Source organism: Meriones unguiculatus, chromosome 8 (assembly GCF_030254825.1).
Source record: "Meriones unguiculatus strain TT.TT164.6M chromosome 8, Bangor_MerUng_6.1, whole genome shotgun sequence".
In the NCBI taxonomy this organism is placed as follows: Eukaryota; Metazoa; Chordata; class Mammalia; order Rodentia; family Muridae; genus Meriones; species Meriones unguiculatus.
This window is the reverse complement of record NC_083356.1, coordinates 55,083,491-55,155,579: the sequence shown is the minus strand read 5'-3', so window position 1 is coordinate 55,155,579 and position 72,089 is coordinate 55,083,491.

The window sequence follows — 72,089 nt, the reverse complement described above, 5'->3', positions numbered from 1 at the left end:
CAATGCATATTGTTTCTCTGTGTATTTTGCAATTCACTGAGCATATTCATCATCTAATGACTTGTGCTCTATTCACAGTCATATTCAAGAGTGCAGAGAGGTGAAATGCTGCACAAATTGATTAGTATTACCTGGGAATCATGGTTTGTCAGAAAGCACATTAGTTAGGAAAATGGATGGGAATCAAAGTGGGTACTAAGGAACTGGGTAACATCCTATCACCTTAGTTTAAACAAACTATTAGCAAGTGTTAGAAATGGTGAGCAATCTCTCTCCTAACCATGTAGAGATTCTAGAATAATAATATCACATTAGGAACTGTCCTAAACAAGTACTTTATAATACTGCACTGTGAATGACCATGCAATCTACTATTTGACTAATTTCTCTCATTGTCCCTCCTTCCCTTTTCTCTATTTTCTTCTTTCCCTTGCTTCATTGAAATATTTTAGCATTATAGTGAACTTACAGTGATAGTCCAGGGAATGATAGAGACTGCTTCTCAAGATTCTTAATTATGGAAATTAATTAATAGATTTCTACTTGTTTTACTAATTATGAGATAATTATCCAATGTCAAAATCCAGAAATGATTAACATATATATGTATATATGTGTATATAGTGGGTGTGTTGTACTGAGAGCACAATACTTGCAAAAATACCGATACACAAAATCCTAGATTTGAAAGCAACATTATTTTAGATGATAGGAATAATCACAATTATTTTTTAACCAAATCTTACACATTTAATGAGCAATGTTGATTGCTTTTCCTAATATAATTAAACACTCTGGGGAGAGGATGCAGTCCTGAATGAATGTTTATCATTCATATTAACTTTCTAATGCCAATGAGCCTAGAGCCTCTGACCTATGAGAATAGCAGAGCCTTCAACAGGTCAGTCTCAAAAAACTGAAAACACCTCTCTTTGGTCTAAGTATAGAAATTAAGAATGTGTTGGTGTTCTGTTCAGGAAGTTGTCTCCTGTGCCAATGAGTTCCAGGCTCTTCCCCGCTTTTTCTTCTAACCAATTTTATGTGTCTGGTTTTATGTTCAGATCTTTGATCTACTTGGACTTTAGTTTTGTACAGCACAGGCTCTAAGAGCAACAATCGATAAATGGGACCTCATGAAGCTGAAAAGCTTCTGTAAAGCAAAGGCCATAATCTTCAAAACAAAACAGCCTACAGACTGGGAAAGGATCTTCCCCAACCCTGTAACTGACAGAGGGCTGATATGTAGAATATATAAAGAACTAAAGAAGTTAAAAAGCAATAAATCAACCAATCCAATTAAAAAATGGGGTATAGAGCTAAACAGAGAACTCTCAGTAGAGGAATACAGAAAGGCAGAGAAACACTTAAAGAAATGCTCAACGTCCTTAGCCATCAGAGAGATGCAAATCGAAAGGACCCTGAGATTTCACCTGACACCCATCAGAATGGCTAAGATCAAAACCTCAAGTGACAACACATGCTGGAGAGGTTGTAAAGAAAGGGGACCCCTTCTCCATTGCTGCTGGGAATGCAAACTTGTAAAACCACTTTGAAAATCAATCTGGCACTTTCTCAGACAATTAGGAATAGTGATTCCTCAAGATCCAGCTATACCACTCCTAGGCATATATCTAAAAGATGTGCAAGTACACAACAAGGACATTTGCTCAATCATGTTTGTAGCAGCTTTATTTGTAATAGCCAGAACCTCAAAATAACTCAGATGTCCATCAATGGAGGAATGGAGGCAGAAATTGTGGTACTTTTACACAATGGAATACTACTCAGCAATTAAAAACAAGGAAATCATGAAATTTGCAGGAAAATGATGGGACCTAAAAATGTTCATCTTGAGTGAGGTATACCAAAAGCAGAAAGACACACATGGCATATACTCACTTATATGGACCTATAAGATAGGATAAACATACTGAAATCTGTACACCTAAAAAAGATAAACAAGAAAGAGGACCCAGGGTAAGATGATCAATCATCACTTAGAAAGACAATTGGGATGGATCTTGGATGTAGGAGACAACTAACAGGACTACCACAGAGGGCCTCTGAAAGATTCTTTTTAGCAATGTATCAAAGCAGATATTAAGACTCATAACTTAACCTTCAGCAGAGTGCAGGGAATCATAAGAAAGAAGGGGGAGGTAAGATGACCTGAAGAGGACAGGAGCTCCACAAGGACCAAATATATCTGGGCACAGGGGTCTTTTATGAGACTGTTTCTCTAACCAAGGACCATGTATGGATGTAACCTAGAACCTCTGCTCAGATATAGCCCATGGTAGCTCAGTATCCAAGAGGGTACCCTATATAGGGGAACAGGAACTGTTTCTGACATGACCTCTCATCCCCTCCCCCAAGGAAGGAGCAGTCCTGCTAGGCCATAGAGGAGGACTTTCCAGTCAGTCTTGAAGATACCTGATAAACTGGGATCATATGAAATGGGAGGAGGACCTCCCCTGTCAGTGGACTTTGAAAGAGGCCGGGAGGAGATGAGGGAGAGAGGGTGGGATTGTGAGGAAATGAGGGAGTGGGATACAGCTGGAATACAAAGTTGACAAACTGTAACTAATATTAAAAAATAATAAAAAATTTTCACTCTGGAAAAATGTCAAAAACAAGAATGTTTGACTGTTAGCTAAAACTAGAACATGCAAAAAATATTAACCACAGCTTCCTCCTTGCTGATGAGTACAACTAGAAACTTCTCCCCTACATAGATCTCCCCTAAGGTTAGGTAACTCATCTCCTCGTTCAGCTGTCAACAATAAACTCACCTCCTCTTTTGGCTGTGTACACTGAACCCATCTCCTCAGCCAGTGGCATGTGTACAAGTTTCTTGGCTGATAGCATGTTTCTATCAGATCAAATAGCATACCTGATCCAAGCTTGTGTGTGTGCGTGTGTGTGTCCTTTCTTCAACTCTTTTTTGCCCCAATCATGTCAGTTTCAAAGCTGTTCTTATCACGCTGACAACCATAAATAATCAGAAACCTAGTGCAATCACTTTGATCTATTATCTACTGTAATTTAGTAAATAATTTATAATGACAGGAACATTAAAAATATTTCTTGAAAACTTTGTCTTATTGTTTTCCATGAGCCTAGAACTATCACCTTTCAAACAATAATCCTGCACCACTTGTAAACATTTAATTATTTATTCTTTCCTTCATTTATTTTATGTCTGTTTTTTACACAATTGATTTTTGTTTGTCATAAGCATTAACTGTGGAATGTGCATTACCCCTGTACTTAATGCTTCAATAACTTTTCTTTAGACATAAAATAAAATATATACTTCTTATTAAATCAATCCTGTCACTCTCCCATGTCTCATTTCAAAGTATCATGTCCTCAATGACCACAACCAACATCAAAGTCAAAGGATTTAACAGCCATTGGTCATTAATCTCTCTCAATATCAATGGACTTAATTCTCCAATAAAAAGACACAGACAAACAGAATGGATGTGTAAACAAAACCCAGCAACCTGTTGTATACAAGAAACACACCTAACTCACAAAGATAGACATTACCTGAGGGTAAAGGGATAAAAGAGAGCTTTCCAAGGAAATGGATGCAAGAAGCAAGCAGGAGTAGCCATTCTAATATCTGATAAAATAGACTTTCAACCAAAATTAATAAAAAGAGATGGGGAAAGACACTTCATGCTCATCAAGGGAAAATTCCACCAAGAAGACATCACAATCCTGAATATCTATGCCCCAAATACAAGGGCACCCACATTTGTGAAAGAAACATTGATAAAACTTAAACCACACATAGATCCCCATACACTAATAGTGGGAGACTTCAACACCCCCCTCTCAACCAAGGACAGGTCAACTAAACAGAAATTAAACAAAGAAACAATATCTCTAACAGAGGTCATGAATCAAATGGACCTAACAGATATTTACAGAACCTTACACCCAAACACAAAAGAATTTACCTTCTTCTCAGCACCTCATGGAACCTTCTCCAAAATAGACCACATAGTTGGTCACAACAGATACAAGAAAACTGAAATAATCCCTTGTATCCTGTCTGATCACCATGGAATAAAGCTGGACCTCCATAACAACAAAAATAGCAAAAAGCCTACACATACATGGAAACTGAACAACTTGCTACTAAAAGACAGCTGGGTCAGGGAAGAAATAAAGAAAGAAATTAAAATCTTCCTAGAACTCAATGAAAATGAAGACACAACATACAGAAACTTGTGGGACACAATGAAGGCAGTGCTAAGAGGAAAGTTCATAGCACTAAGTGCCTTCAAGAAGAAATTTGAGTCAGCTCATTCAAGCAACTTAATGGCTCACTTCAAAACGCTAGAAAAAGAAGCAGCAGACATAACAAAAGTGAATAGTTGGTTGGAAATAATCAAACTCAGGGCTGAAATCAATCAATTAGAAACAAATAAAACAATTCAAAGAATCAATGAAACCAAGAGCTGGTTCTTTGAGAAAATCAACAAGATAGACAAACCCTTAGCCAAGCTAACTAAAAGGCAGAGAGACACCATCCAAATCAACAAAATCAGAAATGAAAAGGGGGACATAACTACAGGCACTGAGGAAATTCAAACAATCATTAGGACTTACTTCAAAAGTTTATATGCAACAAAATTTAAAAATTTAAATGAAATGGACAATTTTCTTGATCGATTCCACTTACCAAAGCTAAATCAGGACCAGGTAAATCAATTAAATAGTCCTATAACCCCCAAGGAAATAGAAGTAGTCATCGAAAGTCTCCCATCCAAAAAAGCCCAGGACCTGATGGTTTCAGCGCAGAATTCTACCAGACATTCAAAAAAGAGCTAACTCTAGTTCTCTTCAAACTATTCCACAAAATCGAAACAGAATAAACATTACCAAACTCATTCTATGAAGCCAAAGTCACCTTGGTACCTAAACCTCACAAAGACCCAAACAAAAAAGAGAACTTCAGGCCTTATGAACATTGATGAAAAATACTCAACAAAATACTCGCAAACCCGAATACAAGAATACATTAAAGTTATCATCCAACATGACCAAGTAGGCTTCATCCCAGGTATGCAGGGGTGGTTCAATATACGGAAATCCATCAATGTGATCTACCATATTAATAAAATGAAAGGAAAAAAAAACACATGATAATCTCCCTAGATGCTGAAAAAGCATTTGAAAAATTCAACACCCATTCATGTTTAAAGTATTGGAGAGATCAGGGATACAAGGCACATATCTAAACATAGTAAAGGCGATATACAGCAAGCCTATAGCCAACATCAAACTGAACGGGGAGAAACTTAAAGCAATCCCACTGAAATCAGGGATAAGACAAGGCTGCCCACTCTCTCCATATCTCTTCAACATAGTTCTGGAAGTCCTTGCTAGAGCAATAAGACAGTTGAAGGAGATCAAGGGGATACAAATTGGAAAGGAAGAAGTCAAATTATCACTATTTACAGATGATATGATAGTATACCTGAATGACCCCAAAAATTCTATCAGGGAACTCCTACAGCTGATTAACACCTTCAGCAAAGTGGCCAGATACAAAATTAACTCAAAAAGATCAGTAGCCCTCCTGTATACAAAAGACAAAAGGGTTGAGAAAGAAATTAGGGAAGCAACATTCTTCACAATAGCCACAAATGACATAAAATGCCTTGGTATAACCCTAACCAAGTAAGTCAAAGACTTGTATGAAAAAAATTTCAAGTCTCTGAAGAAAGAATTAGAAGAAGATATCAGAAGATCGAAAGATCTCCCATGCTCATGGCTTGGCAGGATTAACATAGTAAAAATGGCCATTTTACCAAAAGCAATCTACAGATTCAATGCAATTCCCATCAAATTATCAACACAATTCTTTACAGACATGGAAAGAAAAATTCTCAACTTCATATGGAATAACAAGAAACCCAGAATTGCTAAAACAATCCTCTATAATAAAAGATCTTCTGGAGGTATCTCCATCCCTGATCTTACGTTGTACTATAGAGCAACAGTTTTAAAAACTGCATGGTACTGGCATAGAAACAGAATGGTGGATCAATGGAACTGAACAGAGGACCCAGAAATAAACCCACACACTTATGGACACCTGATCTTTGACAAAGGTACCAAAACCATACAATGGAAAAAAGATAGCATCTTCAACAAATGGTGCTGGTCCAACTGGATGTCTAAATGTAGAAAAATGAAAATAGATCCATACTTATCACCCTGCACAAAACTGAAGTCCAAGTGGATCAAAGACCTCATAAAACCAGACACATTAAATTGGCTAGAAAAAAAAAAGTGGGGAATACCTTAGAACTCATTGGTATAAGAGAAAACTTCCTGAACAGAACACCAAGAGCACAGGCTCTAAGAGCAACAATCAATAAATGGGACCTCATGAAATTGAAAAGCTTCTGCAAAGCAAAGGACACCGTCAGCTTCTGCAAAGCAAAGGACACCGTCATCAAAACAAAGCGACTGCCTACAGATTGGGAAAGAATCTTCACCAACCCTTTATCTGATAGAGGACTCATATCCAGTATATATAAAGAACTAAAGAAGCTTAAAAGCAGTAAACCAAGTAATCCACTTAAAAAATGGGGAACAGAGCTAAACAGAGAATTCTCTGGAGAGGAATATCGAATGGCAGAGAAGCAATTAAAGAAATGCTCAATCTCATTAGCCATTAGGGAAATGCAAATCAAAACAACCCTGAGATTTCACCTTACACCCATCAGAATGGCCAAGATCAAAAACTCATGTGACAACACATGATGGAGAGGTTGTGGAGAAAGGGGAACCCTTCTCCACTGTTGGTGGGAATGTAAACTTGTACAACCACTCTGGAAATCAATCTGGCGCTTTCTCATACAACTAGGAATAGTGCTTCCTCAAGATCCAGCCATACCACTCCTGGGCATATATCCAAAAAGGCTCAAGTACACAAAACGGACATTTCCTCAACCATGTTTGTAGCAGCTTTATTTGTAATAACCAGAAGCTGGAAACAGCCCAGATGCCTGTCACCTGAAGAATGGATGCAGAAACTGTGGTACATCTATACAATGGAGTATTACTCAGCAATGAAAAATAAGAAAATCATGAAATTTGCAGGTAAATGGTGGGACCTGGAAAGGATCATCCTGAGGGAGTTGTCCCAAAAGCAAAAAGACACACACAGTATATACTCACTCATATAGACATACAACATAGGACAAACCCATTAAAATCTGTGCATCTAAAGAAACTAAGCAAGAGAGAGGACCCTAATTAAAACGGTCAATCCCCATCCTGAAAGGCAAAGAGGATGTTCATCAGAAGAAGAAGAAAACAGGAAACAACCTAGGATCCTTCTACAGAGGGCTTCTGAAAGCCAGAAGAAGAAAACAGGAAACAAACTAGGAACCTACCACAGAGGGCCTCTGAAAGCCTCTGCCCTACAGACTATCAAAGCAGATGCTGAGCCTGATGGCCAAATGTTGGGCAGAGTGAATGGAATTTTATGTAAGAAGTGGGAAATAGTAAGAGCTGGAGAGGACAGGGTCTCCACAAGGAGAGCAACAGAACAAGAAAATTTGAACACAGGGAACTTCCCAGAGACTCATACTCCAACCAAGGATTATTCATGGAGATAACCTAGAACCCCTGCACAGATGTAGCCCATGGCAGTTCAGTGTCTAAGTGGGTTACATAATAATGGGGAGAGGGACTGCCTGTGACATAATCTGATTGGCCTGCTCTTTGACCACCTCCCCCTGTGGGGGGAGCAGCCTTACCAGGCCACAATAGAGGACAATGCAGCCACTTTTGATGTGAACTGATAGACTAAGATCAGAAAGGAGAGGAGAACCTCCTCTATCAATGGACTTGGGGAGTGTCATGCATGCAGAAAGGGGAGGGAGGGTGAGATCGGGAGGGGAGGAGGGAGGGGCTTATGGGGGGATACAAAATGAATAAAGTGTAATTAATAAAAAATATCAAAAAAATAAAAATAAATTCATTAAAATGTAAGTTTTAATAAAGATTGTGTAAGAAGAGGAACAGGAAAATAAAAATTAAGTAAAATTAATTTCATTATATTTATACGTGTTATTTCACATTTAGGATAGAACATAGTAACTTATATGGTGATTAATTCTATTGTGCACCACTTCTCATAAGTGGGCACTCATCTAAATATATTTTAAAATTTACTTATATTACCTAGATATTATGGATTTTTATATATTTTAAATATCTAAAAATTTTTAGATATTTTTACATTGATTTAATTAAATTTCCCACTCAGTTTTACCTAGAGAGAGTCTTTTTTATTTAATTTAAATTTTTTATTAATTACACTTTATTCAGTTTGTATCCCCCCATAAGCACCTCCCTCCTCCCCTCCCCATCCCACCCTTCCTCCTCTTTCTGCATGCATGCCCCTCCCCAAGTCCACTGATAGGGGAGGTCTTCCTCTTCTTCTTTCTGATCTTAGACTATCAGTTATCATCAAAAGTGCCTGCATTGTCATCTTCTGTGGCCTGGTAAGGCTGCTCCCCCCTCAGGGGGAGGTGATCAAAGAGCAGGCCAATCAGATTATGTCACAGGCAGTCCCTCTTCCCATTACTATGTAACACACTTGGACACTGAACTGCCATGGGCTACATCTGTGCAGGGGTTCTAGGTCATCTCCATGAATAGTCCTTGTTTGGAGTATGAGTCTCTGGGAAGTTCCCGGTGTTCAAATTTTCTTGTTCTGTTGCTCTCCTTGTGATTTTCCTGTCCTCTCCAGCTCTTGCTATTTCCAACTTCTTACATAAAATTCCATTCACTCTGCCCCACAGTTGGCCATTAGGCTCAGCATCTGATTTGATAGTCTGCAGGGCAGAGGTTTTCAGAGGCCCTCTGCGGCAGGTTCCTAGGTTGTTTCCTGTTTTCTTCTTCTTCTGATGTCCATACTCTTTGCCTTTCAGGATGGGGATTGAGCATTTTAGTTAGGGTCCTCTCTTTTGCTTAGTTTGTTTAGATGTATGATTTTAGTGGGTTTATCCTATGTTGTATGTTTATATAACTGAGTATATACCGTGTGTCTTTTTGCTTCTGGGACAACTCCCTCAGGATGATCCTTTCCAGGCCCCACCATTTATCTGCAAATTTCATGATTTCGTTATTTTTCATTGCTGAGTAATACTCCACTATATAGATGTACCACAGTTTCTGCATCCATTTTTCAGGTGACAGGCATCTGGGCTGTTTCAGCTTCTGCTATTACAAATAAAGCTGCTACAAACATGGTTGAGCAAATGCCCTTTTTGTGTACTTCAGCCTCTTTTGGATATATGCCTAGGAGTGGTATGGCTGGATCTTGAGGAAGTATTACTCCTAGTTGTCTGAGAAAGCACCAGATTGATTTCCAGAGTGGTTGTACAAGTTTACATTCCCATCAACAGTGGAGAAGGGTTCCCCTTTCTCCACAACCTCTCCATCATGTGTTGTCACTTGAGTTTTTGATCTTGGCCATTCTGATGGGTGTAAGGTGAAATCTCAGGGTTGTTTTAATTTGCATTTCCCTAATGGCTAATGAGGTTGAACATTTCTTTAATTGCTTCTCTGCCATTCGATATTCCTCTCCAGAGAATTCTCTGTTTAGCTATGTTCCCCACTTTTTAAGTGGATTACTTGGTTTGCTGCTTTTCAACTTCTTTAGTTCTTTATATATACTGGATATGAGTCTTCTGTCAGATAAAGGGTTGGTGAAGATTCTTTCCTAATCTGTAGGCAGTTGCTTTGTTTTGATGACAGTGTCCTTTGCTTTACAGAATCTTTTCAGTTTCATGAGGTCCCATTTATTGATTGTTGCTCTTAGAGCCTGTGCTCTTGGTGTTCTGTTCAGGAAGTTTTCTCCTGTACCAATGAGTTCTAGGGTATTCCCCACTTTTTTTCCTAGCCTATTTAATGTGTCTTGTTTTATGTTGAGTTCTTTGATCCACTTGGACTTCAGTTTTGTGCAGGGTGATAAGTATGGATCTATTTTCATTTTTCTACATGTAGACATCCAGTTAGACCAGCACCATTTGTTGAAGATGCTATCTTTTTTCCATTGTATGGTTTTGGCATCTTTGTCAAAAATTAGGTGTCCATAAGTGTGTGGGTTTATTTCTGGGTCTTCTGTTCAGTTTCACTGATTCACCATTCTCTTTCTATGCCAGTACCATGCAGTTTTTATAACTGTTGCTCTATAGTACAGCTTGAGATCAGGGATGGAGATACCTCCAGAAGATCTTTTATTATAGAGGATTGTTTTAGCAATTCTGGGTTTCTTTTTATTCTACACGAAGTTGAAAATTTTTCTTTCCAGGTCTGTAAAGAATTGTGTTGGCAATTTGATGGGAATTGCATTAAATCTGTAGGTTGCATTTGGTAAGATGGACATTTTTACTATGTTAATCCTGCCAAGCCATGAGCATGGGAGATATTTCCATCTTCTCATATCTTCTATTTCTTTTTTCAGAGACTTGAAATTTTTTTCATACAAATCTTTGACTTGCTTGCTTAGGGTTACTCCAAGGTACTTTCTGTCATTTGTGGCTAGTGTGAAGGGTGTTGTTTCCCTAATTTCTTTCTCAGTCCTTTTGTCTTTTGTATACAGGAGGGCTACTGATTTTTATGTAACTTTACAAATTATGAAAAAATGTTTGTACTGAGGAATGAAATCCTACTTCATAATAAAAATTATACCCAGTTTAATAACATATGTAAAATATTTAATATAATCACTTAGATGTGTGAGTTCCAAAGATGTATCCAAAGTCAATCTTCCTCTATGGAAAAATTAGATTTTCCTTTGACAGTTTATCTGGGGAAAATGTTAGTCATAGTTAATCATAAAAAAAATGATTTTTACATAAATATATCTGGAAATGAACAATAGAATTGAGATGGCATAAAAAGTATGAAATTTTTAAAATATTACATATTTATTTAGATGATAGAGACCAGAGGATTTTACACATTACTGTAAGTCATGTGTAACACATTTTATCTATTTTTCAATAGGCTACTGCTAGAAAACATTAAAAGTACACATTTACATAACATACATATATATGAACATAAATACTATTGTGATTCTCAGAATTTTAAGACATTAAATCTGCCTCCTATAACCATATCTATAAACATAGACATGTATATATATAAACATATGCAAACTATGTATAGACAATACTTGTCAAGAATTTTTTTTAGTTTGTTTTGCTTATTTTTTTCACAGTTTATTCACTTTGTAGCTCAGCTGTAGCCCCCTCTCCCCTCATTCCCTCCCAATCCTACCCTCCCTCCCTCATCCCCCTCCATGCCCCTCTCTAAGTCCACTGATAGGGGAGGTCCTTCTCCCCTTTCATCTGACCCTAATTTATCAGATCTCATCAGGACAGGCTGCTTTGTCTTCCTCTGTGGTGTAGCAAGGCTGTTCCTCCCTGGAGGACGAGGGTCAAAGAGCCAGCCAGTGAGTTCATATCAGAGATAGCCCTTGTTCCCCTTACTAGGGTACCCACAATTTATTCATTTTGTATCCCAAATGTAGCCCCCTTCTTCACTCCTCCCAATCCCACCCTTCCTCTCTCTTCTCCTTCCATGCCCCTCCCCAGTCCATTGATAGGGGAGGTCCTTCTCCCCTTCCATATGACCCTAGCCTATCAGGTCTCATCAGGACTGTGCATTGTTTTCCTCCCATTTGCAATTTTTTTTCTGAGGAGTGGGATAAATTATGTTATAAAGCACATATGTTAAGTAAAATATAACAAGTGACAGTGAAACTTAGAGAAAGTGAAGCTCCCTGATGCAAATTTATTCGAAAAGACTAGAAGGTAAATATAGAACAAAAGCCTTGTTACAGCTTGAATAGGAGCCTCCCTGGTGTGTTCTATATCAGTTTCTTATGACATACTTTTTGGATCATTTAACTATCATAGTAACCTATGACCTCTCAGGGAATGAGCATTAGTTTACCAGGGGCTGTAGCAGCTCTTCTACTGCTTTGAGGTTATAATGAATAAACAGAGAACAATGGATGGTTGTGTAGACATCAAAGGTATAAGAACTAGTCAAAGTTAGAATAGAATGCAATTTTTCAATATGTTTCAATGTGGTTATATCAACCTACATTGAATACAATATATACAGTATGTTTAATTATCTCATTATGGTTCATTTTAATAACTAAGAAAATATTTAAAATTTTAATTTAAATTCCTAGCTTACATCTTTCTATTCCTATATCCACATTCATTAATGACATTTTATTAATTAATATTTGGTTTATGAAAGCAAAATTTGAATTATATTTATGAACACTTATTGGTCTAGTTAGCATCAATATATTTTCATGAATAACATAACTTAAGATAGTTAATATTTTTTAATATTCTCATTAATTTACCATATATTCATATCTTCTGTTTTATCATGCTACAGTTGACTTACACATAAAAGTTTATTTGTTGTGTGCTCACTGGTTATATCTGGTTCCAGTTGATGGTTCTAAAACCAGGAATGCACATTCCTCTGCCTGGATTAGGACAGAGCAGAATGTCGTGGATATGGGAATGACAATAAAGGGAAGATAAGGATGACAGGGGAAAGAAAGAAGCATGAATAAGAAATTAGAATGCATTTTATGCATGTGTCAGATAGTCAATTTCTTTCTTCTTCATTTTTTTTTTTTGTTTTTAGAAGAAAGGATATTTTGTCTTAATTTTCCAGGGGACATAGTCCATTGTGGCCACAGGTGAAGGCAGTGGCTGGAACACCACATATATAATGAGAAAGCAGAGTGATAAGGCTTGTACTCTTTCTTTCTCCCATTAATTAGACCAAACCTCCAGTTTCATGTAACAGTACTCTCTACATTTAAAGCAGGTTTTCCCACTTTAGTTAACTAATCCAGTAATCTCTGATAGACATTTCAGAGATATGTTTGTTTCCATGGTGATTTTACATACTGTAAGGACGGCAATATGAATTAATCATTACAACTCTACCTCTTATCAACGTGACACCCCACACACAGACACACACAAACACCAGTTTTAAGACATAAATATCTCGTGCTCTCATTGGCTCATGGCCATATCATAATACAGAACATATTCATCAGCTATCAAGTGCTCATTGTCTTTAAGAATTTTAGCACATCATCAAAGTCTGAAGTCCATGTCCTGTTGTGTCTAGAAAACCTTGACTTCTTGGTGTTTTCCACCCCCTCTGGCTCTTACATTCTTTTATCATCATCATTATTACTACAATTTATTCAAGGCTATAGCCCCCTCTCTCATCTCATCCCAATCCCACTCTCCCTATTCTACTCCCACTTCTACCCCCGATGCCCCTCCCCTATTCAACTGATAGGGAAGGTCCTCCTCCCTCATTATCTGACCCTAGCCTATCAAGTCTCATTAGAACTGGGCACATTGTCATGGTCTGTAGCCTGGCAAGGCTACCAGTTCTTCCCTCTCCCCCTGCCAGCACACTGAGGTAACCCAGAAGCAGAAAGACACACAGGGTATATACTCATTTAGAAATGATTATTAGCTACATAATATAGCGTAAACATACTAAAATATATAGTCCTAAAGCTAAACAACAAGGAGGAGCCTAAGGAAGATGCTTAGTCCTCATTCAGAAGGGCAAACAGTATAGACATCAGAAGCAAGAGAAGATAGTGAGAGGGCAGGAACCTACCATAGAGGGCTTCTGAAAAAAGACTCTACCTAGTAGGGTATCAAAGCTGATACTGAGTCTCATAGCCAAACCTTGGGAAGAGTGCAGGGAATCTGATGAAAGAAAAAGATCTGAGATAGAAAGACCTTGAGGAGACAGGAATTCCTCAAAGAGACCAACAGAACCAAAAAAATCTGGGCCCAGGGGGGCCTGCAGAGACTGATGCTCCAACTTAGGACCACACATGGAGAGGACCTAGATCCCCTGCTCAGATGTAGCCCCTAGGCAGCTCAGTATCAAAGTGTATTCCCTAGTAGGGGGATCATGGGCTGTGTCTGACATGGACTCAGTAACAGGCTCTTTGAGATTGTTGTTTTTTTATGCTTAGATTTTGATAAGCTAGTTTAAGAACCGTTAGAAACTTAGTTCATTAGTGAGTACAATCCTTCCTTATTTATATAGTTTTGAAGCTCAGTGTGAATGAAAGATCAAATTATTTAGTGGATTCTATGAGTTCACCATCACACAATCCAGTAATTGCTTATATGTTAGTGTTCAGTATTTTCAGGCCACAGTATTTGACATTCAGTCCTGAGTGGATGTTTTACAAGGATGAAGGAAACTCCTTACAGAAAATACAGTCTGGTCAGAGTAAAAAGGCACACAGAGTACAGCTGATCATTTCAAAATAATTTACCCCATCAGAGTGGAATCAATTAGGAATATATGTTAAGCCTCATTTAGATATTCTTTTCCCAATGTGGTTTTGCATATATAATTGAAACATACAAATGATATCTGGGGTTATCATTACGTTTAAAGCCATTAACAGTGGTTTTCAACTTTCCTAATGCTGTGTCCATTTAATGAAGTTCCTCATGTTGTGGTGAGCACAACCATAAATAATTTTGTTGCTTTTTCATAACTATAATTTCACTACTGTTATGAACCATAATGTAAATATATGATATGCACAATATTTGATATGGGAAACCTGGGAAATGGTCATTTGACACCAAGGAGTTGAAATCTAATTTGAAAACTGTTGCTTTGAAGGAAAAAAATGAATGTGTTAGATAGTTTGTGGTTTTCAGAGAAAAAAAAATATGTAAAACTTTTTTTTTGGCTAAATGTCAAAATTTGAATTTCAAATATAAAATAAAACAGTCCCTGTATATTATAATTTAAAACTCTAAATGAAATTTATACAATCCAAAAACACTTCTATGAATTCATCACAATAAATAAAATGGTTAATTAAATAATATTTGACATTTTTAAATCTGTTCTTAGGTGTGAGATTACACAGAGCTATGGGGCCCTATTTTCTTTGATAGTTTTCCTTTGTACCAGTTTTTCCTCCTTTTTTCATTTTTATGGTTGCATGTTAACTATAGAAATTGTTTTCTATGCTATCTATCCTACTTTTTTTTTTTTAAGGTGGTACATCTTTAAGCAAGTGACTAAGTCACTCACTTCTTTAGTATTGAATAACTGTTTCATGACAAGATCAATGATACTTACATAAAAATGTGATCATGAGCTATTGGGATAAATATTTGTGAGCCAAGTTTTACGTGCCATTTGAAGACTTAGGCAATTAACTAAAGTTATATTGTAATGTATCTGAATAGTGTCTGTTACTTCCTACTGCTACCTTTCTCTAGAATTTATAAAGCCAGGAAATCATGTATCATGTCAAAAATTAGCTCTTTGTTCTGTTATTATTGCTGCTCTTGTTCAATTACTGGGTTTTTAAATAGTGAAATATTAAAACAGGATTAGGAGAGGCAATAGATAGGTCAATGGGAGACATACACATACCACACACCAGTCAGTTTGTTATTTTAGAGTGTGTGATTTATTGGGATTTTGTATATTCAGAGTTCTATAACCATCACTAACAATCATTTGAGCATTTCTGTCTCCCACAGAAGAAATTCCACAAGTTATAGTGTGAACCCACAGTAGCTTCCTGTCTCTTTAGAAGTTCTTTAAGTTGATTTTCCAAAGATGTATTGCTAACTTTTTCCTCCTTACATTAATGTCTTTATTAATTTCATAGCTAATATAAGGGATATAAACATTTTCACCCTCTACAGCCACAGAAGTGTCCACTACAATGAAAGTATTGTACAGTGAGTGTAACTCTTTTGATAGCACTAATCATGGCATGGAAAGCTCAGCTCTTTTTCCAGTAGAATCCAGGGCTTTCTACAACAATCATACAAATATTTAATTATGAAGACAGTTTAATTAATTAGAAATTTTATGTTATTTACCCCCAAGTGTGATTTTTCTGAACAATTAGCGACATACCTATTAACAGTTGGTTTTGTTTTTGGGGTTTTATTTTTGAATTTTATTTTTTTCTTATTAGTTACATTTTATTAACTCTGTATCCCAGCTGTGTCCCCCTCCCTTATTCCCTCCGAATCCCACCCTCCTTCCCTCATCTCCACCATGCCCCTTTCCAAGTCCACTGATAGGGGGGACCTCCTCCCCATTCATCTGATCCTGTTTTATCAGGTATCTTCAGGACTGGCTGCAAAGCCCTCCTTCTGTGGCCTAACAGGACTGCTCCTCCCTTCGGGGGTAGGGAGACCAAAGAGCCAGTCATTGAGGTCCTGTTAGAAATAGTCCTTGTTCCCCTCACTTTGGGAAACCAATTGGTTACTGAGCTACCACAGGCTACATCTGAGTGGAGGTTCTAGGTTACATCCATACATGCTCCTTGATTGAATGTCAGTCTCAGAAAAGACCCTGTGCCCAGATATATTTGGTCCTTGTGGAGCTCCTATCCTTTCCCCATCAGACTAACTCCCCTTCTTTCTTATGATTCCCTGCACTCTGCCAAAGGTTTGGTCACAAAAAAAGAAAAAGAAAGAAATGAGCCTATTATTTGAGCAAGAAATCAACAAGCTCCATGGGTGTTTCAGGCCAATAGGGAAAAGAAATTGAAACATTAAATGCTTTCACACAAAAACAACACCACCTTTACACTTTATTTACACTTACACGTTTAAAATTTTTATTGCTGTGATAAAGAACCACCTACAGAGAACGTCTCCGTGTTTTCCATGGAAGCAATGCCATCATCTGAATAAAGCTTTGTATCAGAAAAACTTGTTTGTTTTTTTTTTCTCTTATATGGGAAATAGGTGTCTCAAGAGTGAAATTTTAAATTTAACTCTAAATAGATGTGCCTCCAGAAGAAAGCATCTTTTAATGTTAACTTTATTATGGAAAAATACAGGAGGGTTATTTGGGGAAAATTGATGTATTTTATGAATACGGTATTTTGTACTAATGTGCTGAGTGGAGAAGGGTCAGACATTCAGTCCCAATCAGCCTTCATGGTTATGTGTGTTGCTTAGGGTTCCCAGAACTGCGATTAGAGTCCTACAAAGTATACAGTGCTCACGGGGAATGGATGACTGATGACACATCTTGTTAATGGCCTAACTCAATTATTACCTGGGTTGTTTTAGAGACCAAATAACCAATTTAAATTTTATTGGGAGCTGCAAATCACTCTTAAAGAGACAAATAAATGCCTGCATAAACATTGCTGCTGCATGGATTATTTTCCAGACATTTACCCATCAGACTTTACGATGGGATTATAAGCACTCACTCTCTGTGCATTAAAATAATGTTTCTCAATAGTCGGAGTCTCCAGATTACTTTGATTTAATACCTCATCTAGGATTAAACTTGAAGCTTGCACCATGCTTTTGAAATGGATTCTGACTCCAGGATATAATTTCTTGCTAAGGCAGGCAAGAAGTGTTCCCTCCAGTACAAAACACAGGTATCACAGTCGATAATGGACTGCCAGGAGAGCAGGAACCTACTTAGAAATGGAGCTTATAGATTTTTCCTCAAGGGAAAGCATGTGACTGGTAATATAACACTATCCAGTATCCATCTTGTCTAAGGTAACAATTGTCCAGACAGTGAGCTATGAGTGAAAAGACTGACATTTTGTTATGTCTTTAAAACTTTCATAGGTTATACATACTGTCTTATGCAATAGTTACAACATCCTTTACAAAATATGCAAGTGAGAAATGCTATTAACTTTTGTTAAAATTACAATTTATCTTTATGCATGAAAGAGAACTAATTTTACCTGAAACATTTTTCTAGTTTTTTTATTTGAAATTGTTATTGTTGGATGAAAACTATTTAATTTCATATTTGTTAATTAATGCAAAACTAAATTGTTTTTTAAAATGAAGGAACTAGAAACAGATAGGCAACCCCAGAAAATGAAGTACATGTGTTAACTAAAACTGTCAAGTTAAATTATGCTCCATTAATAATCATGAGAATGTATTTTAACTATGATAAGAGGAATTTGATAATGACTCTTTATCCCATAGCTAAAGTGTAGACAAGGTGATAAAAACAGAAGCTTAAAGAATTCCTAACAGAAGTGCAACTTGAAAAATAATCTGAACTCACTAAAACTGATTAAATATGTAGACAAATTAGGGCTTGGTTACAAGATCAGTTGCATTGCATATTTGAGAGGAAGAGTGGCAGGTTACTCAAGCAGAATTACTTCCATAAAAAAGAAAAGAAAAATTCTGGGAACATCTTATTGTTTTTGTTTTTTCATCTTACACATTTATTAACAGGAAAATTAAAAACTTAGGGTACATACAAAAAAATAACAAAAATGCATGGAGCAAAACTATTTTCAAAAACAAACATGGTTATAAATTAATTACAAATATAATGTTGAGAAGAAATGAAAATGCCATTGAATTTCAATAAAGAATAAAATTAAGTAAGTGTAAATAATATTTTCATGAGTACATATATACTTCTTTAAGCATGGTGATGGTAAACATTAAATTCAAAATAGTTTTGCCTACAGATCAATCTTAGAGATGAATGAGAATTCACAACAATCTATTTTAGTCCATATATCCTTATTTTATATGTGTTATTTACATATTTATTTATGATTGCAGAAATAACTATATTGTTCTATTATTTTCAAGAAATATATGAATCTTGATTGTCATCTAAAGAATGATATTACCTCAAAAATAACAACTTCATTATTTTCCAGTGTCTGACTTCTGGGTGGTGTCTGATTCTGTTGAAATGTACTATTATATATAACATATATTAGCACAGATTTTCATATAAGTGCATGGAGTTTATTTAAGTAAAATATGAGTTGGAGTTTGGCTTCTAATCTTATACTTGGGACACTTGACAAGTTGAATTTCTTATTAAGCAAATTCTTGTTCTTTAATATTGTACAGACTATTTGATATGGACTCACCATTATTAAGAATTAACTTTTGATCACAGTAACTTTTTGAAAATTACAGAGTTTATGTATACAAATAATAGTTAAATAAATTTGGAAATCCATATTACTTTAGAAAGTAGTAGAGATCATTTTATGATCATCCATTCTCCAGAAAAGATATAAAGACTCTTAATTTGTATTTTGGGAAATGTCTCCTGTTCTTTTTGCTAGGCCACTGTTATTACAGATGTCACTGTATATTTCACCAGCTTATTTAGTGATGTGTTAAAATCAATCTAAGCTCTTACCAATTGCCCTTTTTGTCTTTGTCAAAATTTCACAAAATAATAAACCCTTCTTATATTGTGTACATAAAGTATTACATAAACTAAACAAAATGAGAAAACACCACACTTGCTTTTTATTAGCTTGCTTGAAAGCTTTTTGCACATTTTGTAGATGTCTTAAATTATCATTGTGCAGTTTTTTTTTTTTGTCATGGAGGATTTTATTTAAAATTAAAATATACACTGTAGTGTCATTGAAAGAGCTCAGGGATGATTAAATACATTTGTGTGTTCTACTGTTTCATATAATTTTGTCTAAGTCATTGTGTCCTTTTTGTGAAGAAGCACTATCACTAAGGCAAGTCTTACAAATGAAAGCATTTAACCGAGGGCATGCTTATAGTTTCAGAGATTTAGTCCATTGTTATTGTGGAAGCACAGATGGTACTGGAGCAGGATCTGAAATACATATCAATTTCAGGCTGAGGTAGAGGGAAGGAGGAGGAGGAAGAGGAGAAAGAGAGAAAGGAGGAGGAGGAGGAGGAGGAGGAGGAGGAGGAGGAGGAGGAGGAGGAGGAGGAGGAGGAGGAGGAGGAGCCTGATTGTGACTTGGGCCTCTGAAAACTTAATGCCAACCCCCAGTGGCAACCTTCCTCCAACGATGTGAACACAAACTACAAGGCCACACCTCTTCTAAGCCTTCTAACCCTAAATAGTGCTACTCCCTGCTGATCGACTATCAAAATACTCCTGCCTGGGGGGGGGGGGGGCATTCTTATTCAAACCACTACCCTTTTAAATAAATTTTTAATTAATTTATTTTTTATTAATTACAGTTTATTCACTTTGAATCCCAGCTGTAGCCCCCTTCCTCATCCCTTCCCAATTCCACCCTCCCTCTCTCATTGCCTACCATGGCCCTTCCCAAGCCCACTGTAGGGGAGTTCCCCCTCCCCTTCCCTCTGATCCTAGCCTATCAGGTCTCATCAAGACTGACTGTTTTGTCTTCCTCTGTGGCCTAGTAAGGCTGCTCACCCCTCAGGGGGAGATGATGAGAGAGCCAGAAACTGAGTTCATGTCAGAAACAATCCCTGTTCCCATTACTAGGGAATAAAATTTTTGAAAAAGTAAATATTGAGATATAGTAGCACTGTGTATATTAAATGACGATTATATCTTATAAATATATAAGATAAAGTATAAATATATAACATAAAGTATGTTTTATTAACTAATGTATAGTTTCAGGTTATTGAAAATTGTAAATACATACCATGAACATCTTTCTGGGTCTGGCTTACCTCACTCAAGATGATCTCTTCTAACCTATAGTACAGGATAACCATACTACAATCCACAGTTCCAAAGAAGCTAAGTAACAAGGAGGGCCCAAGGAAAGGTCACTCAGAAGGGGAAGTAGAATAAAAAGGAGAAGAAGATGAGGATAGGAAACTGGGCAGGAGATGGGAGGGGGAGGGAAACAAGGGTACAGATCACACATGAGGAGAATGAGGGTGAGAGGTGAGAGGGCTGGGAACAAGAAAACTGAGGGAGGGGGTCATTGCTTTATCAAGTTGGAGGTCTGAGACAGGGGATGCTCATGGGAGGATATAGGTGTGACTCTACCTGATACTCATAATTGGAAAGGCAGTTAGGGGAGGACATGAAGACTGACTGAAATGACCACCTCCTAGCCCGGCAGGACGAGTGTAAGGAGGGGAAAAAAAAAACCCACTGACAAAACCCTTGATCCAAAAATTACCCTGCTTATAAGAAATGCAGAGATAAAGAGAGAACAAAGATCGAGGGACTGTCCAAACAATAACTGGCCCAACCTGAGATTCACCCCACTGCAGAAAACCAGCTCCTAACAATAGTAATGATACTCTGCTATGCTTTCAGACAGGAACCTAGCTTGACTGTCCTCTGGGAGGTTCCAGCCAGCAGCAGATTCGAACAGACGCTGGAACTTGCAATCAAGCATGGGGAGAGCTACTGTGTAAGTACTTGGGGTACTTGGGGAAAGATGGAAGGACATGGAGGAGGCAGGAACCTCATAAGAAGACCAAGAGGGAAAACTAACCCAGCCCCATGGAAGCTTACAGAGACTGAGGCATCAACTAAGGAGCCTGCATGGTCTGGACCTAGGCCCCTTGTGCATATGTGGCAGATGGGCAGCTTGGTCGTTATGTGTGTTGCCTGGTGAATGGAGCAGGAAAGGGTCGTTTCTACCATGGATTCCATTGCCTCTTTTGGGATCACTTGCCTCTTCCAGAGTTGCCTAGCATGGCTCAGAGGATGAAGACATGCTCAGTCTTGATGTGACTTGATTTGCTGTGGAGAGATCATAGGTGGGGAGGGAGCTCCACTTTTCTGGGGGAAAAGGGAGAGAGGAAAGGGAAAGAAGAGAAAGAGGAGAACTGGGAGGAGAGAAAGGAGGGGGCACCCTTAGTATTTAAAGTACAGAAATTGAAAAAAAATTAAAAAAGAAAAAAATGAGGATTAAGCCTCTTCCCTCGGGTCCTCTTTGTTCAGTTTCTTTAGGAGTATAGCTTTTAGTATGTTTATCCTATATTATACAGCTAATATCTACTTATAAGTGATTATATACCATGTGTGTCTTTCTACCTCTGGGTTACCTCACTCAGGATGATCTTTTCTAATATCCAACATTTGCCAGCAAATTTCATGATTGCCTTGTTTTTAATTGTTGAATTGTATTCCATTGTGTAAATGTACCACAATTTCTGTATCCATTCTTCAGTTGAGGAACAGCTAGATGATTTCCAGATTCTGGCTGTTATGAACAAAGCTGCTATGAACATAGTTGAGCAAATGTACTTGTTGTATGGTTGAGCATCTTTCAGGTACAGTTGGATACTGTGGTAACACTATTCCTGATTTTCTGAGAAAGCACACATTGATTTTCAAAGTGGTTATACAAGGTTACATTCCCACCAGCAATGAAGGAGGGTTCCCCTTTCTCCACACCCTCTCCAGCATGTGTTGTCCTTTAATTTTTTCCAAATTTTTATTTTTCATATTAATTACAGTTTATTCACTTTGTATCCCAGCTGTAGCCCCCTCCCAATCCCCACCCACCTTCCCTCATCTGCTCCCTGCCCCCCTCTAAGTCCACTGATAAGGGAGGTCCTCCTCCGCTTTCATCTCACTCTACTCCCTTGAGTTTTGATGTTTGCCATTCTGATGAGTGTAACAAGGAAGGAATCTCAGGGTCATTTTGATATACATTTCCCAGATGACTAAGGACATTGAACATTTCTTTAAGTGTTTCTCTGCCTTTTGATAGTCCTCTATGGGGAATTCTCTGTTTAGCTCTGTACCCCATTTTTTAATTGAATTACTTGATTTGCTGTTTTTTAAATTCTTGAATTCTCCATATATTCTGGATATTAGCCCTCTTTCAGATATAGTGTTGGTGAAGATCCTTTCCAAGTCTGTAGGCTGTAGTTTTCTTTTGATGACAGTGTCCTTTGCTTTACAGAGGTCCCATTTATTGATTCTTTATCCATTATGGTATCTAAACATATGCTCAAACTTTGGGCAGAGTCCAAGGGATTCTTATGGAAGAAGGGGGAGATAGAAAGTCCTGGAGGGGACAGTAGCTCCACAAGGTAAGCAACAGTGCCAAAAGATCTGGGGTCAGGGGGTCTTGCAGAGACTGATGTATCAGTCAAGGATCATGAAGAGAGAGGACCTAGACCCCTTGCTCAGATGTAGCCATGGGCAGCTCAGTGTCTATGGTGCTCCCCTACTAAGGAAAACAGGGGCTATCTGTGACATGGATTTAGTGGCTGACTCTTTGGTCACTTCCTCCTGGCCACAGAGAAAGAGGATCCTAATGAGAGCTGAAAGGCTAGGGTCAGATAGTAGGGAAGGAGGACCTCCCCTATCAGTGGCCTAGGGAAAGGAAAATGACAGGGGGGTAGAGAAGGAGGGAGGGTGGGATTGGGAGGAGTCAAGAAAGGGAGCCACAGCCAGGATACAAATTGAATAAATTGTAATAAATGATAAAATACAAAGAAATCAAAAATAGAAAAAAGAAAATTGTAATAATTTCTTTTAAAAAAATGAAGAAAGTTTCTCAAGCAGTATCACATATTGGTTGTATCTACAGTGTTTTACAGTTTATTTATGACTGTAATGAAGTTTTTAATTGAAAAACACAGAAAATGTAATTTAAGGCAGGATTCTACCCAAAATGACTTGATTTTCTAATCTTACCAATATGAATCAATCTGCAACCAAGACTAGGAGTGGGGCACACAAACAGTTTGTTTCCATATACCTTATTGTTCAATGTTACTGGTGGGAAATGTGCCTTTCTAATTATATGTTGCAGAATAGTAAATGGGAATGAAGACTGATGACACAGTGATCATGGTCTTTGAGCCTCCATTTTGACCTGGAACATTGCTTAGCTGGGTTCATATTTTCTCACATGGCTGCAGTATACAAGCTTATAACCAGGGCAACTATCACCTGGAAGCTGAAATAGTGAAGTATCACTTCTGTTCTTACTGTTCTTATGTGCATTTTTTCCCCTTGAGAAGTTCATTATTTAGGTTGTATGTTAGGTTACTTTAGCTGCTATAATGAATTAGTAGACACTATGTGGTTTACAAATAAGAGAAAATAATTATGTTTCATTGTCACTGAAGAGAATTCTGTGATCCTGGTACCATTATATTACCCATCAACAAAACCACTGGGTTAATAAAAAAAAATACCAATTGTAATAGTTGAAGAACTTGAAGAAAGAGACTTGTAGTGTGTGCTTTCAATTTTAGCTAAGCTGTGATATAAATAACAGAATTAAATAATTATACAAGGTTTTAGAAAACTAAATCAAATATTGGATTAAAATTCCCAAAGTGAGATTCAAGCATGAGCAGAAGTTAATTAAGTATAAGTGAATACGATAATATTTTGAAGATTTTTGATAGGTTTATATTTGCATGAGTAAATAGTCACTATCTATGCCCCTGCTCAGATGTAGCCCATGTCAGCTCAATATCCAAGTGGGTTCCTTAGTAAGGGGAACAGGGACCTTCTCTGACATGAACTCAGTGGCTGGCTCTTTGACCCCCCTCCCCACAAAGAGGGAAGAGCAGCCTTGCTAGGACACAGAGGAGGACAATGCAGCCAGTCCTGATGAGATCTGATAAGCTACGATAGATGGCAGGGGAGGAAGACCTCTCCTATCAGTGGACTTGGAGAGGGACATGAGAGGAGATGAGGGAGAAAAGGTAGGTTTGGGAGGAAATGAGGGAGGGGGCTACAGCTATGATACAAAGTAAATAAACTGTAATTAATATAAAATAAAAATTAAATTAAAAATTATCACTATCATAAATAAAAAATGCATGTATTTTTATGATTCTTAGATTAAAAATAAGGTGATACCAATATGGAATCCCCATGTTGACAATAACCAGAGAAACGAACAGACCATAAGATTTCCCCTTCTTCTGTTGATTGATGAATAGACATTTACAAAGTTCAGGAAGTAGGAAATTAAATTCCAATTTAATTATAGTAGTCAAATTATTGTTTTTCTTTCCCATGGAAAGTGATACAAATTCATTTCTTTTGATATTTCTAATGTTAAACAGTATTATTTTCTATTTTCCTTGTCTTTCTTAATAAAAAGCTATAAATCAATTCACTTTTTTGTCTTCCTTTGGACTAAAGTTGGATTTTAATATGTAAATATGCTATTCATAATTATAATGGCCTCAGAGAAAAGATGATAATAATGAATCTGCCAGTAAAACATGATACCAAGGTCAGGTTCAAGTCCATGTTGTCAGTACATTTCTGCTCAGTAGGACATTAGGAAAAATAAGGGCCTTGTAAAACAAGAAGGTTAAGGATCCTAAGGGTGGGTGGCTTGGATTGATTTGCTCTCTTAGAAGATCTCCGAGTTTTGAGGAACTTTTCATCATCTCACTTTTATTGTTCTCAAGAAGAAACTTATTCATGTTTATTTTTGCATGTGTTTTTGGTCCATTATGATAAAACTGTTTTAAAAATATTGAAACTCCCACAATATATTTAAAAAGATAGATAGATAGATAGATAGATAGATAGATAGATAGATAGATAGATAGGAAGATGATAAATAGATACATAGGTAATTTTTAGAAACACAAACGAAAATATATTACATAACTATACATTTAAAAACACTTAAAACTTTAAGTCTATTATTCCCTGGAAACCATAAAATTAAAAATCATGGGAAAGCAGGACTGAAGTTGTTCTGTACTATATTTTTTATGTTTATATCACTGAGGCAGATTGCCTAAAATAAACAATGCAAGAGAGGGATGATTTGTCCCAACTCATTTGTAATGGATTTAAATACCTCATGGTGGCATGGAAGACATGGCAGTGTGAACATGTTTTGAATAATTTGGACATCACCAATTGTGGCAATCCTGACAGGAAAAACATGGAATTTTAAAGAAGTTTTGAGTTGGATTTTCTTAATGGCTAGGAATATTCAACATTTCTTTTAATGTTTTTCAGCCATTAGAGATTCTTCTATTGAGTATTCTCTGTGTTAGACCCTTTCCACATTTTAAATCTGGATTGTTTGTTTATATCTATTTTCTTGCGTTCTTTATTTTGTATATTAGTTCTCTACTGGAAGTGAAGTTGGTATAAATCTTTTTCCATTCTGTAGCCTGCCTCTTTGTCCAATAGACAGTGTCCTTTTTCTTATGGAAGTTTTTGACTTTCATGAGGTCCCATTTATTAATTGTTTATATTAGTGCCTGTGCTATTGAGGTTCTATTTCAAAAGTTGTTTCCTATGTAAATACCTTCAAAGCTATTCCCCATTTTTCCTCTATCAGGTTAGTGTATTTGGCTTTACCTGGGGTCTTAGATCCATTTGGATTTGAATTTTGTGCAGGTTGATAAATATCAATCTATTTGTGTTCTTCTACATACAGACGATGGGTCAGATGGAAGGGGAAGAGGACCTCCCCTATCAGTGGACTTAGAGAAGGGCAGGGAGATGAGGGAGGAGGGTGGGATTGAGAGGGAATGAGGGAGGGAACTATGGCTTGGATACAAAGTAAATAACCTGTGATTAATATAAAAAATAAAAATTATTAAAAAAAATCTCTCCCCACCTCCCAAGGGAGGAGCAGTACTGTTAGGCCACAGAGGAGGACTTTGCAGCCAGACCGGAAAATACTTGACAAAAGCGAGTCATATGAAAGGGGAGGAGGTCCTCCCCTATTAGTGGACTTGGAAAGGGGCAGGGAGGAGATGAGGAAGGGAGGGTGGGATTGGGGAGGGAATGAGGGATACAGCTGGGATACAGAATTAACAAAATGTAACTAATGAGAAAAATAAAATTATGGAAAAAAAATCTCTCTGGCCCTGGGCTTTGTTTTCATTGGTAGACTTTTGATGATTTCTTCTATTCCCTAAGACTTCTAGGCCTATATGAATTATTTATCTGTTCTTAATTTAACTTTGGTAAGTGATAGCTATTATGAAAATTATACCTTTCTTTCAAATTTTCCAATTAGGTGGAGTACACGTTTTTAAAGTTTGTCTTTATTAGTCTCTGGATTTATCTCTCTGTATTATTTCCCCAATTTTAATTCTGATTTTGTTAATTTGGATATTCTTTCTCTGTCTTTTAATAGTTTGTGTAAGGGTTTATCTACCTTGCTGATTTTTCTCAAAGAACCATTTGTTTCATTGTTTCCTTGTATTGATTTCTTAGTTTCTTCTTTATTGATTTCAGCATCAGTTTGATTAATTCTTGCTGTCTTTTTATTTCAGAACAATGTAATAGTTTGCATAAATTACAATTAAAATTTAAATTTTTATTTAAAAATTTTTATTGTTTTATTTCTTAGGTCTATGAACATCTGAATATATTTTATGTGTTTGTCATGAGATTAGAAGATATGGACATATTTCCTCTCATAGTGATAGTCAACTGTTTCAAAACTGTTTATATAAAGTTTGTTAGGTTATGACCTAAGACTCCTGCACAGATATAGCCCATGGCAGTTCAGTATCCAACTGGGTTCCATTGTAATAGGAACAGGGACAGTCTCTGACATGAACTGATTGGCCTGCTCTTTAATTACCTCCCCCTGAAGGGGAAGCAGAATTACCAGGCCACAGAAGAAGACAAAGCAGCTACTCCTGATGAGACCTAATTGACTAGGAACAGAAGGAAGGAAAAGAAGTCCTCCCCTATCAGTCACGTGGGAGGGGCATGCATGCAGAGGATAAAGGAAGGGAGGGATTGGGACCGGAGGAAGGAGAGAACCACAGGGGGGATACAAAGTGAATAAAGTGCAATTAATAAAAAAAAAAAAATCCAACCCCCCCCCAAAAAAAAAAGACTGTTTATTCTCTCAATTCCAGTGTTTTGGGCAAAATTTTATGGAACATACAATTATATTCTTTATCTGTGTCTTTATTTTGATGTTTACCTTTACAGAAATGCCAACCTATTTCACTATTTTAACTACAATACATCTCAAACTCACATGTACTGATACTTTTCACATTACTTTTTATGTACCTGTTTATAATATACAATATCCCACAGATTTGCATATGGAATTTCAGCCATTTTTTAAAATACTAAAAATTTTGAGATCTTTATTACTTTTATATTAAACCCTAACCTAATTTAGGAAAAATACATTAAAATATTAATTAACCCAATAAAAATGGCAAATATCTTTTATTTTAGTTGTCTTTTAATTTTCTTCAAGCATTATTTCTCTTTATACGTCTAGTAAGCATTTTGTTAGACTTTTTTGAAAATATTTTGTTTAATTTTGATTTCCTTTTACATATGCATTACAAAAACATACAGGAAATATTGTTTAATAGTGTCAAATTTTATTATTTCATGAACATATATTAAGAGAAAATTTATTGATTTCAATTTCTGCATATTTACTGACATATATTAGCACACATTTTAGACATTTTTTCTCTTTTCTTTTCAACACATCTTTGATCAATGAAGACAATTATAATTACTTCCAAGTTTATTAAAGCAATTTCATTGTGGTACATCCTTGGTAACAAGACAATCATGAGCATATATCCACAGCTCTTACTTAGTTTCATGGAATTCTTGCATACCGTGAATAAGAATATGTTCATTGTTTGTGACCCGATTGATTCAAAACGAGATGTGAATGCATCATCTTTCCCTTTTCTGAGAAATAAATCATCCTTTATCAACAATGAACTAGGATCACCTTGTGATATTAAACATATGTTCCAGCTTAACTCGGCATCTACTTTATTACTTACATTAAAGTTATAATAGATTAGCCTATGTGCTGTGTGATAAACAGGAATTAAATATTAAGAGAATCTAAATAACTTCCAAGTTCATAAAGATCCTTCCTGGGCTGAACTCATCTATCATGCATCTTAGTGTAATAGGAACAGGGACTGTCTCTGACATGAACTGTGTGGAATTTCTTGCACAGCGCAACAAGCTTCACTGAATGATTATCCCACGAAATGTCTTCCTGTTCTCATGTCACTGGTCAACCTATCCTTTAGTTAAATCAAATGCTCTACATTTGAAGACAAAGATGAAAATATGAATCTAAAACTACATGGTTCCCAGTTTTTTTATTAGCATCATCTACGGTGATTAGAGGTTAACCTTGAGTCCTTAACATATAATTGAATTTTCTTGAGCTACCAAAAAAGTAGGAAGTTCACTCTTGTCAATTCCCTACCGCTAAAGCAAGATAGACGCCTGAAGTGGTTGAAAAGAAGGAACAGGATGGGACTCTACCACAGATGACCTTCTCAAAGACTCCTCCAAGCAGTGGATCAAAGCACATGCAGAGACTTACAGGCAATCTTCGGACAGAGCACAGGGAGTCTTATGGAAGAAGGAGGGTATAGTAGAACACAGAGGGAAGAAGAACCCCACAAGGACACCAAAAAAGAAAAAGAAAAAAAGAAGTTGGGCCCAGGGATACTGCAGAGACTGATGCCTCAACAAAAGGTCATGCATAGAGATGACCCCATGCTCAGATGTAACCCAAAGACAGCTCAGTCTCCAGGTGGGTTCCCTAGTAACTGGAGAAGAGACAGTCTCTGACATGAACATGGTTGCCTGCTCCTTGATCACTTCTCCATGGTGGGGTGACCTAGCCAGCACACAGAGGAAGAGGATCCAGATGGTCCTGACGGGACCTGATAGGCTAGAGTCAGACAGTAGGGGAGGAGGTCTTCCCCTATTAGTGGACTAGGGAAGATGGATAGGAAAGGAAGACAGAGGGAAGTTGTGGCCAGGAGGATTTGAGGGAGGGGGCTATAACTGGGATACAAAGTGAATAAACTGTAAATAATAATAATAATAGAAAAATATAATTTTAAGAGAATTACTGCAACTAAATATATAGGGTCTTTTAAAAATGTAGTGAAGGAAAGGGTAAAAATTATCAAGTACTTAAAAATCTAGAAATATAAAAAAATGAAACAAAGAAAGAGAATGTTTCCTTAGATTTCCCCTTTTTATCTTGAATATGTTATGCAATGACATAATCTTTTTTTCAGCACAGTGATCACAAAAAAAAAGCTTAACATAAGAAAAAAATATAATAAAATGGAAAACTTTTTTATAGAACTAAAGACCAGAAAGAGCCTGAAATGAAGATAGTGGAGAATGAAATGCTCTGCTTACATATATGAATATGTGTGCCTTCTCAGTTCCTCTGTGCTTTTTAATGAGAGAGATGAAAAATTTAACATCAATGTGTGGAGAAATTAATCTAGGATAGACTTCTCCCAAATTTCCAGGGTATGGTTTGCACTGGTCAATCATAAAGAAGTAAACAAAGACTGGAGTAAGGCTACATTGTTGCCCAGGACTCAGAATAATTCCTGTGCAGTACTGAAAAGGGAAATATCATACCCAACAACAGAAATGGAACATCTATGCTGATACTGTGATTACACATCATAGAATCAAGCCTAAAGTTTCAGTTTAAACGTAACTAGGTTACCGCTGGTTAAGACAAATAAATGAATAGACTAAATTCAGTGACCAAGTCAGCTTCCTTCTAATTTAATAATTAAAACTGTATTTGTACATACCATCTATGGGTATATATGTATGTATATATATATATACATACATGTATGTATATATATATACATATATATATCATATGGGTATATATATGGTATATATGGACATATATGGCTATATATACCCATATATGGCATATATATACATACATATATATGTACATACCCATATATGATATACATGTATATACATATATACAAACAAACACATTATATATACCATGGGTATATATGGGTATATATATATGTGTGTGTGTGTTTGTGTGTGTGTGTGTAGTATATATATATGTGTGTGTATATGTATAAATATGGTTTATATATGGTATATATATATATATGGTATATTTATGATATACCATATCTATGGATATATATATATATATGGTATTTATATATATGGTATTCCATATGTATAGGTATATATATTTATATACATATATGGGTATGCATGTTTACTGTGCATGCAGCAAAATGGTAGATTTTATTGTCCTAATAGGATCTATGTTATGCAAAATCTAAAACATTGTTATCCCTGTTTACATAAACAACTAGATGGTGCAGATTTGAGGGTAAAATAGGAGACTTGTGGTAGTCTCATAGAGATCCGGTAAAGGAGAGAATCAAAAACAGACTTTATTCTCAAGAAAGTTTTAAATGAATATGCGTTATGCAGCCCCTGAGTAGGGGCCAGCGGTTGGTAAGAGAGGCTTCTATAAGGCTGTAATAATATGAGTGCCCAGGCCTTTTGGCATTCTGCATGACACAAAACAGAGGATCTTAGCAAACTAGTAGCACCTTGTGAATGAGCCCAGAACAGAGTGGTGGTAGCTTATTGTCTTCATGAATGTCACCTTGGGTGCTGGCAGTGTGGCACCTCCCCGAAGTGTCAGTGTGAAGAGATACCCCAGAGCTCTTGTCAACTCCACCTTGGCTCAAAGGCTGTATAAAAATGCTTGCCACCTTGACGCTGGTCTCTGGAGTCTGTTTCCAAGATTTGTGAGTGCCTCCCACACCCCCTTCTGAATCCCCATTCCCACAAATGAATTTTGAAGAATGCTTTGTAAAGGATTGCTCAACCTTTCTCCCTCTATGCATAAGAAGTGCTGTAACTGAGGCCAAGCAAGAAGCATCAGCAATGCTGCCCACCACTGTCAGACAGTATAGAATCTTTGCTACTGTGCCATTTCTTGATAAGGACTTGTTGCTATCTCCTCAAATCATATAAATAATATACTATAGGTCCAGCTGCAATGTGAAAAGCACTCGTGTGATTTTGTTGTAATCTCTCTCCCAGCATTAACTCGAGGCCAGTCTTGCTTACTCAGAACACAATGAGTCACACCTGAATAAATCCAATGAGAGCTATGCTTTTCGACACACCTGGTAAGGATAGTCCTAGCATCTGCAAATCTAACTACAGACTAGCAAATTGATATTCTTGCCAGTGTCAGGGATATCAACGCAGACGTTGAATCTCGTCTGCTATATGTCATGAAAGCTTCACACCCACTCCAACCGTAGTAACATAGCCAATAAGTTTACATTCCTTTGAAGACACTGCAGAAGCCATGTGTCCCCAGCTCCAACAAGAAATAAACAATAATATGCTGTTACTAACTTACTGTGTATGACTAAAATTACTAAAAAGCTAGTCAGTTTTTTAGTAACGTCTTTCAGATTTCCACATTTACATTTGTAATTCAGAATATGCATAGAAAAAGAAAAGGCAGTAAACAGATCAGAAAAATGGCATGTATCTGAAAGAAAAAAAAAGATTAAAGTTAAGAGAACTGGAGAAAAAAAAAACAACATAAAGGAAAATTACAACAAAGAACTCAGAATAAATGTTTTAAAAATAATCATGACATGTTCAGCAAACAATTACATTTATATTCATGAACTTTTACTTTTCACTAAGGAAGCTGAATATTTAACAATTATAATTAAATTATCTGTAATACAAGTCTTAATTGTTTAGCTAAGACTTACTATAATAGATTTGTGTTAATGGATTGAGGATGACTTTAATTATCATTAGAATAACAATCAAAATAATTATTTTATGGTAATGAAAGAATCTAAACAAGAAATTAAGTATGCTGAGTGAAGGTTAAGAAAAGTGAAATGTTTTGTGAAAATGTTAGAATTAGCATGTCCTATTCTAAAGATGAAATTTCAGAAGTTGGAGGACTGAAGATAGAAAAAATTTACTATAGGTTATTTGTTAAATATTAAATGTTCAGCTTGCCCACACATCCTGCAAGACAGAATGAGTATCCTAAAGCAGTCATTGAAAATCTGTAATAAATTAGTGTATGTGAACAGCATTTTAGGACTCTGTATTAATTTCTAATAAATTGTGATGCCATAACTTAAAATAAATTGGAAAGTGATTACTGTGATTGATCATTTATCTCTTTATAGTCTTTAAAAATAGGTAGATAACCATGATTAGGCATGTTATCAACCTGCTGTGATGAAAAAAGGTATCTCTATGCCTCAATAATTAAGTTAATTAGATATAATATTTAACAGTGGTTAATGTATGGCTAAGATAGCTCAATTGGAAACTACCCTTCTTGAAAGTACGAGGACATGAGGTCAATATGCAAAAGCCATGTTAAAGATTGGTGTGATGGAACTTTCTCCTAATAGCAGTCCAAAGTACCTAAGCAACAGTCCTGAAATAAGGTCAGTCTGGCCTAAGAGAGGAGATGTGAATCCATGAGAGACCCTGTTTCAAAGGCTGCCACCAATAGACCTGTGGATGACACCTGAAGTCGATTTTTTGTTTACCTACTTTATATACAGTGTACACACACACAGCACATTAACATGTGCAAACATGTACACAATACACATGCATTAGAACACACTTGCACCCATATAGGTGAACATGTAAACACACAAGAGATATACACATGGACAGATACATGAGGACAACACCTATCTGAGTCACAGGCCATGGAGAAATAAAGGGATATCTGTTATATTGCTGAAAGATAGAAGGTGGAGAATGGATATTTATTGTAAAGAATTATCTCAGATATTAATCAAAACCTGACTTCATATGGGCAGGTTCAAGTCTTATATCCTGGCTGCTGATGGAAACTGCTCAGCATAGTAGAATTAACTCTCTTAGCATGGTGCTACATACAGTCTTTCAACTGACTCAGTTTGGCAAATCCAGTTCACACAGAAAAATCTCTTCCACTTATAGCTATTTGAGTAGGCTATGGATGTACATTTGTAAAATACAGCATGACACATGGGCATAGGTCTAAGCAGTGGCATCCTTGTAGCCTGGATAAATTGACACTTCAAAATACATTCTCAGAAGCACACCCCTTGAATTCCTCAGTGTTCTGAAAATACAGTTATTCTGGCCTCAAAATACATTCTTACAAGTTAATCCTTGAATTCCTCAGTGTTGTAAAATTGCAGTTATTCTGGCCTAATAGTCGATGATGAGGATGGGTATAGAATTTCTGATTAAACAGTTGTTTTCCATCAAAAACCTAATTATTTCATTACTTTTCACAGTTCAATATTGTCTAATGATAAATCCAATGCCAACTAGATTTCAGACCTATATAGGAAACTGTATTTGCCGGTCTGTCATGATTTTTTAAAGTCTGTTTTCATGGATCTGAAACTTCTCATTGCATTGAATATGTATGGATAATTTATCTACTTACTTTTTAAATTTATTATTCTGCTATATTATAGAAAAGTAATTTGGAAACTCATCTCTCTTCCACTTTTGTAAATTACTTTTTCCTCCCTTTGGCAATAGTCTCCTTTCCATTTTCTCCATTAACACTCTCTGGGACTACTAGTAATTGAATGTTTTATATCCTGAATGGACAGTTACATCTTTCAGCTGAGTTTCCTATATTTTCTTCAACAGCTTTATCTTACCCTTTGGTAAACTTGAAAATTTATTTAAGTTTATTTTCTAATATTTTTCTCTTTTTTATCACTTACAATATCTGGCTGTACTTTTGTCTGGTACTTAGTGTTCTATTCTGTACCTCAGTTTCAGTCTTTCAAATGATTGTAAAGTCTCTCTCTCTGACAGAGAAAGAGAGAGAGATGGATATATATAGATATATAGATATATCTCTGTGTGTGTCTGCATATATGGTTAGATTGGTTAGATATAACCTTACTGCCATAAGAATATTCTTAATGAATATGCTCTCAGGGCATTTTAGAAACTGTATTTTGTTTGCAAATATTCAGTTTCATATATCATTACATGCATTTCTCTAGCCACTTTGCCTTGTTTAAAATATCTTGAAAACCTATGAAATACTATAAAGACACAAGTATAAAATAATTTTAGCATTTTAGAAATTTTTCAAGCTGAATTCTAATCTCCTCACCTACTTTCTCACCTCTGTAATCTCTCTTTTACTTCTGGCATTAACAAAACTCTCCAAATTTATCTATTTTATTTTCATTTCAAATATTTTACATAAATAGAAACACAGAAGACCCAATTGACTTAGATTAGGCCTTTTCACTTAAAAAGTTCTGTTAAATTGTGCATGTCACTAGTCAGTTACTTTATGTTCTTGAGTTAGTTCGTTATGGATGCAGATAAAAACAAAAATATAACAGACCAGTTAATTAAAGAAATTCATTTACTTTTCCCCCAATTCTGGACACTAAATATCAAGATAAACATGTTATAGATTTGATGTCTTCTAAGGTGCTCTCATTTGTTTGCAGGTAATCAGAGTGTGTCTTCATGTGGTGTGTTCTCTGTGGGCATGCACACAATGCCTCTCTCTGAGTGTCAATTTTGACTTCTAGGGATGAAGAGATGACTCAGCAGTTAAGATCACTTGCTATCTACATCCTCTCCAGCATATGTGGTCACTTAAGTTTTTGATCTTGGCCATTCTGATGGGTGTAAGGTGAAATCTTAGGGTCGTTTTGATTTGCATTTCCCCGATGACTAAGGATGCTCAACATTTCTTTAAGTGTTTCTCTGTCGTTCAACATTCCTCTATTAAGAATTCTCTGTTTAGTCCTGTATCCCATTTTTAAATTGGATTACCTGATTTGTTGCTGTTTAACTTCTTGCATTCTTTTTATATTCTGGATATTAGCCCTCTGTCAGATATAGTGTTGGTGAAGATCCTTTCCCAGTCTGTAGACTTTCATTTTGGTCTGATGACAGTGTTCTTTGCTTTACAGAAGGTTTTAGAACCTCTGCACCAATGTAAACTATGGCAACTCAGTATCCTAGTGGGTTTCCTAGTAAGGAGAATAGGAACTATTTCTGACATGAAAGTACTGGCTGGCATTTGATCATGAAGTGCTGAGTGGGGGGCAGCCTTTCCAGGCAACAGAGGAGGACAATGAAGACAGTACTAATGAGACTTGATAGGCTGGTGACAGATGGAAGAGGGGGAGGACTTCCCTGATCAGTGGACTGGGGGAGGGGCATGGGAGGCAAAAAGGGAGTGAGGATGGGATTGGGATGGAATGAGGGAGGGGGCTATATCTGGGATACAAAGTGAATACATTATAATAAATAAACAAATTAATTAATTAAAAAAAGATCACTTCCTATTTTTGCATGGAACCTCAGTCAAATTCCTCCCAGGACTTACATCAAATGTCTACTTACTAACTATTACTATAGACCCAGGGAATTCAAATCCCTTTTCTAACTCCCATGGACATCTGCATACATGTTGTATATATAAACTAATACATGTGTACATACATACACACACATGCACACACAAACCAACATACACATAAATTTTTTTCTGGCTATCATTTCCTTGATGACTAAGGATATTGAGCATTTCTGTAAGTGCTTTCAGCCACAAGTGATTCCCCTGAAGAGAATTCTATGTTTAGCTCTATACCCAATATTTTAATTATGTTACTTGGTTTGTTTTTGTTTAATTTCTTGAGTTCTTTGTATATTGTGGATATTAGCACTCTGTTGGTGAAGACCTTTTCCCATTGGGTAGGCTGCTGGGTTTTTTGTTTTGTTTTGTTTCTAATTTATTATAATTTATTCACTTTGTATCTCAGCTGTAGACCCACTCCTCATCCTCTCCCAATCCTGCCTTCCTTCCCTCTTCTCCTCCCATGCCCCTCCCCCAGTACACTGATAGGGGAGGTCCTCTTCCCCTTCCCTCTGACCCTAGCCTATCAGATCTTATGAGGACTGTCTGCATTGTCTTTCTCTGTGGCCTGGTAAGGCTGTCTCACCGTCAGGGGGAGGTGATCAAAGAGCCACTGAGTTCTTGTGAGAGACAGCCCTTGTTCCCATTACTACAGAACCCACATGGAGACTGAGCTGCCATGGGCTACATCTTGCAGGAGTTCTAGGTTATCACCATGCATGGTCCTTGGTTGGAGTAGCAGTGTCAGAAAAGACCCCTGGGCCCAGATATTTTTGTTCTGTTGTTCTCCTTGTGAACCTCCAGTCCTCTCCAAGTCTTTCTATCACCTCCTTCTTTCATAAGATTCCTGTACTCTGTCCAGTGTTTGGCCATGAAATTTGCAGGCAAATGGTGGGAATTAGAAAAGATCACCCTGAATGAGGTATCCCAGAAGCAGAAAGACACACACGGTATATACTCACTCATAAGTGGATATTAGACATACTATAGAATAATCATACTAAATCTGTACAATGCAAGAAACTAAGCAAGAAGGAGGACCTTGGGTAAGATATTCAATCTTCATTCAGAAAGGAAAATGGGATAGACATTGGAAGAGGGTGAAAACAAAGAATAAGACAGGAGCCCAACCACATAAAGCCTCTAAATGACTCTACCCAGCAGGGTATTAAAGCAAATGCTGTTTTGTTTAACTAACAATGTGCTTTGTCTTGCAGGAGCTTTTCAGCTTCATAAGTACCATTTATTAATTGTTGATGTTAATGCCTGAGCTGTAGATGTTCGCTTCAGGAAGTTGACTCCAGTTCCAATCAGTTCAAGACTATATCCCAGTCTTTCGTCTGTCAGAATCAGTGTGTTTTGTTTTATGTTGAGGTCTCTGATCCTCTTAAACTTGATTATTCTGGGTGACAAATATGAATCTATTTTCATTTTCTACATGCAGACAGCCAGTTAGAGCAGCACCATTTGTTGAAGATGCTGTCTTATTTTTCATTGTGTGGTTGTGCTTTCTTTGTCAAAAATCAAGTGTTCATATGTGAGTGGGTTTATTTCTGGGTCCTCACAATTTAATTCCATTGATCCACCTGTCTGGTTATATGCCAATATCATTTGGTTTTTAGTACTATTGCTCTATAGTATATCTTGAAATCAGGATGGCGATATCTTTAGAAGTTCTTTTATCTTTTATTGTACAGAAGGTTTTTTTGTTTTTATTTTTAGTTAACTTTAAAAATTTTTTTTTTCCTATATGAAGTTGAAGATTGCTCTTTAAAGGTATGCAAAGAACTGTGTTGGAATTGTGATGGGTATTGCATTCAATCTGTAGATTGCTTTTGGTAAGGTAAACATTTTTGCTATGTTACAGAAGGTTTTTTTGTTTTTATTTTTAGTTAACTTTAAAAAAATTTTTTTCCTATATGAAGTTGAAGATTGCTCTTTAAAGGTATGCAAAGAACTGTGTTGGAATTGTGATGGGTATTGCATTCAATCTGTAGATTGCTTTTGGTAAGGTAAACATTTTTGCTATGTTACAGAAGGTTTTTTTGTTTTTATTTTTAGTTAACTTTAAAAAAATTTTTTTCCTATATGAAGTTGAAGATTGCTCTTTAAAGGTATGCAAAGAACTGTGTTGGAATTGTGATGGGTATTGCATTCAATCTGTAGATTGCTTTTGGTAAGGTAAACATTTTTGCTATGTTACAGAAGGTTTTTTTGTTTTTATTTTTAGTTAACTTTAAAAAAATTTTTTTCCTATATGAAGTTGAAGATTGCTCTTTAAAGGTATGCAAAGAACTGTGTTGGAATTGTGATGGGTATTGCATTCAATCTGTAGATTGCTTTTGGTAAGGTAAACATTTTTGCTATGTTAATCCTATCAATCTATGAGTATGGGAGATCATTATCTCTTCAATTTCTTTCTTCATCTGAATTACATTAAGACAATTTATATTGTATGTAGCTTTTGTGGCATATGTTGTATCCTTCATTTCTTTCTCATGCATGCAGACAGGCATCTCATTCTTTTTTTTTTTTTAGTTTGTATCTAGCCAGTTTGCTAAAGGTATTTATCTCTGGTAGAATTTGGGGGTCACTTATGTATACTATCATATCATCTTCAAATAGTGATACTTTGACTTTATTTCCTTAGTTTAGTTCCTGCTCTAGAGAACTTCAAGTATTATATTGAATAGATATTGAGAGAGTAGGCAGAATTGTCTTGTCCCTGATTTTGTTGGAATTGCTCTAAGTGTATCTCCTTTTACTTTGATGTTGGCTATTGGCTTGCTGTATATCCCCCATCAGAATGGCTAGGATCTAAAACTCAAGTGGCAGAATATGCTGATTCTGTCACTTGGATGTGGAGAAACAGAAATCTCTCCATTGCTGGGGAGATTGCAAACTTGTAAAACCACTGTAAAGTTTTCTCAGATATTTGGATAAATCCATTCTAAGACCAAGCTATATCACTCCTGGGCATATATCCAAAAGATGCTCCATCATACAAGGACACTTGCTCAACTATGTTTATCACAAACTTGCAAGTAATAGCCAGAAACTAGAAACTACCCAGATGTCCCTCAACAAAAGAATTAATAAAGAAAATGTAACACATTTACATAAAGGATTATTACTCAAATATTAAAAACAAAAGCACCATGAAAACTGCAGGCAAATGAATGGAACTAGAAAATATCAGCCTGAGTGAGGTAATTTAGACACAGAAAGAACACATAGTATCTATTCACTGATTAGTTAATATTAACCATAAAGTACAGGATAATAAGCCTACAGTCCATAGACCCAAAGAAGCCATGGAAGGCCCAAGGAAGTATGCTTGAATCTCGTTCAGAAGGGAGACTAAAATAAACATATGAAGGAGATGGAGGGAGGGAACTGTGTGGGAAGGAATGTGGGGTAGGTAATGGGCAGGGCATGGGCCTCAGGTGTGGGAGAACAGGGTTGAGGGAAGGACACAGAGAAAGAATAGAAATCAAGGGGGGGAACCTCTGAGACAGGGACGTTTCTAGGAGTCTATGGGGGTGACCCTAACTGAGTTTTTAGCAGTGCAGGATATGAAGCCTTAACTTGCCACTTCCTGTAGGACTTCCAGTGGGACTTCCAGTGATGGAAGGGTAACACTAATCCACCCATAAAACTTTTGATCCAAAATTTGTCTTGCCTACAAGTAGTGGAGGGATAGATTGAACAGAGGTTGAACAAATGACAAACCAATGACTAGTCCAACTTGAGACCCACCACATGAGAGAGAGCAAACACCTGACACTGTTAATGATACTCTGCTATGCTTATAGATAAGAGCCTAGCATAATTGTCTTTTGAGAGACTTCATCCAGCAGCTTATGGAAACAAACTCAGACCCCACAGACATACAGTAGGCCAAGCTAGGCTAGTTCTCTGAAAGAGTAGGAAGAACAATTGAAGGAGCCTAAGAGGTCAATGAACCACAAGAGGACCTAGAGTAAACTAACATGGCCCTAAGGGAGCTCACAGTGATTTTAGCACCAACCAAGGAGCATTCATGGGCTCTACCTAGACCCCCTATTCATATGTAACAGATGTATAGCATGGTTATCATGTGGGTCCCCTAAAAATGTGAGTAGAGGCTGTCTCTGATTTTGTTGCCTGTCTTTTAATCCTTTTCTCCTAGCAGGGCTGTCTTGTCAGGCTCAATCAAGAGGAAATGCTTAGTTATTATGCAACATGATGTACCAGGGTGGCTCGGGACTCACTGGGGGCTCCTGTTCTCTGAGAAGAAAGGGAGCATGAGGGTGGAACTGACAGAAGAGGAGGGAGGGGGCTAGAATCAGGTTTCAAATGATTAAATCAATCAATCAATAGACCTAGATTAATTAATGCATAAAGAAAAGTTTTATAAAATTTTTCTAACAACACAAGACAGATTTCAGTATTCTCCCATTAGAAAAATGCTATGTATGTATAAGTATATATTCCATAACATGCATGTACAAGTCAGATTTTCTGATGGACTCTACCTGGTCTCAGCATTTCTGTCAACAGTGCTCCTTTTCATTCTATGTTGAATGTTTTCTGTTATTTTCTCCTTTTATCTCTCTCTAGCCCTATCTTATGACATTTTCTTTCTCACATGGCTGCTGCTATCAAGGATTATACCCACCCATATGTCTACATACATATTTATGTGGATAAAATTAAGGTCTAGATTCTACAGATGAGTGAAAAGATGATAATTTGTTTTCTGGGTATGAAAAACTTCACTAAATGTATCAACGGCCATTTCTTTCTATTTTTCTGTAAATATTTAATTACATTTTTACAGCATAATTAAGAATTCCATGGTAGATATGTAAGATATGCTCATCAAGCATTTATTTGCCAAATCCTTGTGGAAGCTGATTGTAGAAGCCAATTCTATTCTTAACTTTTGAGAGCAGTTGAGTTACATGCTTAAATTTTCTGTTGTTGTTTTGTTAGGTATTACCTTTTTGGAGCTTTTGACTACAGATATGAGCAATTGTAGGGGCTTTGGCCATATGTTTTGATAATGTCTATGCCGCTTTCCCAAAGGTCCAAGAAAGGCAATGAGAAACAAAAGAAAAACCATGTAATTTTTTTAGGTTCTCTTCTTCTGTAAAGAACTGTTTATGGTAGCTTGCATATAATTTACTGGGATCTCATTGTATATAGAATGAAAAGGACATTTTACTTCACTTCCTAGGCAACAGACATTTTCAGTATATAATTTCTTATTCATTCATGTTTTCTTCATATAACTTCTTGGATTTCTATTACAGATTTTTTTATTGCTTAGAAATCATGGCTTTTGATGAATGTTTGGGGTTCACTGTGCATAGTAATTTATATACATAGATGATTTTGAGATTGAATTACTATATGACCCCTAAAAACAGGTGGCTTTCTTATTTTTCTTTTTGTCATTAAGCCTTTCCTCTAGAACAGTGAGAATTTTTTTGCTATAGAACAACCAGTGGAGGAATCTGAACAGTGTCTGAGAGCATATATTGTCACTGAAACCCAATCTTCAGGACTTTGCTGTGATATGAGATCATGATGAAGTCAACTAATAAAAGAAAGTGTTTGATTTGTGTCTTATGGTTTTAAATAGAGTCTGTGATGGCAGAGTAAAGCAATGGTGATAGGAATATCTGAGAGCTTACATCTTGATTCTCAAGTTGAAGGTAGAGAGAAAGACACTGGGAATGACATTTTGTTTTCTTATTCGTCAAAACCCATCTACCAGCCACATACTTCTTCCAAAAACAAATATTCAAATGCCCAAGACTTATGGAAAACATCTTATGCAAAAGGCAGCATTCTACTCCTTGGCCCCCATATTCTCACATATATTATAATTAAAAATGTATTTAGTCAAAATTCAATAGAACTCATAATATTTCAGTTTCAAGATGCTTCAACCAACTTACCTTCATTTTTATTAAACTGCCTATTTGTGCAAACCTCTCCCTCCCCCTCCAGCTTACTGCTATTTTAGCTTCCGTTAAACTTCTTGCTTGCACAAAATCTCCCTTTGCAGCTATAGAGAAAGATAACAGGAGTGATTTTTGCCTTGAAACCCTTATCCTAAACATTTGGCATTACAGTTATGTTGTGAATACCTTATCATAGTCTTGGCAGGCTGGAATAAAGACTGGCTATAAAGGGTATCTGAGTAACCATCTCTGGAGGGCTTCCCAAAGATTTTCTTAGAAAAAAAATGTGGAAGAATAGAGATATTGGCCTATAAACCTGTTTAATACTGTAAGCAGAGCTTAGTGGGCCATAATAATAGGGCCTCGGAAGAAAGTAGTATTGGGAGATATGTAGGTTTATGAGACATTCATTAGCAGAGATATGCAGAGTGGAAAAAAATACAATGTCACTGCAATAAGCTGCCTGGCTTTGTCTCAAGTCAGAAGGATGAGGAAGAATCAAGCTGTCTTGGAATTTGTCCCTTTTATTATGTGGCCATGGCCCCTCTGTCTTTCTGCCTACATGGAACACTGTCTATCTCCTAGTATCTTAGTAGTACCTGATTTGGGCAGAGGTGGTAAACTCCAAAGGTGTTAACAATTATTAAGGGTTTGTAGTTATTCTTTGAATTTCTTTTTTCTTTTACAACCACACCTCAGTTTCCCCTCCCTCCACTCTTCCAACTACCCCACAAACACCTCTTCTCCCCACCAGATCTCCTTCTCCTCTATTTTCTTATTCCCCCCAAAAAAGAAAAGAAAAGAAAACAGGCCTCTGAATAATATCAACTAAATATGGCATAATAAGTTACAATAAAAGCAGACACATACCAAGGCTAGGCAAGGCAATCTAGTAGGAGTAAAAGGGTTCCCAAATCAGGCAAAAGAGTCAGAGACACCCTATACTTCCAATGTTAGAAATCACACAAGAGCCTCATGCCTCAAAACCATGACTTATGTGCAGAAGACCTAGCTCACCACCATAATAGTCTGTCATTATTGCTTTCTATGGGCTCTAATTAGTTAATTCTCTTGTCTGTCCTCTACTCATGGTGTCCTCTACTCCTCTGGCTCTTTCAAGCCTTCAACTCCACTCTTCTACAGGGCTCTTTGGCTTTGCCTTGTGTTTGGCTGTGGGTCTTTGCATATGCTCCCAGCAGTTGTTGGATGAGCCTCTCTGATGACTACTGGACTAGGTACTGCTCTTCAGTATTGCAGAATATCATTAATAATTTCACTGAATTTCTTCCCAGTTGTGTTATATCCTGGGTCTCTTGGTTGTCTAACCTCTGGTTCCTGGCCATCCAGGCAGTGTCAGATATGGATTCCTTCTCATGTCATAAGCTTCTAGTTAGACAAGTCATTGGCTGACCATTTTTACATGTTTATACCCTAGTACATCTTGGAGGCAGGACAAAGTGAAGATCCAAGATTTTGTAGTTGTTTTGGTGTCTTATTCTCACTGCTGGAAGCTGTGCCTGGTTATAAGACGGTCAGTTCAGGCTCTGTATCCCCCACTGATAAGAGTCTTTATTAGGGTCATTCTCAAAGTTCCAGGAGTTTCCACTGCCTTAGAATTTAATTGTCAATTTAGCACTGCCTAGGCTCTTTTGGAATGGAAATCTCAACGAGGAATTTTGGGGACGTTAAGTTGGCCTGTTGGAATGTCTATGGCAGAGTACCTGATTATTTTAATTGAGAGGAGATCTGCCCTTTGTAGGTACCATCAGTCCCTGGGCAGGATATTCTGCATTGTATATAAAATGAGAAAGTAAGTTAAGCAAAAGTATATGTGCATTAGTTAACTGTTCTCTGCTCTTGACTGTAGATGTGATATGACTATTAATTCAAGGTTCTGAAACCTTGGTTTCCTTACAATGATAGACTACAATGTGGAATTTTGAATCAAATAAACTCTTTCTCTCTTAAGTTGTGATTATCAGTTTATAATAGTCACAACAACAACAAATAAAAATAACACATCAACAAATCTTTTTTTTTTTTTTAATGTTTGGGGAGGAGACAGGTTGAAACTGGCTCCAGACAGTGAAACTGGTAGAATTCTGCTCCACATATCTGATTTTGGGATTGTAGCCAACGATGCCCTTCTCTAGCAGAATGCTACAAGTAGAGAATGAGACCAGAATAAATTACAAAGGTTATATAAAGTCTCTATTTGCATCTCAATGTTTACACTATCCAGGGCAAATCAACCACATGGTCAAATATATCATGAAACCAGGAAACATTTTGTGTTTGGTATAAATGAGAGCACTAAAAAATTAAATTGCAAAGATCTAAATATAGAGCTTTTTAAATTAGTTTTTCATTAATTACAATTTATTTATTTTGTATCCCAACTGTAGGCCCCTTCCTCATCCCTAAATAAAGAGCTTTAAAAACATGGAAAGAGAGAAAATTAGAGAAAAGGAGCAGTGTTTTTTTAATTTAGTGTTGTACCTAGATGTGTGGAAAAAGTTTCAAATTTAAAAATTGTCACCATTAGTGTTTATTCACCTAAAACAGAATGAGAGAGTAGATTTCTAAGACACTAACCAAGACTAAGCAACTTTAAAAATGTAGAGATATATATAAAAGTACCGAACATTACATTAAACAACATTTTTTTAACTTATATTGAAGGCGCTAGTGGTTACCATGGAAGGAAAATAGTCACAAGAACACCTAATGGTTAATGCTCAAATTGCTAATGCCAGCACTATTGGATTGTAATAAAATAAAATGGAAATTTGTCAGTTACTCAGCTTGACTAATTACACTTATGAAACTTGCATTAAACTGCCCAATCCCTAATTCTTCATTTCACTTACTGGGAAGCTCAAATGTGGGACATTTTATTTTAAAAGGAAAAAATAGGTTACAATATGTCAAATAACTTCTTAAAGAAATAGTCCAAGCATGTATTGGCACACAGATAATGAAGCAGAAAATTAAGATAATTATTTAGCTAAATCAAGTGAAAAAATAATACTAACCCGTGCTCAAATTAGTTCGAATTTTGGACAATCAAAACAGCATCTAAAAACTCAGAACAAGTGTTTCAAAAGTCTTAGCCAATTACAAAACAACTTTATATGGCCATATGTTGTTATTTAGAATGACAAGCACACAAGGAGTCTTTGTTGTTTCCTATTTTGTTTGCATTGATTTGATAACATACTTAAAACAGAAAAGATTTATAATTTTAATGTTAAATTTGTGCACTTAAAATATCTATTATTGAAAGAAAGACAGCTATAGTTCTGTGAAACGTTTCATTTTTGTGAATTTGGACTATAAAACACATGGGATATAATGCACAGAAAGCTCTCTCTCGCTATGAATTAGTGAAAATGTCATCACTTTTATAAACAACACTATCATAATAAAACATACCTAGAAAATACTATTGTGCTACATTCTGATAGATGAAAAGTCATTGGTATATGTTGTTCATATGACAGTTTTTCCAGGCAGACATTATACTATAAGAAATAAGAGCTTGTAGCCAACTCATTGTTTACTAAAAACCTGAGAAGGATCTGATATGGTGAAAAATTTGTGACTGAGCAACAGGAAAATCACACTGAGAGCTTGAAGTGCTTCTGAGCAGTTTTGCATATGTTGTTGTAAAGGTCAGGAAGGCCATTGAGTGCTTTTAAGGAGGGAAGTAACTCTAAATTTGTAACTACAGAACTACAGAGAACTCAGAGAGCATGGAGCTAAATTGTTACTAAATAAAAAGAAAAAAACTCTGAAAACTGGGATATTCATTAAAATGTAATGCATGCCTCAAAATGAAGTGTCAGTATGGATAAGATAAATGAATAATATATTTTATATCTTTGCTCATCAGCACTTCCATTAATGGCCCTCAGATGGAATGTGGCTAGACCATTAAGGAAATGAAGAAAAGATAATTACCTTTTAAAAGTAAAAATAAAAAATAATAATGATACCAAATAAGAGTCATATATTTCTCAGTATATACATAGACAGAAATAGGATAAAAGAGTAATTCTATATTTAAAGTAATTTATGCTAAACAGGAAAGTCTTTGATTAGAGACATAGGAATAACTTACACTAATTTTAACAAAAGTTTCATTATCAAAATTTAGTACAATCTGTTCAGTGCACTTAAAAGATTATGATAAATGTTGATCTATAAGTTTCTAAGTTTTCTGAAAATTTTAAAAGTTGGGGAATAATGAAAAATAGTCTTTTTAGAATAAGATCCCAAAAAGACCCTGGTGTCCAGATTTTTTGGTTCTGTTGCTCTGCTTGTGGAGCTCCTGTTCCCTCCAGGTTATTCTATCTCCCCCTTCTTTCATAAGATTCCCTACATTCTGCAAAAAGTTTTGCTATGAATCTCAGCATGTTTTGATACCCTGCTGGGTAGAGTCTTTCAGAGTCCCTCTATGATAGGCTCCTGTCCTGTTCCCTGTTTTCTCCTTCTTCTGATGTCCATCTCATTTGCCTTTCTGAATGAAGAAGATTGAGCTACTCCAAACAAGGACCATGCATGGAGATAACTTAGAACCCCTGCACAGAAGTAGTCTATGGTAGCTCAGTGTCCAAGAGGGTTCTCCAATCATAGGAACAGAGACCTTCTCTGACGTGAACTCATGGGCTGGCTCTTTGATTACCTCCACCTGAGGGGGGAGCAGCCTTAGCAGTCCACAGAAGAAGACAAAGAAGTCAGTCCTAATGAGACTTGATAGACTAGGGTCAGATGGAAGGGGAGGAGGACCTCCCTTATCATTCAACTGGGGGAAGGGCATAGGAGAAGAAGAGGGAAGGAGGGTGAGATTTGGAGGGTTGGGGGAGGGGGCTACAGCTGGGATACAAAGTGAATAAACTATAATTAATAAAAGTAAATAAAATAATTAAAAAAGAATAAGACTCCATTCACTTGGAAAATAATGACAATATTGACACGTGGGGCACCGTGGGATTGAAATGCCCTACACAGCAAACAATGGTTAACTGAGTGAAGACGCATCTGCACAATGAACAAAAAGCCTTTGTCAATGATACAGTGGACATATTATTATACAGAATATATGAAGAACTCTGAGAACTCAGATAGACAGAAATCAAATAAATTACGGAATGAAGTGAACATATACATTGCAAGGCACAAAGTACAACTGTCCAATAAACATATGAAAGAAAAATTATCAACTTCACTAACCATCAGAGAAATGAAAATTAAACTACATTGTGGTTTAATCTCACTCCATTTAGGGGGCAACCTTTAAAAGAATAAATTGTAATAAATGCTGTTAAGGAAGTGGACAAAGAGAACCTTATATATTGATGGTGGGAGGGAATATAAACTAGTGCAGATAATATGTAAGTCAGTCTGGACGTTGCACAAATAACTAAAATTCGATCTACAGCGTGAACCTGCTACACAACTCCTGCATGTTAACCAACAGGCTCCAGCATAAGTGTTTCCTATCGCACCAGCCAAAGAATGAATGAAAAGGTTGTAATATATATATTTATATATATTAATTACATATATTACATACATATATATATACAAAATATGTATTATAAATATATATGATTAAATGCCTATTTGTTTTTTATTTGGATTTCCTAGATTCACTCTAAATATGTGAAATAATATATGTATATATATGTATATATGACTATATGACATGGAAGTAGAAGATAAACACTACAAAAACAAAGTTTCTCTACGTTTGCATTGTTATTATATTTCAGTATGTAATGCAGTAAGTCATGATATTGTGTATCCGTATGCACAGAAAAAAGAATATATTAACTATGTGTAGTAATTAGAAATGTTATCTTGCCAAGCCACAGAGGAAGAGGCTCCAGGCAGTCCTGAGGAGACTTGATAAGCTCTAGGCAGATGGCTGGGGAGGAGAACTCTTTCAGTGGACTCAGGGAACAGGATACCGGGAAGTGGGAGGAATGATGGTACTGGGATGAGTTGAGGGAGGGGCTGCAATCGGGATATAATTTGAACAAATTATAAAACATAAAATAATAAAAAATGTAAAGAAATTCTAAAAAAAATGTTATCTTTATCTTGGTAAGCTCCTTTTACTATCAATAACTTAAGTGACCTTACTCATGAGTTTGCAATGCAGCTACATTTTCTTACCATTTTGGGTACTAATTTCTGGGATGCCTGTGGTTTCTAAATTAGGTGCTTTCCTCCTCTACCTCCTCCTCCTCCTCCTCCTCCTCCTCTTTCTTTTCCTCTTCTTCTCCTCCTCTCCCTCCTCCTCCTCCTAATCATCCTTCTCCTTATTTTTGTCTTCTTCTTGGCACATACTCTAGTTTAGTCGTTGCGCTGCTCAGAGATATGGTCCACTACAAATACATATGTCTTAAATTGACCATTATATTTATCGGTTCTGTGCTTGGATTGCTCTATAATAAATACTTTTGTGTTTTGCTTTTATATTTTCTGATATTTCTTTATTTGTTCCAACAAAATTGATTTTTTAATCAGCTTCTCATTTTTAAATAGTAGCATGACTGTTTTAATCAGAATTTATAAATTAAAATACTGGCTGTGGAATGAAATATCTAACTTTTTATGTTTTACTTCACCATGTCATACTATATTTTTATATAAAGTAGAGATACTTCACAATATCTGCTCCCTAGGTTAAGAATTCAGATGAGGTTTTTTAATATATTGCTTAATAGATAAAATTACTACTCAGGCACAGTGGTGCATGCCTGTAATCCCAGTACTTGGGGAGGTGGAGTCAAGTGGATCTCTGTGAGTTCATGGCCATCCTGGTCTACAAAAAGAGTCCAGGACAACCAAGGCTACACAGAGAATCCCTGTCTATAAATAAATTAATAAATACATAGATATATATGGTAAAGTTCCTATCACATAGATAAAATAGATAAGCAGTTTTTGTTAACTATCATTATTATATAATATTTTTCTTTACATGGAAATGTTCTGTGGTTGATCTTGCTTTAGGTTTGATGTTAGAAGGCCTATTATAAATGTAAATGTAAATGAAATATAGTTGTCACCAGATTTCTTATGTGGATTTTCAGTAGCACTTCTTAGGCTTTTCTAGCCTATTTCTGTTGCTGTAATAAATATCTTGACCAAAAGCAACTCAGAGAGAAAAGACTTATTGGCTTAGATTTCCAGATCATAGTCCTGCAATTCAGGGCAATAACAAAAGCAGGAATTTAAAGCAGAAACCATGTAGGAAGGTTGCTTGTTAGGGTGTTCACTAACTCATGTTTCACAAGCTTTCTTAACTAAGTCCAAGGCTTCTTGCTTAGAAAACAGCACACCCTGGGCTGGCCCTCCTTTCTCCATCAACAATTAAGACAGTTCTTCAGAAACAGCTTCAAATGCCATTCCAGTCCTGAAAATTCCTCATTTTTTGTCTTTTTATTATTATTATTATATTTAATATTAGTTAGTTTGTTAACTTTGTATCCCTGCTGTATCCTGCTCCCTCTTTCCATCCCAATCTCACCCTGCTTCTCTCATCTCCTCCCTGCCCCTTTCAAAGTCCACTGATAGGGAAGGACCTCCTCCCCTTTCATCTGATACTGGTTTATCAGGTATCTTCAGGACTAGCTGCAAAGTCCTCCTCTGTGGCTTAGCAGGACTGCTCCTGCCTCTGGGGGGGGGCAGCAAAGAGCTCGCCATTGAGTTCATGTCAGAAACAGTCCCTACAGTCCCTGTTCCCCTTATTAGGGTACCCACTTGTATACTGAGCAACCATAGGCTACATCTGAGCAGAGGTTCTAGGTTACATCCATACATTGTCCTTGTTTGGAGAAACAATATCATAAAAGTCCCCTGTGCCCAGATATATTTGCTATTTGTGGAGCTCCTGTCCTCTCCAGGTCATATTACCTCCCTCCTTTTTTTTATGATTCCCTGCACTCTGCTGAAGCTTAAGTTATGAATCCTAATATCTGCTTTGATACACTGCTAGAAAGAGTCTTTCAGAGGCCCTCTGTGGTAGGCTCCTGTCTTGTTACTTGTTTGCTCCTACTTCCAATGTCCATCCCATTTGTCTTTCTAAGTGAGGATTGATCATCTTACTCTGGGTCCTCTTCTTTGTTTTGGTGTATAGATTTCATTATGTTTATCCTATCTTATAGATCTATATAAGTGAGTATATACCATATGTGTCTTTCTGCTCCTGGGATACCTCACTCAGGATGATTGTTTCTAGGTCCCACCGTTTGCTTCCAAATTTCATGATTTCCTCATTTTTAATTGCTGAGTAGTATTCCATTGTGTAAATGTACCACAATTTCTGTATCCATTCCTCAACTGAGGGACATCTGGGTTGTTTCCAGGTTCTGGCTATTACAAAGAAAGCCTCTACAAACATGGTTGAGCAAATGTCCTTGTTGTGTACTTGAGCATTTCACCTGATACCCACCAGAATGGTTAAGATCAAAAACTCAAGTGACAACACATTCTGGAGAGGTTGTAGAGAAAGGAGAACCCTCCTCCATTGCTAGTGTGAATGCAGACTTGTAGAACCAATTTGGAAATAAATCTGGCTCTTTCTCAGACAATTAGGAATAGTGATCCAGCCATACCAGTCCTAGGCATATATCAAAAATTCCTCAATTTAAACTTACTTCTCAGATAATTCTAGGTATCAAGTTGACAGCTAAAGCTAAATATGATAGTAGGCAAATAATAAAACAGAATTCAAGGCTTTGCTGTAATGGTGCTGATAGATAACGTTTCTGGGAACTGGCCACTGGAGCAAAAAGAAGTCAGTGATTTGCATATCTTATATCCTTTTTTTGTCACCTTACTTTCTGAGTTTTTAATTTTTTTATTATTTGGACATTTTTTACGTGCATATGTATTTTTTAAAATTCACCCTTCAATCTCTATCTTCTAATTCCTCTATCACTTTTGTCTCCCAACTTCATGAGCCTTGTTTTTAGTCTCTATGAGCCCACTTAATGCTGCCTGTAGGGGCATTAGTGTAAGACCATATGTGGGTGCTCATGGAACACATCCTCAATAAAGCTGAGTACAACTCAACCAATAGCCATCATTCATTAATAGTTCCATAGCTGAACGCAGCGTCTACAGGAGTTCTTTTTTCTGCTACTTTGGTCCTATGTTCTTACTTATGTTACTTACTTATGTTACTTACTTATGTTACTAGTTAGGGAAGAAGTTAACATTAATATTCTCTGAAATGGGCACAGAAATAAACTGCCCACTAAAGTTCTTGGCCTTACAACCGTAGACTGTTTCAACCATCATCAGAGAGCTTCTTTTTATAACACAGAGTGATTAATATAGAGACCCACAGCCAATCAGCATACAGAGAACAAAAGACTGTCGAAGACCAGCTTCACACACCCTCATCCTAAGACTCAAGGATGATTGAAGAAGATTAAGCAAAAGGATGGGAAGACCCAGAGCTAGTAAACATCTACAGTGAAGCAGTATTTGCTGAGCATAATGGGACTATTCTACACATGAACTCACAGCCCCTGTGCTCAAGACTAATATGAGATCAACTTAACCAAATTCTGAAAGTCTTTCTTTATTTAAATAAAATTCTTGAAATATCACAGTATGATAATACATTGTGTCCCAGACCACAGAAGGTTAATGAAACATAAGGAATATTAGTTTTATTTTGTGTAGTTTTCAAGTTCTAGAAGAACAATAATCTTTACCTCATGGCTGATATCCATATAAATGATCATTGTCCAAAGTCCACAATTATGTTTCTGAGTTAATTAAACTGTCATTTCTATACATAATTACTTCTTTTTTGTGACCAGGACAAATATCAATAGCTCTGTACTTAGTTATAAAGACATTGCTTTGTCCTTGAGATAATATTGGGTCATTTTAAATTTCTGATTATAAGAGTGTTTGATATGACATTTTAAAAAGTATTATAAAAGACATACTCTGCATGTTTTAGCATATTTTTCTATTATCATAGTATTTTAAATAATGTTCTTTATATTAATTTTAAGCTTATAATGGCTGTAATAGTCACTTAGAACATCTATAGCTCACTATTAGGAAGACATCAGATATCTTTCTCATCTAAATCACAAAACCCCTGACAGAAGCATTGAAAAGAATGATTTGTTTTGGCACAGTTTGAAATGCTACAGTCTTTCAGACAGTTCTCAACTTAGAATTGTACTGGGACTCTTCATATCATAACAGGAAACAGAAAGCTTGAATGTGAAATAATACTTAGCTAAAAACTTCCAAAGCCTGCCCCCAGTATCCCACCACTAAATCCCATGCCTTCTGCTCCAAAGGATCCGTAACTTCCCACAACAGTACCAAGAGCCGAGTACACAGTATTTAAACACAAGGGATACATCTGACAACTTACATTCAAACCACCACAAGAAATCCATTTAGTATATAAAATAACAATATTGCAGAAATTAGCACTTTAAAATGACACTATCATGAAAAGCATTTATATGTAAAAGGAGAAATGGAAATGACCTAACACCTTATATTTTAAATTTTTGCAAAATACTGCTCACATGCATTATTAAAATGTATGAATTGTAACTTCTTTACTCTCAAAATTTTTAAATACTTGGCCTTGAAACAACTTGTTGGCAATTAGGAGTTTGAACTCTTTCAAATTTCTGTATTGTAATGATAGTGTATGACAGAAAGTAGTAGTATGTGAAAGAATAATATCCTTAAATAAATGAAAATATGCAATTTATAAATATATAAAACTACTTCTAAGTTTTGTAAGTGCTTATAATTATTTTTTTATTATTAAAGGCCACCTACAGGACCTGAGGTATTTGCTACCATGCCTGAAACACTGAGTACTCAATCCTGAAATCTACATGATGCAAGGAGAGACTCAACTTTCACTTGCAGTCCTGTGACTTTTGCACATTACTATGGCACATCAGGATTACCACACACACAAACTTATATACACACATGTAAATAATAATAAAATACTGAAAGTCATATACTTTTTAATTTAATTTTAGAAGTTCCTAGGTGCTTTGTGTGTAACTAAAATATTTTTGTTCTTTTGGGGTTCATTTTATGTTCTGAGATTATAAAATAACCACAGAAGAGAGGATAGAAAGACTGTAAGACTCAAATGACCAGGAAGTTTGATGTGACAGTGTGTCTTCTAGTAATTTCAGAAGCTGTAACCATAAAGTTTCACCAGCAGGACAGACCAAATATGAGCAGAACAAGGATGACACCAGTAGACAGGTGAATGTGGGCTGGAAAAAGTTAAGGAGGTCTCAGTCATATTCAAAGAACTAAATGCCTTGGATGAAGCCTACTTGGTCATAGTGGATGATATCTTTGATGTGTTCTTGCATTCGGTTTGCAAGTATTTTGTTGAGTATTTTTGCATCAGTATTCATAAGGGAGATTGGCTTCAGCCCAGGTATGAAGGGGTCGTTCAATATACGGAAATCCATCAATGTGATACACTATATTAACAAACTGAAAAAAAAAAACATGATAGTCTCCTTAGATGCTGAAAAAGCATTTGACGAAATCCAACATCCATTCATGTTTAAAGTCTTGGAGAGATCAGGGATACAAGGCACATATCTAAACATAGTAAAGGCAATATACATCAAGCCTATAGCTAACATCAAACTAAATAGAGAGAAACTTAAAGCAATCCCACTGAAGTCAGGGACAAGGCAAGGCTGCCCACTCCCTCCATATCTTTTCAACATAGTTCTTGAAGTCCTTGCTAGAGCAATAAGACAGTTGAAGGAGATAAACAGTATACAAATTGGAAAGGAAGAAGTCAAAGTATCACTATTTAGAGATGATATGATAGTATACATGAGTGACCCCAAAAATTCTACTAGGGAATTCCTACAGCTGATAAACACCATCAGCAAATTGGCAGGTTACAAAATTAACTCAAAAGAATCAGTAGCCGTCCTGTATACAAAAGACAAAAGCCTTAGAATGAAATTGAAGAAACAACACCCTTTACAATAGCCACAAAAGACATAAAGTACCTTGGTGTAACCCTAGCCAAGCAAGTCAAAGACTTGTATGAAAAAAATTTCAAGTCTTTGAAGAAAGAATTAGAAGAAGATGTCAGAAGATGAAAAGGTTTCCCATGCTCATGGCTTGGCAGGATTAACATAATAAAAGTGGCCATCTTACCAAAAGCAATCTACAGATTCAATGCAATTCCCATCAAATTACCAACACAATTCTTTACAGACCTGGAAAGAAAAATTTGCAACTTCATATGGAATAAAAAGAAACCCAGAATTGCTAAAACAATCCTCTACAATAAAAGATCTTCTGGAGGTATCTCCATCCCTGATCTCAAGCTGTACTATATAGCAACTATACTAAAAACTGCATGGTACTGGCATAGAAACAGACCTGTGGATCAATGGAACCTAACAGAAGACCCAGAAATAAACCCAACACTTATGGACACCTGATCTTTGACAAAGATGCCAAAACCATACAATGGAAAAAAGATTGCATCTTCAACAAATGGTGCTGGTCTAACTGGATGTCTACATGTAGAAAAATGCAAATAGATCCATACTTAGCACCCTGCACAAAACTAAAGTCCAAGAGGATCAAAGACCTCAACATAAAACCAGACACATTAAATCGGTTAGAAGAAAAAGTGGGGAAGACCCTAGAACTTGGTACAGTAGACAACTTCCTGAACAGAACACCAACAGCACAGGCTCTAAGAGCAACAATCAATAATTGGGACCTCATGAAACTGAAAAGCATCTGTAAAGCAAAGGACACTGTCATCAAAACATAACGACAGCCTACAGATTGGGAAAAGATCTTCACCAACACTCTATCTGACAGAGGGCTAATATCCAGTATATATAAAGAACTAAAGAAGTAAGAAAGCAACAAATCAAGTAATCCAATTTAAAAAATGGGAACAGAGCTAAACAGAGAATTCTTTTTTTTTTCAATGCAGTTTATTCAGGAACATTGAACAATCCTCGGACCCCGGGGAAAGCCAGCCCACAGCTTAAATAGCCTCTGGGTAGCCTACCCAGGCGTGCCACGGGGGCAATGCAGATAGGTCCACATACATGGAAGCAAGCCAGATCCTCAGCCTTAGCCAAATGTGGAATTGTTCATGACAGAGAGCACTCACCATCGGAAAGGTGGAAGGCGGAAACCAGCTCCATCTTTAAGGCATAGCATTCCGCAGCTCTCTACAGTTCCCCCTTTTTGTTTTAGACGCATCAGGCAAGAGTAGAGGTCTGATCTCTGATATTAGAAATAAATTGAGAATTCTTGATAGAGGAATATCAAATGGCAGAGAAACACTTAAAGAAATGCTCAACGTCATTAGCCATCTGGGAAATGCAAATCAAAACGACCCTGAGATTTCACCTCACAGCCATCAGAATGGCCAAGATGAAAAACTCAAGTGACAACACATGCTGGAGAGGTTGTGGAGAAAGGGGAACCCTCCTCCACTGCTGGTGGGAATGTAAACTGGTACAACCACTCTGGAAATCAGTCTGGTGCTTTCTCACACGACAAGGAATAGTGCTTCCTCAAGATCCAGGTATACCACTCTTAGGCATATATCCAAAAGAGGCTCAAGTACACAATAAAGACATTTGTTCACCCATGTTTGTAGCAGCTTTATTTGTAATAGTCAAAAGCTGGAAACAACCCAGATGCTCATCAACTGAAGAATGGATACAGAAATTGTGGTACATCTACACAATTGAATATTACTCAGCCATAAAAAACAAGAAAATCATGAAATTTGCAAGTAAATGGTGGGATCTGGAAAGGATCATCCTTAGTGAGCTATCCTAGAAGCAGAAAGACACACATGGTAAATACTCATTCATACAGATATATAATATAGGATAAACCTACTAAAATTTGTACACCTAAAGAAAGTAAACAAGAGGGCAGACTCTGGCTAAAATGCTCAATCCCCACTCTGAAAGGCAAAGAGGATGGGCACCAGAAGAAGAAGAAAACAGGAAACAAGTTAGGAGCCTCCCACAGAGGGCCTCTGAAAGGCTATGCCCTGCAGACTATCAAAGCAGATGTTGAGACTTATGGCCAAACTTTGGGCAGAATGCAGGGAATCTTATGAAAGAAGTGGGAAATAATAGTAAGAGCTGGAGAGGACAGGAGGTCCACAAGGAGTGCAACAGAATCAAAAAATTGAGCACAGGGGTCTTTCCTGAGACTCATACTCCAACCAAGTAGCATGCATGGAGATAACCTAGAACCCCTGCACTTATGTAGCCCATGGAAGTTCCGTGTCCAAGTGGGTTCCATAGTAATGGGAACAGGGACTGCTTCTGACATGAACTGATTGGATTGCTCTTTGATCACCTCCCCCTGAGGGGAGAGTAGCCACTCCTGATGAGACCTAAGAGATTAGGATCAGAAGGAAGAAAAAGAAACCCTCCCCTACCAGTGGAATTGGGGAGGGGAATGTGTGGAGAAGGGGAGAAAGGGAGGAATTGGAAGGGGAGGAGGGAGGAAACTAGAGGGGGGATACAAAGTAAATAAAGTATAATTAAAAAAAATGTCCACATTGCACAAGATGACCAGATATGTCAGTCTTTGAGGGTTCAGCTTCTATTTCTGTACTCATTTATTAATTTGAATTAAGTTAGAGGTAAGAATTCTGATACAATAATAAATAAAATTTATGACATTTTTCTCAAAAAAAGAAAAAGAAGAAAACCTCAAATACTTATCCAAATATGACACTGTATATTAATGCCTCAATAAATGATAATAAGCACTGAAAACAACAACAGCAACAAAGACTAAATGCAATTAAAGAATGTGGAGAGAGATACCACGTTCCCAGGGAAGCACACACCAATGCTTTTTGTTTTGTTTTTTTAAACTGTCTTCATGCACGTAGCATTTCATTCACTCAATTGAATATGATGATGCGCTTAAAGAAAATGATGTGATTTCTCAGAGTCATTTTCCTGGGTGGAAATTTTAGTTCTTTACTAGAACAAAATTACACCCAAGTTTAAAGATAAAGATGAATTATTTTTATAATTTATGAAAGTGTATTATTTCTGTAATTCATACTTGTCAAAAATTGCTGGTTTCTCTGGAAGGAAAATAAAAGGAGCTCACAGACATGAAAGAATCTGCAACTAGAAGTACTTAATTGTATTATGTTGCTCACTGTGGCTGGTCTCATCTGGAACTGTCATCTAAAATATAATAAGCTAGTGATATCCAGCAATGGGTTATTAAATATTAAAATGCAAAGCACTCTTGTTATTCAACTTCTTAGTAAGTACAGGCATTCTTTTCTTGAAAACAGTGGCAGGAGAGATAGGAAAGGTGTAATATACTGTCATTTGTTTGCATGTATGAAGTGTGTGAAGGCGTGTACAGAAGTGTGTAGTGAATGGGGTGGATGTGGAGGACAAAGGACACCATCATATGTCATTCCCCACATACGATGTACCTATCTTTCACTAGCGTGGAATTGCCAACTAGGCTAAATTGGCTCTCTAGAGATCCCCAGGAATGGTCCTGTCTCCACCTCCCAGGCTCTGGGATTACAAGTGCATGTGCAACCAGACCTTGCTTTTTCTTCACCGGAGTTCTGAGAATTGAACTCAGACCCATGTGTTAAGTGCTTTTTAACTGAGCAACCTCTAATGACCTATGCTCAGTTCTCATATTAACTACAATCATTAGTAACAGTTTATCACAAATTTGAAGGGAGGAGGCCCATAGGCTTCTTAGTCACCAAGTGGGTTCTCTAATGAGGGAACAGGGACTGTCTCTGAATGAACTCAGTGGCCGGCTTTTTGATCACCTTCCCCTGCAGGTGGGAGTGCAGCCTTGCTAAGCCACAGAGGAAGATGATGCAGCCAGTCCTGATGAGACCTGATAGGCTAGGGTCAGATGGAAGGGGAGGAGGTCCTCCCCTATCAGTGAACTAAGGAAGAGTCATAGGGGGAAAAGAGAGAGAGTGGGTGGGACTGAGAAGAGTCTAGGAAGGGGGCTGCAGCAGGGATACAAAGTGAATTCATTGTAATAAATAAATAAATAAAATTTAAATAAAATTTAAATTTTAAAAGAACAATAACTGAGAGCATTCAATAAAACAAACTTTCTAGTATATTATAACTTCATTCAGAATATATTACAAAGCTATTAACATTTTAAAAATTATACATATATTAAATACAAAACCTCTAAATCATGGCCAAATGGACATGTTTCTATATAATTGTTGTGCTTTTAGAGCTATAAAAAGTCACTTAGAGTATATGCTTACCTTTGATTTGTATTCTACTAAATAATGGTGCTACTAAGAATTATTTAGCAAGTTTAGTGATCACCCAGTAAGCTAACTGCATATCCTGGAAATGCCTTTATTATTTTAGTTTCTCATGTGAAACTGAATCACTTTTGCATGTTACATTATGTCTCAAAATTCTTGAAAAAGGAGTTGTCTGTTTATTGCTGTAGAGACTCTCACATTTATAGTGAAGAGAAAGGTGGGAGTGGCCTATGTAGTCTTAGATTTCATACTATGTCTAATTATACAAATAGACTTGGAGAATAACAGATACATTGTCCTTGATAATATTAATTTTATTTACCTTCTGGATTGTCCTCCCTTGATTCAAAACAAATTATAGTTCTCTTATCTAAAGGAAGAATACAGATATTATATGATAAATAAGAGGGAGACAGTTAAGGTTTTGATTTCCTATGATATTGATTCATAGATAATGGGGAAGAATTCTTCTGAAGTTTAATTTAAGATAGTACAGTTTATATGGTTTCAGACAGTTCTACTGAGATCCATTTCTGCCAGAGTGCAGTGATCTGGAAGCCAGGCTAATTATCTTCACAGAAGCTCAATATAGTATACTATCTAATGTTAAGAAAAAGCACACCCATGGTTTTCAGATTTTTTGTGATAGGAAAAGAACAGCCAAAAAGGGGAAGGCTACAGCCACAATTCTAAATATATCCCTGTCAAGCACAGAGCAACAAGCAAGGCCAAAGCCAAGGTCTGAAAAATTCAGCCAAGGAAATGCAACAAGGCCCTTTTTGATACAGACAGTTCATTACTCACATAGCTAGAGAAGCTAGAGAAGCACTGCACTGTTTATCCCAGGCAACACGAAGGTGATACTAAAACAAAAGGGGCTGGATGACAAGGCAGTGCAGCTGTGTGGTGTTCTGTTCCTGAGACGTCAGTTGCAGAAGACAGTTGAACGTATTTATAGACTGCAATTATAATCTCAAGAAATGCAGGCAAAAGGCCTCTTACCTCATCCGAATGAGGAAACAGTGTGAAACCAAAGCAAATTAGTCTTCAAGGGACACACAAAGGTGAATAGAATGAGCTCATCGAAAATTCTCAGAGCTATTTCTGTTCCTGGCAGATCACAAGGTTTCTCACCAAGGCTCAGTTTATCAGACCTGTAATCTTAGCCAGAGGGCCTTATAACTCACCAGAAGGCTATATATGGAGCAATTGCTTCACTAAAATACCACTGCAATTTAAATTGTCAATGGATACATTTTTCTAGAGGATGATTTTGTGACTTTTCATTGCCTTTCTGCCTACACCCACATACACACATGCACACATATGCATACACACACAGACCCATATACATAGAGACTTACAAGAATGAAATAATTTAAACTGGTGGCAAAATACTCAAAAGGCAATGATTTTTTTAATTAAGCAATTTTCAGTTTAAAACTCAGGTAATTTAATAAGGTGACAAAATCTTTGTACCAACATTTTGTTAGGTTGCTACAGAAATGGATACTTTAAGTAAAGGTTTTTCACATCTCTCACACCTGTAACATTGCAAAAGAAGCATTTCATCTTTACTTAAAAAGGGTCAACACCACTGCTACTATTTATAATTCATTTTGTATCCTGGTTGTAGCCCCTTCCTTCATTTCCTCCCTGTCCCACTCCCCTCTCTCTTCCTCCGATATCCTTCTTTCCTAGTCCACTGATAGGGAGGTCCTTTTCCCCTACTCTCAGACCCTAGCCTATCAGGTGTCATCAGGACTGCCTAGATCCTCTTCCTCTGTGGGCTGGCTAATTGTTCCCACCTGGGAGAAGTGATCAAGAAGTGTGCAACCGAGTTCATGTCAGTGACCGTTTCTTCTCCCCTTACTAGGGAACCCAAATGGAAACTTAGCTGTCTATGAGCAGCATCTAAGTGGGGCAGGAGGGAAGGATAGGTTTTCTCTATGCATGGTCTTTGGTTGATTGATCAGTCCCTGCAGACCCCCATAAGCCCAGGTTTTCCTTTCCTTTTCTTTTCTTTTCTTTTCTTTCTTTCTTTTCTTTTCTTTCTTTCTTTTTTCTTTCTTTCTTTTCTTTTCTTTTCTTTTCTTTCTTTCTTTCTTTCTTTCTTTCTTTCTTTCTTTCTTTCTTTCTTTCTTTCTTTCTTTTTCTTTGTTGGTCTCCTTGTTGGGCCACTGTCCCTTTTGGGTCCTTCTATATTCACCTTCTTTCATAGGACTCCCTGTGCTCCATCAAAAGTTTGACTGTGAAGCTCTGAATATGCTTCAATCTGCTGTTTTGTGGAGACTTTTAGAGGACATCTGTGGTAGGGTCCCATTCTGTTCCCTCTTTTCTACCACTTCCCATGTCTATCCTGTTTTCCCTTCTAAATGAGAATTAAGCATCTTCCTTGGAGCCCTCCTTGTTTAAGTTGGAATTTTATTTGAGTAGCTTTTATTAGTAGGGAACAAGAAAGACAAAGGATGAGTGCTGAGCCAGAACATCACGAGGTCTTGCCTTTTGTCTCTTTCTTCACACTTGGATACCATTTCAGGTAGACTGCATCATATTTAACCAGCCCTTCTGAACAGCATCAAGTGGCAACCAAGTTGCAGTTACCTAGATGAGTCACGTGAGTAATGGTGTATTCATCTCATTCCACTTCAGCTATGGTATTCTGGACAGCAGCTGCTTTAAATCATACAAATTAGTCATGCTTGTTATGTAACTAAAAGTAACTGATGTATTCATTCTAGTTGCAGGAAAGGTATGCTATAAATGGGTGGTTTGAGGATTTTGAATATGTTATGTTAAACCCTTATAACCTTGGTAGTTTCTAAATTTTTCAGGTACGTTCAACTGATGACAATCTTATGATATTTTCACCTAATTACTACAAATGAGGACAAAGAGTTCTTCACAGAATATAGGTATGTATTGTCTTGTATTCTTTTTAATTGTGTGAAAGGTACTCTGATTCTACAGAAGTGATGGAAAGAACACTACGGTAATTTTAATGTGCCTCATACACTGTACTTGTTTTTTTCTTAATCACTTTAAATATCTCAAACTGTGACTTAAATAACAAATGATCAAAAGACTACCCACTCCTATCTTATTGTGCAATGAAAGTCAATGACCTGCAAGAAGAAACTTAATGAATTAAAACACTGATTTATAGGTGATGGTATAATGGCTTTTAAAATTGCCCCACAATTTTAAGAATATAATTATCCTGGTCTTGAATAAGAGTGCTTATTGTAATTTTTGAAACTTTTGAAATTTTATTTTTTAATAATTAAAAGATGGGTGGAAAATGTAGTATACCATTTCATGGATGTAATAAGATGATTTTAATTCTATTAAAAAGTACACAGCATACAATTAGAGAAATAATGGAATTCATGTAGAATCAGTACTATCAAGGTATATAATTTATATAGCTGTAGAAAGCATACCTTGCATTTAAAGTATAATTTGTTATCAAATTTATCAAGAAATATATGATCATCTTACCATGGGTCCTTTTCTTGTTTATCTTCTTTAGGTGTACAGATTTTAGTACTTTTTTATTCTTTTTTTTAAATTTTTTTATTAATTACACTGTATTCATTTTGTATCCCCTCATAAGCCCCTCCCTCCTCCCCTCCCGACCCCACCCTTCCTCCCCTTTCTGCATGCATGCCACTCCCCAAGTCCACTGATAGGGGAGGTTCTCCTCTCCTTTCTGATCTTAGTCTATCAGTTCTCATCAAAAGTGGCTGCATTGTCCTCTACTATGGCCTGGTAAGGCTGCTCCCCCCTCAGGGGGAGGTGATCAAAGAGCAGGCCAATCAGATTATGTCAGAGGCAGTCCCTCTTCACATTACTATGTAACCCACTTGGACACTGAGCTGCCATGGGCTACCTCTGTGCAGGGGTTCTAGGTTATCTCCATGAATAGTCCTTGGTTGGAGTATGAGTCTCTGGGAAGTTCCCTGTGTTCAAATTTTCTTGTTCTGTTGCTCTCCTTGTGGAAACCCTGTCCTCTCCAGCTCTTACTATTTCCCACTTCTTACATAAAATTCCACTCACTCTGCCCAACAGTTGGCCATCAGGCTCAGCATCTGCTTTGATAGTCTGCAGGGCAGAGGCTTTCAGAGGCCCTCTGTGGTAGGTTCCTAGTTTGTTTCCTGTTTTCTTCTTCTGGCTTTCAGAAGCCCTCTGTAGAAGGTTCCTAGGTTGTTTCCTGTTTTCTTCTTCTTCTGATGTCCATCCTCTTTGCCTTTCAGGATGGGGATTGACCATTTTAGTTAAGGTCCTCTCTCTTGCTTAGTTTCTTTAGATGCACATGAAATTTGCAGGTAAATGGTGGGACCTGGAAAGGATCATCCTGAGTGAGTTGTCCCAGAAGAAAAAAGACACACACGGTATCTACTCACTCATATAGACATACAACATAGGACAAACCCACTAAAATCTGTGCATCTAAAACAGGTTGTTTCCTGTTTTCTTCTTCTTCTGATGTCCATCCTCTTTGCCTTTCCGGATGGGGATTGGACATTTTAGTTAGGGTCCTCTCTCTTGCTTAGTTTCTTTAGATGCATAGGTTACAGTGGGTTTGTCCTATGTTGTATGTTTATATGAGTGAGTATATACCATGAGTGTCTTTTTGCTTCTGGGACAACTCACTCAGGATGATCCTTTCCAGATCCCACCATTTACCTGCAAATTTCATGATTTCCTTATTTTTCATTGCTGAGTAATATGATTTTAGTATTTTTATCTATCTTATAGGTCTAGTACCCACTTATAAGTGAGTATATACTGTGTGTCCTTCTGCTTCTGGCATACATCACTCATGATTATCTTTTCTAGATCCCACCATTTACTTGTAAATTTCATGATTACCTTGTTTTTAATTGCTGAGTAGTAGCCCATTGTGTAAAATTACCACAATTTCTGTATCCATTCCTTAACTGAGGGACATGAATTCAGTGGCTGGCTCTTCTCCCTCCCCCCGAGGGAGAAGCAGCCTTGCTAGGTCACAGAAGAAGACCTAGAAAGATACCTGATAAACCAGGGTCTGATGGAAGGGGAGGAGGACCTTTCCTACCAGTGAACTTTTGAAAGGGGCAGGGAGGAGATGAGGGAGGGAGGGTGGAATTGGAAGGGAATGAGGGAGGAGGCTAAGGCTGGGATACAAAGTAAATAACCTGTGATTAATATAAAAAATATATGAAGATGAATGTGAATCGTCAAAATGATCTAGTATTTATGTACTGTTTAATTATATAAATGAAATCTATATTACTAAAAAGGAATCTCTAGTGCCTCTCAGCAAAGAAACTATGTTTTACTATAGGTAATGGTAAGCATTACAATAATGAAATACCTAAAATTACACAATATTATTATTCCAGTAGGAAAGATGGAGCAGCAGTAAACATCATTAGCTACTCTTCCACCAGGACCAGGTTCAATTAACACTATGTACGACAGCTTACAATCTTTGCAACTCTGGTTTCTAATGGCTCTGATGTCATTAGATAACTGGCATGCACATGGTGGAAAAACAAGAACAAAATCAAAACAATCAAACATTTCTAAAAAATTAAAATATTATTTTTTCCTCAAAGCAGCTCATATTTTATACAGTGATTCCAGTCAAATCAGAAACCAGAAAGCATGCTTTCAAGCCTTGTTCTTTCACTGTTAATGTTTTTTAAACTACTGAGACATTCTAGTATGCATCCCTTCTAAAGCACATTAAGAAAAGCATTTCCTTTTGATTTCATTCTGTGGTTGCTGTAAATACTTGTCTTTGTGCTGTGCTTTGAATTCACTATAATTCATTGATGAAAATGTATTAGGCAACATAGTGGATCATACTCTGCCATCAACCACAAATGGTTTCAAGATGAAACTTTAAAGAAATGAAAGGATTATAAAATAGTTTCCCCCTTATTGGGAAAAGTAACATAAAAAATAACACTCAGAAAACAAATGATAAAATCTACTTCCTTATATTAGCGCTGCTCATTCTCACAAGTGAAATTAAGTCAATTTATTGGTAGGCCATAAGGATAAACTGCATCATTAATTATTTGGAAACTTTACTAGACTTCATAAATAATTTTTGAGCCTATTTGCAGCACATTTACATTTTATACCCCAAATCATTATTACTTTGATAATAATTAATTATTTGCATTATCTCAGAAACAAATCCATTTGTTTCAAAGTAGGAAAAATGTGTTTCATTCAGGATATGATTAAGGATGTATTCATGTAAGAATACAAATCTTGATGTGTTACATATTTTTCAATAATTATGATGGCTGTACATTTTAATCATTCATCCTATTGATTTATCCTTCCAGAGTTTTATAGGTTATTATAAATATTATTTTTATTTCCTCAGTTGAGAGAATGAGATGAGAGCTATTCACAAGCTATGATACCAGCCAAATGTTGGCTGGTTCAGCTTAGCTTTTCTGTCTCAAACTTCTCCAAGATGACTGATTCAAACTGTCTTCTCTCAGATTCTCATTGAATTGGAATACTATTCAGCTATTAAAAACAAGGAAATCATTAAATTTGCAGGAGATAGGTGGGAACTAGAAAGGATCATCTTGAATGAGGTAACTCAGAAGCACAAAGACACACATGGTACAAAGACAGATGTGATAAGCATCAGAATCAGGAGAAGACAGGGAACAGGACTGGAGCCTACCACAGACTGCCTCTGATCAAGGTATAGAAGCAAAGGCTGAGACTCTTAGCCAAACTTTTGACAGAGTGCAGGTAATCTTCAAAAAAGGGGGAGATAGAAAGACCTGGAAGGAACAGGAGCTCCGAAATTTGACAGATTTAAAAATACTGAGCCCTGGGGACTCTGCAGAGAGTGTTACCTGAACCAAGGACAATTCATGGAAAGGACATAAAACCCTGGCTCAGATGTAGCCCATAGTCTCAGTCTCCGAGTGGATTCGCTAATAAGGGGAGCGGGGCTGGGGGCGGGGTCTTTCTCTGGCCTGAACTCAATGGCTGGCTCTCTGATCACCTCCCTCTGCATGGTGCAGTCTTGCCAGGCCACAGAGGAAGACAATGCAACCAGTCCTGATGAGACCTGGTAGGATAGGGTCAAATAGAAGGGGAGGAAGACTTCACCTATCAGCGGACTAGGGTAGAGACATAGGGGAAGAAGAGGGAGGGAGGATGGGATGGGGAGGAGACTAGGGAGAGGGACACAGGCAGGATACAAATTGAATAAATTGTAATAAATGATGATAATAATAATAATAAACAAAGATCTCATTGTGAAACCAGATACACTAAATCTGTTTGAGCAGAAAGTGGGTAAAAGCCTTGAACTCAGTGGCACAGGAGACAACTTCCTGAACAGAACACCAATAGCACAGGCTTTAAGATCAGCAGTCTATTGACTGCGACCTCATGAAATCTGTTTTCTTAATCAGCTTCTCTTTACTTTCTATTCTCATGAGAGTTGGGAGTATCCTAACTCGGACACATTCTGTCAAACCTTTCTCTGATTTGTCACTTTGTCTGCCCCTTAAGTAGACATCATTGATTGGGATTAAAGGTGTACTAAATTCTAGCCAGAGGGATTAAAAGTGTGTAGTGTCTATATTTCAGGCAGAGAGATTAAGGATGTGTATTCCAGTCAAAACAATTACAGGTGTGTACTAAGGGCTTGTCTACATTCTAGCTGGATCACACAGACCTAGGTCTTTGCATGTTTTCCCTTGCCAGAGTACTCATGTTGCTGGATCAAATTCCTCTACAGATTCTGAGTGGATCTATGGATTTTCATAGTCAGAAACCCTCAAGTTGCAGCAAGAAACAAGAGATTCGACATTTCTCTCTCATAATCACAGAAGCACTGTAAGGTAGTAAGGTGTGAACTATGTTCAAATAAAAGCAATGGGTTTGTACTGCAGAAGAAGTAAACTCAAATGACTCATAAAATGAGTACAAGCAATACACCCCAAAAGGTTCATTGCCTTTTTGATCTGAATTGCGATCAGAAGTTTTTATGTTCTGCATTTAGAGGAAAGAAGAATCTCTGCTCTTTTGAAGTGTTTCATTGTACAAACATTTACAAAAAGGTCTCAAACAAAATAAATCACTGTCTCTGTTTGTGAAACATGAGGAAAACAAGGAACTATAGAAATTATCTCTCAAGACAGCAAGATGATAATCAGTAGCTTTATAAACACAGTGATATTTAAACTAATCGCTCAGTCCTTGCCTTGTGGGTAGTTGTTGCAGGAATATAAAGTGTCTAGGTCATCTTGAAGGACATAGCAACACATTGTAACAACCAACCTGAATAGATATACATATATATATAAACTTGTGAACTAATGATTTGTTTAGCTATTTAATTTATTTATATTTGTTATTATAAACAATTTCTCCAAATTACTAAAATTAGTAAGTATACATATATTTCACTTAAAATTTAAAAATAAAATAATTTTACCTTATTTTATTATTTATTTGTTATTATTTTATTATTTATTATTATTATTTACTATTATTTTAGTAGGGTAGTTTGAGACAAGGTTTCTCTGCATAGCCCTGGCTATCTTGGAATCACTTTGTAGACAAGCTGGCATCAAACTCATAGAGCTGTTTGCCTCCCAAGTGCTGGGATTATAGGTTTGTGCCACCATTCTCAACTAAAATTATTACTTGTAATTAATTATTTTTATTTTGCTTTTGTTCATATAGCTGTTTCACCTACATATATTTATGTATATCTCATGCATGTTTGCTGTCCTCAGAAGCCAGAAGAAGGCATTAGATTCTGTGGGAGTGGAATAAACCGATTCAGATTTAATTTATGCTAGCAGAAAGAACAAGGCTTTTAGGCCAGAAAGAAAACACAATCTGTTACTTTAAAAAATACAAGTATTGAGAATAGTTACAAAGAAATAATTAAGTCCTTAACTTGCAATCTCTATTTTTACTGTGAAATATTGACATGACACTAGAACAGTTATCTTAATGCAAAGAATATTGAGTATTTTTAAAAGTCAGTTTTTTAATATTTTTAACATGCATGCTTCTCCTTGGCTTTAGAGGAAGACACAATCTTGACTCTTCAAGAAAGCCTACAATCAAATAACAATAAGAATATCCAAAATGAAAAGCAAGTAGTGTCTTCTATGGAAATGTGAGAGAGTCACAAAAACAAACAAACGAACAAAAAAACTGTCTCCCAATGTTGAATCTGGTTGCTATACTAAAAATGTGGAAGACTCTAAACACTGAAGGTCTAAGATACATTTGGGAAGAGACTTTCAGAATAGTAGTTATTCTCCCACAATAAACTGGAAGCACATACACATTTTAGCATTTCTTTAGAAGACACAAAAACAATAGACATACAGAAAAATAGAATGTTTGTCTTTCAATTTTCTTTTTTATGTAGGGGTATTTTTTACTTGTTTTTTTTTATTATTATAATTTATTCACATTGTATCCCTCCTGTAGTCCCCTCCTTCATCCAATCCCTTGCTCATCTCCTCCCATAACCCTCCTCAGGTCCACTGATAGGGAAGGACATCCTCCCCTTCCCACTGAACCTAGCCTATTAGGTCTCATCAGGACTGGCTGCATTGTCTTACTCTGTGGCCTCCTATGGCTGCTCGCACCAACTCTCAGGGAGAGGTGATCAAAAAGCCAGACACTGAGTTCATGTCAGAGACAGTCCTTATTCCTGTCACCAGGGAATCCACTTGGAAATCCAGCTGCCTTGGGCCAAATCTGTGCAGGGGTTCTAGGTTATCTCCATGCATGGTGCTTGGATGGAGTATCAATTTCAGAAAAGACCCCTTTGCCCAGATCCTTTGGTTCGGCTGGTCTGTTTGTAGAACTCTTGACCCTCCAGATCTTACTATCTCCCCCTTCTTCTTTCCAGCTTCTAGCTATTACAAATAAAGCTGCTACAAAAATGGTTGAGCAAATGTCCTTGTTGTATACTTGAGCATCTTTGGGTATATGCCTAGGAGTGGTATGCCTGGATCTTGAGGAAGCACTATTCCTAATTGTCTGAGAAAGTGCCATATTGATTTCTGGAGTGGTTGTACAAATTTACATTCCCACCAGCAATGCAGGAGGATTTCCCTTTCTCCACATCCTCACCAGCATGTGTTGTCACTTGAGTTTTTGATCTTAGCCATTCTGATAGGTGTAAGGTGAAATCTCAGGGTTGTTTTGATTTGCATTTCCCTGATGACTAAGAAAGTTGAACATTTCTTCAAGTGTTTTTCTGCCTTTTGATATTCCTCTGTTGAGAATTCTCTGTTTAGCTTTGTACCCCATTTTTAATTGGATTATTTGTGGGTTTTTTTTTTTTTTTTTTGGTGTTTAATATCTAGAGTTCCTTATATATTCTCTATATTAGTCCTCTGTCTGACATAGGGTTGGAGAAGATACTTTTCCAGTCTGTAGGCTGACGTTTTGTCATGATGGCAGTGTCCTTTGCTTTACAGAATCTTTTCAGTTTCATGAGGTCCCATTTATTGATTGTTGCTCTTAGAGCCTGTGCTAATGGTATTCTGTTCAGGAAGTTGTCTCCTGTGCCAATAAGTTCTAGGCTCTTCTCCACTTTTTCTTTTAACAAGTTTAGTGGGTCTGGTTTTATGTTGAGATCTTTAATCCACTTGGACTTTAGTTTTGTACAGGGTAATAAATATGGATCTATTAGCATTTTTTGCATGTAGACAGCCAGTTAGACCAGCACAATATCTTGAAGATGCTATCTTTTTTCCATTGTATGGTTTTTGCTTCTTTGTCAAAAACCAAGTATCCAAAGTTGTGTGGGTTTATGTCAGGTCTTCTATGTGATTCCATTGATCCACTATTTTGTTTCTATGCCAGTATCATGCAGTTTTTAATACTGAGGCTCTGAGTAAAGCTTGAGATCCAGTATGGCAATAGTTCCTTAAGCTCTTTTATTGTACAGTACTTCTTGGCAATTCTGGATTTTTGTTTTTCCATATGAAATTGAAAATTGTTCATTCAAATTCTGTAAAGAATGGTGTTGGTGGTATATACTCACTCATATAGATATACAATATAGGATAAACCTACTAAATTCTGTACACCTAAAGAAACTAATCAAGAGGGAGGATTCTTACTAAAATGCTCAATCCCTATCCAGAAAGGAAAAGAGGATGGACATCAAAAGAAAGAGAAAAGAGGGAACAAATCAGGAGCCTGACACAGAGGACCTCTGAAAGGCTCTGCCCTGCAGACTATCAATGCAGATGCTGAGACTTATGGGCAACCTTTGGGCAGAGTGCTTATGAAAGAAGTGCTTATGAAAGGGAAACAGTAAGATCTGGAGAGGACAGGAACTCCATAAGGAGAGCAACAGAACCAAAAAATCTGAGCAGAGGGGTCTTTCCTGAGACTGATACTCCAAACAGGGACCATGCATGGAGATAACCTAAGACCCCTGCACAGATGTAGCCCATGGCAGTTCAGCATCCAAGTAGGTTCCATTGTAATAAGAACAGGAACTGTCTCTGACATGAACTGATTGGCCTGCTCTTTAATTACCTCCCCTGAGGGGGAAACAGCATTACCAGGCCACAGAAGACAATGCAGCCACTCCTAGTGAGAACTAATTGACTAGGATCAGAAGGAAAGAAAAGAACACCTTCCCTATCAGTGGACTTGGGGAGTGATGCGCATGCCAGAAGGTAGAGGAAGGGAGGAATTGGGAGGGGAAGAGGGAGAGAACCACAGGAGTGATACAAAGTGAATAAAGTGTAATTAATAAAGAATTAAAAGTAATCAGAAGGCGATTAATATTCAGTGAATATATACTTGATATTGTAATATATTCTGAAATAAGATTAATATTGTAAGCCTTAAATGTACAATGTTGTTCTGTCAATTTGTATTTTATTACTTCAAATATTTTACTATTTTCCTAAGCAAATACATTTTATGTAGCATTATATAAATATGATTGTATACTCCTATCAACATTAAATATAAGCCATATTTTTATATATTAACTAAATATTATAATTTGAAAAAAAAGAATTGCGTTGATATTTTGATGGGTATGCATTGAATCTATAGATTGTTTTTGGCACTATGGCCATTTCACTATGTTAAACCTACTGATCCATGAGCATGGGAGATCTTTCCATCATCTGATATCTTCTTCAATTTCTTTTTTCATAGACTTGAAGTTTTTTTCCAACAGGTCTTTCACTTGCTTAGTTAGAGTCACACCAAGGTATTTTATGGTATTTCTGACTATTGTAAAGGGTGTTATTTCCCTAATTTCTTTTTTTTCACTATTTTTTAATTATATATTTCTTTATTAATTACACTTTACTCACTTTGTATTCCCCCCCCCGTGGTTCCCTCCCCTCACCCCTCCCAATCCCTCCCTTCCTCCACCCTCTGCATGCATGCCCCAGTGATGGTCCAACTGGAAGTCTACATGTAGAAAAATGAAAATAGATCCATACTTATCACCCTGCACAAAACTAAAGTTCAAGTGGATCAAAGACCTCAACATAAAACTAGACACACTAAACCGCTTAGAAGAAAAAGTGGGGAATACCCTTGAACCCTAATTTATTTTCTGCCAAATTGTCTTTTGTATACAGGAAGGTTACTGATTTTTCTGAGATAGTTTTATAACCAGCCATTTTGCTGAAGGTGTCTATCAGCTGCAGGAGTTGTCAGGTAGAATTTATTGGGTAACTAATGTATACTATCATATCATCTGTAAATAGTGATACTTTGACTTCTTCCTTTCTGATTTGTATGCCCTTGATCACCTTTGGTTATCTTATTGCTTTAAATAGGACTTCAAGTACTATGTTGAAGACTTACAGAGAGAGTGGGCAGCCTTGTCTTGTCTCTCATTCCAGTCAAATTGATTTAAGTTTCTCTCTGTTTGGTTTAATGTTGGCTATAGGCTTGCTTTATTTTGTCTTTACTATGTTTAGGTATGTGCCTTGTATCCCTGACCTCTCCAAGACTTTAAATATAAAAGGGTGTTGAATTTTGTCACATGCCTTTTCAGCATCTAAGGAGATGATCATGTGGTTTTTCTACTTCAGTTTGTTTATATGGTGGATGACATTGATGAATTTCCATATATTGAACCACCCTTGCATGCCTGGGATGAAGCCTACTTAGTCATAGTGGATGATATCTTTTATGTGTTCCTGGATTCAGTTTACAAGTATAGTGCTGAGTATTTTTGTATCAGTGTTCATAAGAGTAATAGGTCTGAAGTTATCTTTTTTTGTTGGGTCTTTGTGTGGTTTAGGTATTAAGGTAACTGTGGCTTCATAGAATGGTTTTGGTAATGTTCCTCCCTGTTTCTATTTTGTGGAATTGTTTAAAGAGAATTGGCGTTAGCTCTTCTTTGAAGGTCTAGTAGAATTTTGTGCTGAAACAGTCTGGCCATGGGCTTATTTTGCAAGAAGGACTTTGCCCCGACCAGCGGGGTTCAACAGGTTCCTAAGGAGGGGTGAAACAAGAGACACAAAGAATGAAGACCAAGAGAGTCTGTCTGATCAAGGTCTTGTTTATTTGAAAATTTTCACACAACTTTATAGGGAGAAGGCAGAAAGGGAAAATGTCTCAGCAAAGTAGTTTATGATACAAGATATAGCAGGGTGGTTTATGATGCAAAATACCACAAGAATGTTTGCTAAAAGAAATACCA